This window comes from Nicotiana sylvestris, chromosome 8 (genome assembly GCF_000393655.2).
Source record: "Nicotiana sylvestris chromosome 8, ASM39365v2, whole genome shotgun sequence".
NCBI classification, from domain to species: Eukaryota; Viridiplantae; Streptophyta; class Magnoliopsida; order Solanales; family Solanaceae; genus Nicotiana; species Nicotiana sylvestris.
Window position 1 is genome coordinate 139,450,983 of NC_091064.1, and position 72,089 is coordinate 139,523,071.

General features: G+C 38.8%; 1 protein-coding gene across 1 annotated transcript; it reads right to left on the reverse strand.

Annotated features, from left to right (window-relative positions):
• Positions 1-24,629: 24,629 nt before the first annotated feature.
• Positions 24,630-44,450, reverse strand: LOC104212080 (tryptophan--tRNA ligase, cytoplasmic). The gene is made up of 11 exons (XM_070154610.1): positions 44,110-44,450; positions 43,825-44,010; positions 43,193-43,244; positions 43,043-43,108; positions 42,576-42,662; positions 41,362-41,454; positions 34,373-34,453; positions 26,019-26,090; positions 25,742-25,810; positions 25,486-25,596; positions 24,630-24,903 (listed from the first exon to the last, which is right to left on the reverse strand). Exons 1-11 carry the CDS (start codon positions 44,448-44,450, stop codon positions 24,853-24,855), a joined length of 1,209 nt encoding a protein of 402 aa, XP_070010711.1. The 3' UTR covers positions 24,630-24,852.
• Between the last annotated feature and the right edge of the window lie 27,639 nt (positions 44,451-72,089).

The following is a 72,089-nucleotide window of genomic DNA, read 5'->3' on the forward strand; positions in this document are numbered from 1 at the left end:
CCACCTGGTTAGCCAATGTTGTGCCTGTACCGAAGAATGATGACAAGACCAGGGTGTGTGCTGACTATCGGGATCTCAACAAGGCAAGTCCAAAAGACAATTTCCCATTGCCGAACATCCATATCTTGATCGATAATTGTGCCAAACATGAGATTGGTTATTTTGTAGATTGTTACGCGGGTTATCATCATATCTTAATGGACGAGGAAGATGCAGAAAAGACGGCATTCATCACGTCGTGGGGAACGTACTACTATCAGGTCATGCCATTTGGCTTGAAGAATGTTGGGGAAACCTACATGAGGGCAATGACAACAATATTCCATGATATGATACACCAGGAAATCGAGGTGTATGTGGATGATGTGATCGTGAAGTCTAGAAAGCAGTCTGACCATGTCAGGGATCTGAAGAAGTTCTTCCGAAGGCTTCGTAGGTACAATCTCAAGCTTAATCCTGCAAAATGTTCTTTTGGGGTAACATCTGGAAAGTTGTTGGGGTTCGTAGTCAGCCGCTGAGGCATTGAACTGGATCCATCGAAAGTCAAAGCCATCCAGGAATTGCCACCTCCGAGGAACAAGACCGAGATGATGAGTTTGTTGGGGAGATTGAATTATATCAGCAGGTTCATCGCTCAGCTCACGACAACTTGCGAGCCTATCTTCAAACTATTAAAGAAAGACGCTGCGGTCAAATGGACAGACGAATATCAGGAAGCGTTTGACAAGATAAAGGGGTATTTGTCAAATCCACCCGTGTTGGTCCCACCAGAACCGGGGCGACCTTTGATTCTATATTTGATGGTTTTGGACAATTCATTCAGCTGTGTATTGGGTCAATATGACATCACCGGCAGGAAGGAGCAGGCCATATATTATCTCAACAAGAAGTTCACATTTTACGAGGTTAAGTACACTCAGCTCGAGAGGACGTGTTGCGCCCTAACTTGGGTGGCATAGAAGCTGAAACATTATTTGTCATTATATACTACTTACCTCATATCTCGCTTGGATCCATTAAAGTATCTCTTTCAGAAGCCTATGCCCACAGGGAGGCTCGCAAAGTGGCAGATCCTGCTCACAGAGTTTGACATTATCTATGTGACTCAAACTGCAATGAAGGCACAGGCCTTGACGGACCATTTGGCCGAGAACCCGGTTGATGAAGATTATGAACCTCTGAAAACTTATTTCCCTGATGAATAGGTGATGTACATTGATGAGTTGGAACAAGTTGAGAAGACGAGATGGAAACTTTTCTTTGATGGGGCTGCAAACATGAAGGGCGTGGGGATAGGAGCAGTACTTATTTCTAAAATAGGGCAGCACTACCCTGTTATGGCTCAACTTCGTTTTTACTGCACCAACAACATGGCTGAGTACGAGGCATGCATTCTGGGTTTGAGGTTGGCTGTGGATATGGGTGTCCAGGAAGTCTTGGTCTTGGGCGACTCGGACCTCCTGGTGCACCAACAGGGAGAATGGGAAACACAAGATTTAAAACTCATACCATACAGGCAATGTTTGCATGATCTTTGTCAGCGGTTTCAGTCAATAGAATTCAGGGATATCCCAAGGATCCATAATGAAGTCACCGATGCTTTGGCTACTTTGGCATCAATGTTACACCATCCAGATAAGGCTTATGTGGACCCTTTGCAGATCCAGGTCCGTGATCAGCATGCTTACTGTAATATGTTAAAAGCAGAACTTGATGGGGAGCCATGGTTCCATGATATCAAAGAATACCTCCGGATGGGGGTATATCCGGTACAGGCCACAAGTGATCAGAAAAGAATAATTCGGCGATTGGAAAGCGGATATTTCTTCAATGGAGGGGTGTTATACAAAAGAACTCCAGATCTTGGATTGCTAAGATGCATAGATGCCAGACAGGCCACCGATATCATGACTGAGGTACACTCCTGAATTTATGGACCGCATATGAGTGGATACGTTCTGGCAAAGAAGATTCTCCGAGCAGGTTATTACTGGCTCACTATGGAGCGAGATTGCATCGGTTTTGTGCGCAAGTGTCATCAATGCCAGGTGCACGGAGATTTGATTCATTCCTCACCATCTGAATTACATACAATGTCGGCACCATGGCCCTTTGTTGCTTGGGGCATGGATGTCATTAGGCCAATCAAGCTAGCAGCATCAAACGGACACAGGTTTATTCTGGTAGCCATTGATTATTTTACCAAGTGGGTTGAAGCGAAAACTTTCAAATCCGTGACCAAGAAAGCAGTGGTCTGTTTTGTGCATTCAAATATCATCTATCGGTTTGGGGTTCCAAAGGTAATCATCACGGACAATGGTGCTAATCTCAACAGTCATCTGATGACAGAGACATGTTAGCAGTTTATGATTATACATTGCAATTCCACCCCGTACCACCCTAAGGTGAATGGAGCAGTCGAGGCAGCCAATAAGAACATAAAGAAGATACTGCGGAAAATGGTGGAAGGGTCCAGACAATGGCATGAGAAGTTACCTTTTGCATTGTTGGGTTATCGCACTACTGTTTGTACTTTAGTAGGGGCCACTCCTTATTTGTTATTGTATGTAATACCCGCAGAAATTGAAATCCCATCCCTTCGGATTGTCGCTGAGGAAGAAATTGATGACGCTGAATGGGTCAAAACCCGCTTGGAGCAATTAAGTTTAATTGATGAAAAGAGATTGGCAGCAGTATGTCACGGCCAATTGTATCAACAGAGAATAGCGAGAGCATATAACAAGAAGGTACGTCCATGGAAGTTCAAAGTGGGTCAGTTAGTGTTGAGACGTATCTTGCCTCATCAGGCTGAAGCAAAAGGAAAGTTCTCCCCAAACTGGCATGGGCCATTTGTCGTAACTAGAGTGTTGTCCAATGACGCGTTATATTTGACAGATGTAGAAGGGAAATGTGTGGAAATGGTTATCAATTCCGACGCAATCAAGAGATACTATGTATGATTTCTTTGTTTGGTTGTACTTGTTTGTATTTGGCATATTTTGAAGATTGAAATGACGAAGGCGTTTTGTTCCGCTATCTAAACACTTGATCCCTCGTCACCCCTTTTGAGCCTTATTTATTTTCTTTCTTACCCCTTTTTCGGAATCAGTAGTGACTATCAGAAACATAAGTGTGAAAGATAAGAAAAGGAAGAAAAGAAAAAGAGAAAGAAAAAAGAGAAAGAAAAGAAAAAAGAAGGAAAAGAAAGAGGAAAAGAGAAAAGAAGAAGAAAAACAATAAAAAGAGAAAAGCAAAAGAGAAAAAAAGAAGAGAAGAAGAACGAGAAAAGAAAAATCACAACAAAAAAGTAATTTCTATGACATGAACTACGTTCGACCTGATTCCTTTTAGGTATACGTAGGCAGCCTCATGGTTCGGTCTCATCAAACAAAATCCAAAATCCCCAAGCAAGAAACTGGGGCAGAAATTGTGGTTGTTGTGAGAAATCTGATTCCGAAAGTTGTAACTTTAACACATTTGAATTGTTTTGAGCCTTTTATACCCTTTCTTTCTAACCCTATCCAAAAGCCCACATTACGGTCCAAAGAAAGACCTTCTGATCAATCTTTGAGAAATGCCAAGTCGAGCAGGTAAAGGTAATTCATGTCAGGGGCATCACTCTGGTTCAAGAAGGAAAAATAAAAATAAGAGAGTCTTATTGGTGAAATCCTTCACAGACACCGTAAGGCGACGGGAGTTGAGAAAATAAAAATGAGAGAGTCTTATTGGTGAAAACCTTCATAGGCACCGTAAGGCGATGAGAGTTGAGAGAAATAAAATGAGAGAGTCTTATTGGTGAAAACCCTCACAGGCCCCTTGAGGCGAAAATGAGTTGAAAAGTCAACAAGTGAGAAAGGCTTGTTGGTGGAAAACTATTTCAAGGCACCGCAGAATGAACAAGGTCAAGGTTTGGGTAAAGTAATCAGGTCATGGAAATTCTGAGGTGACAAAGTACGACAACTGAAAGTTGATTGGTTGGACAAATTAGGCCAATTAATCTGAAATGCATGTCATGATCATTGGTACCAGCTGTTCCACTCAGATAAGTTTCTTTTTCTTTTTCCCTTTGTAGCAGTTATATGGCTTTGGATTCTTCTTATCCTTAACCCGCAAAGTCATTGTATTTCATTTTCTTTTGGGTTTATTTGTCTAAGAGGTTTTAATGTCGGTCTTGTCCCAAGTAAGTGGAAAGGAGTTTCAAAGCTCACTACCAACTCCCAAAATTGCAAATAACAATGTGGTCAGAGCATACTAAAGACAGCATGATGTAAGGTGTGGTACAAGAAATCACCGGAAGTTTCATCGGTGGAATGATTTGGTAATGTCATGGGAGATGCAAAGATCCAGATAAAGGGGTCAGAGGTAAAACAACAGCATGGGTATAGAACACTCGGGATGTCAAAGGTTATGGGGTTTGAAAGTCAGTCAGAAAGTCAAAGCGGTTCAGGACCAGTTTGGGGAAGCCAGTCAAAACAAAACAATGTAGTAGAAAGATCTTCAGCAAGAATGCCATCAGCTAACCACCATTTTTAACTGACAAAATTTTCTTTGATTGAAACAGGGGCAGAAAAATTTGTTTGATTCGGAGAAACTCTCCGTAGGGGAAAAGAGCAAGCACCAAACAGGTTTGACCGTAAACTTTCGGGACCCTCCTGGAAAATGTGGCTTAGTCAAATTCAAAACAATCATGAGTAGCATAATTTAGCATAAATGTATCCCAAATGAATATAAGTTGGTTTCAATGTTTGCATGTTTAAAATAGGATTCAATTAGGAGTTTTCAGGACCCTCCTGAATAATGAGACTTAGCTTTAAGATTTCGATTAGATAACAACAATTTAGCGTAAACTCTGTTGTAGGGTAGTATAATTCAGCCATGAAAGTTGTCACCCTTAAGATAAAACTTGATTTTTGATTTTCAGGACCCCCTTGGATAATGGGGAGTAGTTTATGATCCTCTTAGATTACAAGATTTAGCAGAAATCATACCTATAGAGGACATAACTTAGGTTTTAAAAAATTGTCGTTTAATAGTTGTCAGGACCTCCTGAATAATGAGATCTAGCTTTCAATTCTTAGTAATACTGGGTAATATGATTTAGTTTTACACTCACGTCTGTGCCCAACCACCAAACAGGGGCAGGAAAATTTTCTTTGTTTTGGTTATTTTGAAGTCAGGAGCACGCCGGGAGAGTAGGGAATACTTTCAAATGTTGAGGTCAGGAGCCTGCCTGGAGAACAAGGGAGTACAATTTAAATTTTAGCTTTTAAATTCTTTTTTTGTCTATGTTGAAGTCAGGAGACCGCCTGGAGAACAAGGAAGTACAATTTAAGTTTTAGCTTCCAAATTCTTTGCTTTGTTTATTTTGAAGTCAGGAGCCCACCTGGAGAGCAGGGAATACATTTCAAGTTTAGAAGTCAGGAGCCCGCCTGGAGAGCAGGGAATACATTTCGAGTTGAAGTCAGGAGCCCGCCTAGAGAGCAGGGAATACATTCAAATGTTGAGGTCAGGAGCCCGCCTGGATAACAAGGGAGTACAATTTAAATTTTAGCTTTCAAATTCTTTGTTTTGTCAAGTTGAAGTCAGGAGTCCGCATGGAGAGCAGGGAATACTTTCAAGCTTAGCAGTCAGGAGCCCGCCTGGAGAACAAGGGAGTACAATTCAAGTTTTGGTCTTCAAAATTCTTATTGATATTTGGAGACCGCCTGGATAGCATGGGAATACATATCAAGTTCAGCGGTCAGACACCCACCTGAAGAAGGGGAAGTCATCTCAGCTTACAATTCAAGGGGATAACAAATGGATATCACCGAGAGAATAGAGGACCAAAAGGCAACAAGAAGCACAAGAGCAAGTTTGAAGATCTAGATAGGATTTTGTAAAACATAGATCATAGCCTAGTCTAGCTTCTTTTATTCTTGACATGGTGTAATAAGGGGTTCAGTAAGCAGTAGCGGCAGCAACAGCAACAACAACAATGAAAGCCCAACTTCATGGTAGTCCCAGCTACCAAACATTCCTGAACTACAATGACCTGATTCCTTTTTAGCCAAGGATATGTAGGCAACCTCGGAAGTAGGGTGCGGTCAAATCTCTCAAAATGCTTCCCGCGGAGTATTCAAACGGGCAAAAATCGCTCGTATCCGCTCACTTATCTTCGCACGAAAACTCTTCATGTTTCCGGGCAAAGAGGGGCAGCTGTAAGCACGTTATTTTTGCCCTATATGAATTACTCCAACAAATTCAAAACAAAATAATTTCTTTTTAGTGTTTGCAATTTTGTTGGATTTCGTGGCATTTTCTGTTAATTACTTGCATTTGTCCGTGCACGTTTATTTTATTTAAGTCGTGAAAAATACAAAAAATATATTGCATCTGCATTTAGGATTTAATTTTATATTTTTAGATTAATTAGTAAATTAGTTTTGTTTTATAAAAAATGAAAATCACAAAAAAAAAATCATTTTGCATTTTTACTTTTTAATTTTGAATTATGTAATTTTTCTTTAAATTTAGGACTTAATTAATTATTGTAAATACCATGGTGAGTGATTAATCTAATTGGGTAGGTTAATTTAGTTTTAAAAAAATTATTATTAATCAATTTAGGTTTTATTTTAATTTTTGAAAAAAAAGAATTTTGAAATTGAAAAAAAAAAGGAAAAAGAAAGAAATGAAAGAAGACCTAAATCTGGGCCAGAACCAATCCGAATTTCCCCAGCCCAAACGAAAACTACCCAATACCCGGCCCAAACCACCCTAACCCAGTCTGGTTTCCCCACTCCAAAACCATACGACGTCATTTCATGGGCAATAAATCAGGACCGTCGAGGTTTCTTGATCGGACGGTCCTGAAGCTCGGGTCATATGATATTTAAGTGTCCAAACGTGCCCCTACCCCCCCCCCTCTCATCTCTTTCACCCCTCTCACCATCTCCGTCGGCGGTGGTGCTCCGATCGACCCCAAACTTACACCAAATACCCTCCTCCATCTCCAAATCCCAGATCCGTACCCCTTTTCCCTCTTGAACCCCAAATGTTTGAATCTCAATTCGAAACCTCAAACCCTAACCGCCGCCCTAGAATTCCTAACCCCTACCCGGCGGCGGAGCTCGAACACCACCCAAAATCTAGCCATGCAACCATCACCATTCCCTTAACCCTAATCCACCACCATTTCTCCCCAAATCCTCACCAAACCAGGTCCAAATCAAATCTGAGAACGAAGAAGAAGACAATCTGGCAAAGCTGTCAAGTTTTTTATGAACGATGCGGCTCGAGACTAGTATTATTCATCTGTTCTCAAAGAAAACACGCAGGTAATACCAGTTTCGGGTCAAGTCGAAGTCGCCTGAGGTTGCCCAAGTTCTATCCATGTGATTTCCTAGGTATTTCTGTTTTTTCCCTTTTATCTCCATCTTCTGTTTATTTGTATACTCGCACCCTTCTGCTTCTTCTCTTTTCTGTCCAGTTTCTGTTCACCTGACCCTCTCATTTTCTTCTAAGTTCTTTACTTTAATTTCTGAGTTTGAATGGGGTAAAGTATTAAAACACTGAATATTGGTTCCTTTGGTAAGCATTACAATTTTTCTTGTAGAAGTTCTCATGAATTCTGTTGTAACTTGTGTATATTGCCTGTTTCAGTTCTGGTTTGTGTTCCTAATCATATATTTGTCTCTGGTTAATTCGAATTGTAGCTCGTTGTTTTAATCTAAAAGGGGAGCTTAGTTTATTCAGGTAATTTTGTTCTCCTAATTTCAAAATGAGCTTTTGATATTGTTTGGGCTTTGGGGTCGTTTTTTAATCCTTCATAGGGGCCTGTTAAGTGTTGGGTCAAACTTGATCCACCAACACTTCAAATTGGGTTAATCTGACCCATATAATTTGCTGAAGGTAATTTCAGGGGTTGTGGGGGGGGTTAGTTTAGGAAACTGGCTTAGGGAATCTTTGGTGTAACAGAATAGGAAGCTTCCTAAGAAGCTGGGTTGGGGGCTGTTTCGAAATTCTGATAGTTAACTAAGGTTCCCTAAGCAAAAACAAAAATTAGAAAAGGACTAAAATAAAAAAGCTGAACCCTTAAGGCTGCCCTGTTTCTTGCCTATAAAGGCATCATTTCTTGCCTTTCAAGGTAGAGCGAAGAGACTGAAAAGAGATAAAAATTTCTGAAAAAGCCAAAACAGCTGAAAATTACTGTTGCATTGAAATTCTGAGTAAAACTTTTGAAGTTTGTTTCTTTTATGCTAAACAATACCTGATTCTATTTGAGGTTCAAAATGGTTTGAACTTGGGTAATGAAAGCCTTGCTTTGAGTTGGGGATTGGTTCCTCTCTTCTGGACTGATTTCGTTGCTGGTTTTGTTGAATCTAGGTGAATTTTTGTTACTGCTGACTTTGCATTTCCGCTATCCCTCTTTTATTTCCAGGTATATCCATAGCCAGAAGCACTGACTGAATGTTGATCATGTAAATCGAGTGGGAATTCCATGGAATACAAGTTGTGTTTGATCTAGTTTTTCTCTGATTTTTACTGTCTAATACCATGTAGTATATCTGTGTTGTTGGTTGTTAATTGAGCTGTTACTGGTATAGTATAAAATTGGATTTGTGTTTGGAACTAAAGGTTCAATTTCGATATTAAAGAACATGTTTGGAAGGTGTATGAATAGGTTTTGTAGGTGTTGTTCAGTATGACAGGTGAATCATGGATTTAATTGCGCAGCTTCATGTCTGCTTTGTATTCTGGGTCATAGTTTGCTGAAATGCAGCAGGTTTTAGTGTTTTGAAAGGCTAGAATATAAATGTTGGCTTGTATATGTATTAATTCATGCAAATATTGTTTTGGTAAACACGACTACCGCAAGTTTAAAGTTTAAGATTCATGTTTGTTCAGTAGGACACTTCACAGATTTTCTTCTACCATCTCGTCTAGATTAAACCAGCTTTCGAGTAAAATGTTTGTTTTAGATTGATTCTGTGTCATGATAAACCAATGTTTGATATGGGGGCATTTGATTGAGCTAGTTATCCGTCATTCCCTGTTAAGATAGTATGTGTTTGTGATTGGATGTAACATGGATTTCACTTCATGATTGGTTCACTCTTCATGCATTAATTTTGCTGCCTTGCCTCTTCTAACTTTCACGTTAATTCGACTTGGAGGAACACAATATGTTTGTCATACTACAGAGCTCGATTTTGGGCCCAGTTCTTGTTAGCCCAACTTAGCCCAATTCCAAATGTAGAGATCTTGGAATGCCACATGGGAGGGGAAAATTTATTTTGCACTTGAATAGATCAAGACCATAATTTAACTGAGAAGAGCCATGATAGATGAACGACTAGCTCATGGCCCTCACGAGTTAGCATCAAACCCGTTAATTAGGATAATTCTTGGTATGTCGTGCCGAACAAAGCCTCGATTGCACGACCCTCATTTTATTTTAAGTTTGGCTCAATCCTTATAATTCGAGGGGTACCGTTTAGCTAGATTCCATGGCCCTCGCAAATTGCAAACGCAAAATTGTTCTAGGCACATTAGTTTAATAATATTACCTTCCTAAACTCGGGTGTACATTTCATGTGACCCAAATCAAATCCCAAAACGTTGAATAAAATATGTTTAGGATTGCGGGTGCATTTTATGTGGCGCGATCCAAAGACATGTTTTAAACGACGTTCAATCTTCTTTAAATTAAGTAAAAGCGGCTAAAAGGTTAAAATCGGCACATAGGTTAATAATTGATTAAAATCAGATAATTAAGCCGAATATAATAGTTAAGCGACCGTGCTAGAACCACAGAACTTGGGAATGCCTAATACCTTCTCCCGGGTTAACAGAATTCCTTACTCGGATTTCTGGTTCGCGGATTGTTAAACAGAGTCATATTTTCCTCGATTCGGGATTCCACTGGTGACTTGGGACACCATAAATCATCCCAAGTGGCGACTCTAAATTTTAATAAAATAATCCCGTTTCGATTGTCCTTTAATTGGAAAAACTCCCTTACATGCTATATCCTCTTCCGGGGGTGTAGGGTAAAAAAGGAGGTGTGACACCTACTACCAGATACTCATCCAATATCTATTCCTCCCTATAGAATGGCCCCCGCAGAGCTGAAAGCGTTGAAGGAACAACTAAAGGACTTGCTTGAAAAAGGCTTTATCAGACGTAGTACATCACCGTGGGGAGCACCTGTGTTATTTGTAAGGAAGAAAGATGGTTCCTTATGGATGTGTATTGATTATAGATAGTTGAATAAGGTAATGATCAAGAATAAGTACCTGCTCCCGAGGATTGATGATTTATTTGATCAGTTGCAAGGTGCCAAATATTTTTCAAAAATAGACTTGAGGTCCGGGTACCATCAGGTAAGGGTTAAGGATGAAGATATTTTGAAGACAACATTCAGGACCAGATATAGGCACTTTGAGTTTCGTGTTATGTCGTTCGGTTTGACCAATGCCCCAACAGTATTCATGGATTTGATGAACCGTGTGTTCAGGCCCTTTTTATATCTATTCGTAATTGTATTTATCGATGATATATTGGTGTATTATCGTTCAAAGGCTGAGCATGCAGATATACTGTGCTCAGAGTTCTACAAGAAGGGAAGTTGTATGCAAAATTTTCTAAATGCGAATTCTAGTTGAACTCTGTAGCCTTCCTTGGGCATGTCATTTTGAGTGAAGGCATCCGGGTGGATACATAAAAGATTGAGGTAGTAAAGACTTGGCCTAGACCCACAATACCGACAGAGGTTTGTAGCTTTCTTGGTTTGGCAGGTTATTAGAGGAGATTTGTAAAGGGATTTTCTTCCCTTTCAGCACCTTTGACAAAGTTGACTCAGAAGGGAGCAAAGTTTCAATGGACTGATGCTTGCGAATGGAGTTTCTAGGCATTAAAGGACAGATTAACTTCAGCACCGGTTTTAACGCTCCCAGAAGGGACCAATGGTTATGTGATCTATTGTGACGCTTCAGGCATTGGATTGGGTTGTGTGCTAATGTAGCATGGTAAGGTTGTAGCTTATGATTCTAGACAACTAATAAAGGACGAGAAGAACTACCCGACCCATGATTTAGAGTTAGCTGCGGTGATTCATGCACTAAAGATGTGGAGGCACTACTTGTATGGCATTTATGTTGATATCTATACGGATCATAAGAGCCTCCAGTATATATTCAAGCAAAAGGAATTGAATCTATATCAAAGGAGATGGTTGGAGCTACTTAAAGACTATGACGTTGATATTTTATACCATCCGGGGAAGGCGAACGTAGTAGCCGATGCCCTCAGCCATAGATCTATGGGTAGCCTAACATATTTACAGCCAGAAAAGAGGGGAATAGCCCATGAGGTTCATCAGATAGCTAGTCTTGGAGTTCGGTTACTGAACTCAGGTGATATTGGAATCATATTTAGTATACGACAACATCCTCTTTAGTAACTAAAGTAAAGGAACACCAGTACGAGGATCCTGTGGTAGTTCATTATAGGGATACCATCCCTTAGAAGGAGAAGACACTGTTCGAAATTATAGAAGATGGGGTCCTTAGATGTCAAGGACGATTATGTGTCCCTAATATTGCAGGGCTATGTCGGCAGGTTATGGGCAAAACTCACTATTCTCGTTACTTTGTCCATCCAGGAGCGACAAAGATGTATCATGATATCAGGGAAGTGTATTGGTGGGACGGAATGAAAAAGGATATAGTGGAGTTTGTTGCTTAGTGTCCTAACTATCAGCAGGTTAAGATTGAGCATCAGAAACCAGGTGGGTTATTGCAAGCTATAAAGATTCTGACTTGGAAATAGGAAGTAATCAATATGGATTTCATCATAGGCTTACCTCGTACCCAACGTAAGTTCGATTCGATATGGGTGATTGTTGATAGGCTTACAAAGTCAACCTATTTTCTGCCCGTTAGAACTACATATTCCTCAAAGGATTATGCAAGGTTTTATATTAAGGAGATAGTACGACTGCATGGTGTCCCTGTATCTATTATCTCGGATAGAGGAGCTCAATTTATAGCTAACTTCTGGCGGTCTTTCCAAAAAGGATTGGGGACTCAAGTAAGTCTTAGTACAATATTTCATCCCTAGACAGACGGGCAGGCTGAGCGTAGCATTTAGACATTGGAGGATATGTTACGAGCTTGTGTGATAGACTTCAAAGGTAACTGAGATGATCATCTACTGCTTATTGAGTTCGCATATAGTAATAACTACCATTCTAGTATTCAGATGGCTCCATAGGAAGCTCTCTAAGGACAGAAGTGTAGGTCACCTATAGGGTGGTTTGATGTTGGAGAATCTGGGTTACATGGGCCACACCTGGTTCAACAAGCCATAGAAAAAGTAAAGCTTATCTGGGATCGACTATTAACAACTCAAAGTCGTCAGAAGTCATATTCTGACGTACGACGTCGAGATAGAGTTCGGGGTTGATGACTGGGTATATTTTAAAGGTGTCACCTATGAAGGATGTGATGAAGTTTGGCAATAAAGGCAAACTTTGCCCACGTTATACTGGGCCTTATAGGATCATTCGGAGAGTGAGCCAAATAGCTTATGAGTTAGAATTACCCTCGGAGTTGGAGTCTGTCCATCCGGTTTTTCACGTATCTATATTACAGAAGTGCATTGGCGATCATACCCGAGTGATGTCCACGGATGATGTACAGATTATAGAGGACTTGTCATACAAGGAAATTTCGGTTGCCATCCTAGACCGACAAATCCGCAAGCTACGGAATAAGGCGGTAGCCTCCGTGAAAGTACTTTGGAGGAACAACAATGTGGAAGAAATGACTTGGGAGGCCGAGGAAGACATGAAGTCTATATATCCCTACTTATTTCCTCCTCCAGAGAAGGGTCCGACTGAAATATCATAACCATAAGGTACGTGTACAAATTCTTTTGTTGGTTATTATCGTTGGTCGTGTGAGGTCATTATCTGATAATTGTAGTCCTGTGTGGCGTTGGATTATTAAGCTTCTATAGGGAGATTCAGTAGTAGTGTTGTTACAAAGGCAACCCTGCCAAAGTTATATAGATCACGGGGAGTTGAACATTCGAGGACGAATGTTTCTATGGGGGGAAGGATGTTACATCTCGCGTTTTTGTACGTTAAAAGCTTCGTCTTCAGTTAATTGAAATAGACTTGGGACGAGATCATCTTGACGTTAACGTATTTACGCTATTTATAACAAGCGATAAATATGTGTTATGAATGATAAAGGGGTACATGAATTAAAGAAAACGAGTTTCGTTGAAAGTGGCCAATTTGGAATAACATACGGGTCGAGTGATAATACCCGATAATTATGAACTAGTACAATGCAAGGTACCATATGACCACGGTAGTATAATGTATAAAGTATATTAAAAAAAGTAGAATTTTAAGTAATTTATCGCAATTTTTAAATTATGCGGCTAATTGATTAATTACCGGGTAACAGGACATTATCCAGATTAAGTGGATAAAAAAGTTATAAATTATACCCCCAACGTGGCATAAAGCCACAATGGCCAAACATGACTCTTGGTCATTATTGCCATGTGGCTACCTAAGGGTAAAGTTAAAATTTAACCAAGATAAGATAAGGCTTCAATATGTGTCTTATCTCATTTTAGGATCAGAACCATGAATCATTGTTGATCATTCTTAGTCCAAAAATGTTAGAATCTTCTTTGATACATTCATAACTCACTTTGGTATATATAATCTTCTTCAAAAACGTTAGAAATAGAAGCAAATTTTCCAAAGAGAATTTGTTGGAATAGTAGCAACGTGGAATTTTGCGGTTCTAGAAGATTACGGTACAATCTTCGCCAAGAATATTATACGGAGTTTTCCTACTCCAGGTATGTTAAGGTCATCCCTTCTTTCTTTTAGCATAGTCCAAATTATACGGAAGAAACGAGTAAACGCACAGTTTTCATAAATTACTCTATCCATAGAAATACTATGCGTGTTTATATTCTTGATTCCCCATGAGAATTTTTATTATCTTCTGTTCATGGGTCTCAGAATAATACGTAGTTGAAAATTTTTATCCGAAAGGAATATTGGTATTATTATGTATTTTTCATGCATTTCACCCATTTATACATATGCATTGACCCATGACCAGATGACATTATATACGCGTATATATGTAAATATATGTATATGGGATATAGGAAAAGGTTACGACATTATATACGCACCACCACCTGATCAGTTGGTATATGTTGATGATGTTGCCCATAGTGGCCGAGATGATATGATGGGATGCCCTCAGTGACTTGATGATATTATGTACACACATACCTATGCGTGGTACGCCATTTATACACACGTACATGACATTATAAATGTTTCAGAATTTACAAAGTTATTCAGATTTAAAGACGTATTTCTTTATTCCATGTTTCATCTATGTCTTTTACGTACTAATTTTCATGCCTTACATACTTAGTACATTTTTCATACTGACGCCCTATTTTACGGGGCCTGTGTTTCATGCCCGCAGGTGCAGGTAGGCAAGCTGACGGTCCCCCTTCTTAGGATCCCTGATCAGCGAGAGTTGGCATGCTCCACTTGATCCGGAGCTGCTTTTGATTTTGGTACAATATGTTTATATATATGTATATATACATATGGGTATGACGTGGCTCAGTCTCATCTTTGTACAGTTATGTTTCCATTAGAGGTTTGTAGACAGTATGTCTAGTTGGATAATATGTGGCCTTGCCGACTTCCAGTTTTGAGATGTATAGTTGTCTATAGCAGCATTGTCGGCTCGCCCTACGTATGTTGCACGTATATATATGTATGCCTTTTGGGAAAATTTCCTTCATGTGTATTATTCTCGTAATTCAGCAGATGTTATTCAGGTTTATATCTTAGGCGCATGATTAGGGGTGTTTGACAGGTAGGACTTGGGAACCCGTTGCGGCCCATCGGTTTGGGTCGTGACACAAATTGTATTATTATAATTATTGTGGTTTCTATTTTTCCATATTTGCCATAATGCAAAGGGGAAGACCTCTTTTCACTAGAGATATTTATGAGCGAAGTTATGATTAGTTTCTCTAACATGATCAATCCAGTAGTTGTTATTGGTTTTACGATTATGACTAATTCCATAAGCCCACCATAAGTGGCTAATCGTGTCACATTCTCAAAAAATATGGTGAATGGTTTCTTCACCTTATTTGCATGTTGGACAAAGTGGGTTAATATTTATCCCTATTTTCAATAGGTATAATCTACTGGGGAATCTATCATGGTAGCATTTCCAAATAAGTATTTTTATTTTGTTTGGGCATTATAATTTCCAGATCCAAGTGAAATCTTTTAGGTTATTCTCGTTGTTATCAATGATTTTATAGCAAGACGTGGTTGAGAATATGCCATTTGAAGTGAGACTCCATATATTATTATTATTTCCAGTATTAGGAAAGTTAGAGATACTAATTGCGTTAATACTATTAATAATATGTGTTGGTAGTTTAAAGGATATTTTTGTGAATGAACATTGGTTCCCGTTTCTAATTTTATCCACTGTAATCTTGTTCTCGTATTGTTGTAGGGGGGGCCCTTCAATAAAGCTTCTAAGCTTCGCCACATTAGGTATCCAGTTTGATTCCCAAATGTTTAGATTCGAATTGTTATTAATATCCCATCCAGTACCTATGTTGCAATAATACCAACCCTTCAGCATACTTTTCCAGAAAAGGAGTTTAAATTAGTTTTCCTACAACTAGAATACTTACTGGATAAGACTTTAGCCCATAGAGAATTCGTATCGTTAAGCATTCTCCATACTAGTCTTGTTAGAAGCGCCATGTTTTTACTTTTGGCCTTTTCTGATTCTCCCCCCCCTCCCCTCCTCCCCGTGCATTTGTCTTTTGTGATGGTATTCCAATTGAGAAGGTGTAATATTCTTTTTTTTTTCTGGTGAGGAGTTCCATATGAAGTCTCTTTGGACTTTATCAATGTCCTTCAGAGTTTGACTTGGAAGTAGGGAGTATTGCATGATGTGATTTGTGATACTATTAAGTGTAGAGGAAGCCAAGGTGCTTCTTCCAGGAGTATTGAGCCATTTAGCTTTCCAACTTCCTAATTTTGCCCTCATATTATCTACCACAAATTGGTATTCTTTTGGTTTGGGGTTGGAGTTCACAATTGAAAATCCTAGGTAGGTACCAAAATTATCACTAATCTTAATGTTGAAGAGGGAGGATAGTTACATTTTTACTACTTAAGTGCAATTTTGTGACACTATCAATTTTGATTTTGTTATATTGATGACTGTTCTGATAGTTGGCAGAAATTATCAAGGCTTTCCAAGATAGTGAGTGAGGTTTTGGTATTTGCCTTGCCTTAGGTCATCGACAAAAAATAAGTGAAATAAGGGAGGGTTTGTTGGGGTAACTTTTAGAGTATCCCATTTCCTAATATTTATTTTGTGGTTTATCATTTTTGAAAGTATTTCCATATAAAGTATAAAGATATATGGGGACATTGAGTCACCTTGTCTAATACCCCTCATTGATGTGAAGGATTATGATTTTGATCCGTTAACAAGAATGGTGTAGTTGGGGGTAGTGATGCAAGATATGATGAGTTTGATAATTTTTGGGGGGAACTTGAAGTAATTCAGTGTTCTATGGACGAAATACCATTCTAGCTTGTCGAAGACTTTTTCTAGATATATCTTTAAGATCATATGTCCTTTTTTGGATTTTGAATTCCTAATGTATTTTATCACTTCCTGAACTATGATGGCATTGTCACAAGCTCTTTTTCCTTTGATGATGCTAACTTGGTGTGATCCAATTAGTTTGGTAAGGTAAGGTTTCATTCTATTGGCGATGATTTTCTTAATGACTTTGTAGATAGTATTATAAAGGCTAATGAGTCTAAAATTTCGTAAATTATTAGCATTTTCAAATTTAGGGATTAGGCAAATGTATGTACTATTAATGTCTCTTGGAATGTGACTTTCCTTAAACTCTTTGTGACAAAACTCATTGACTTTTTATCTAATATTTTTCAGTACTTTTGAAAGAAAAAAGGGTGCAAACCATCAGGTTCAGGTGCTTTATAAGGATTAAAGGAAAAGATTGCCTTAAAGATTTCAGAGTCCATTAATGGGTAATCTAGGCACGAAAGGTCGATATTTTGGTCTGTAGGAGTTACATTTGTTCTTGTATGCCAATTAGAGAGTATGTGGAAAGTTGTGAATAAATCTTGGAAGTAATTAACTGTATGGAGCATGATGGATTTGTGATCATCTATCTAATTGCCCATATAGTCTTTGAAGAAATTTATTTTGTTGTTTCTTCTTCTATTTGTAGAGGTGATGTGAAAAAGTTTTGTGTTTGCGTCACTATCATTCATCCACATTATCCTAGACCTTAGTTTCCAATAGTCTTTTTCCAACTTGAGTATGTCATTATACTTATGAATTAGCTTTTCTTCTAATTGTTGTTGGAATAAACTAGTACTACTTAGGGTTGTTTTGTATTCCTCCTAGTCTTGCAAGGAGTTATTTTTTTTGTTTTTGAATATTTCCAAAGACATCTCTACTCCATATCCTAATATTTTTTTCAAAAGAGCTAGTGGCTGTTAGGAGGTCATTACTGTCCCAATTTTTTTAACTACATTAATGAAATATGGGTTTGTGCACCACATTGACTCCAGTCGGAAAGGTTTATTAATGTGAGTAGATTTTTTATTCTTTACAGAGATCAATATAGGATTGTGGTCAGAATATGTCTTAGGTAGGTGTACTATTGAAGCTTCAGGGTATTGGTCTAGCCATTCCATATTGGCATAAACCCTATCTAGTCGTTCCATAATCCAACCTTTTCCTTTTCTTTAAAGGTTTGACCATATAAATTTACAACCCTTGTAACCTAGGTCAAGGAGTTTACAATAATTTAGGCTAGCTAGAATTTTTTTGCTCTATTTTGGTTCATTGCCTTGCCCCCAAATTTTTCTTGTGCCATAATAACGTTATTAAAATCCTCTCCCAATAACCAAGCACCTTTATAATGATTACACACGTTTTCTATATTATGCCAAAGATTATATCTATTATTCTTGTCAGTACTAGTATATATCGAACTAAAAAGCCATGTTTTATGGTTTGGTTTTACCTCGATTATGACGTGGATTTCCTGATTCCTTCTAGTGAAGTTGTTCACTACAACTCTTGCATGGTTCCACGGGATCACCATTCCTCCAGATTGCCCCTCTACTGGGACTTCAGTCATTTCTGTAAAGTTGAAATCCTCCAAGATTGAGACATGGGTAACCATCCTTGTTTCAAGCAGCGTTACTATGCTAGGCCTACGTGTGTCCATAATTTATCTAAAATTTCTTCTAAAATTTGCATTGTTTGCACCTCAAATGTTCCAAATAACAAAATTAATTCATTGATTCATCATTAATGGGTTGGGGTGGTTTTGGTTGTTCTCCCTCATTATTATGGCAATGTTCCTCTTGTGGGATGGTACTAGAATGACTACATTCTTTCCTACTGTTGGATCGTGTGGGGGTCTTATGTCTATCGAGCATTTGAACAGTGTTAGTGGACAGCTGATGGTGCACTTCTTGTCCAGCCATTCCTTGAATATTAATATTTTTACCTCGCTTAGGTTTGAGAATGCCGCCCTTGGTTCTCCATGATGTGAAAGGTGCTCTGCCTCCTCCTCATCCTCTTGGTTTTGCTCCTGATTTTGCATGTCCATCTACTGTTGTGCATGGCCTTCTATTTGCATCAAGGAGTGCTGTTGAGGAACTTGTGGTGTTGGTGTTTATTGCACAACCCATCAAGTGATATGGGGTTCACTATGGACAGTTCCTCTGGTGTAAATAAGGGTAGGTTGAGAGGAATATTCTGGAGCATTAGGGTGTTGGGATTGCCTTGTATGTCCCATATTTCGGCATGTTGTTGGCTAGGTTTTGGTTCATCAATGGGTCCAGTGGTTGCAAGATGTTATTCATCCATATCTGTTTGATGTAGTTGGTCATGGCAAGGTGCATGCTTTCTGAGATCAATTGAGCTAGGTAGTTTGTCTTTTGGATGATGAGGACTGATCCTGCCAGTTGAACTGCATGTTGAAGGAGATTGCATGTCCCAATAACCCCAGTTCGATCCAGGACTATGGTTGATGGTTGGGAGGGTTTGGTGGTAGAGCATAGATCATTGGTGGATTAAGGAGTTGACGGGGTAGTGGTGGTAAGTTATCCATTAGATATGGTCATTGGAGACGTTGTAGTTGGACAAGTCTACGTTGTAGTTGGACAAGTCTGTATCTCCTCCTCAAGGTGAATGGTGTTCAAAGGAGTTGACGGGGTAGTGGTGGTAAGTTGTCCATTAGATATGGTCATTGGAGACGTTGTAGTTGGACAAGTCTGTATCTCCTCCTCAAGGTGAATGGTGTTCAAGGCATTTTGGGGGTTATGGTTGTTTAATATAGAGGTGTGTTGGCTAGCAGTAGTGTCTTCTGATGATGGGTTTGGGAGATTTGCTATGATATGGTCTATTTGCATGCATGAAGAAAGCTTTTGCATATGGGATTTAACATGATCCTTTGGAGATATCATCTCCGACATTTGTTGGTTTATTTCTGCCAAGTGTTCTATGTGAGGATGATTATTTCTTGGTATGCAAATGGTATTAGTGGTGTTTTTCAGTGTATTATAATTGGGGTGTATTTTGTGTAGAGCAGTATTCTTAAGCGGGTTTTCATTAGGTATTGTAGAGTCATTAGTAGAGTGATTAAGGACTTCTTTTGTAGGTGTAATAATTTGGACGTAAGAATTAGGGGGTATTTTTGAGTGACACGTTACTTCCACTCGTCCTTGTTGGGGAAGTATTAGCATGCAAGGATTTGGTGGTATTTCCTATACCATTATTTTGGATGGAAACCATGTGCTCTTTTGATAAAAGTGGATTCTTAAAGTTAATATCACAACTAGTGTTTGGGAGATCATGACTAATATTATTAACTAATTCTACAGTGTGTTTAGCAAGTTTTTTTTTTTGTATTTTCGGGGTGATAGAATTCTTATCAACGTAATTTAGCTTTTGGGTGTTAAAAGGAACTTACCTGTGCATAAATTTTTTTGACATTTATACTTGTGCTTTGGCTCGATGTAGCTCCTACCTGCTCACTTCGATTTGTGATTGGCTTCTTTTTCTTAGGAAAAAATACTGGCTGCCGCTCTCCGTTGCTAGTTTTTATGGATGATGAGTCTTGACCTTCACCATTGGCTGCTTGTAGGTTGTGTGTGATTGGGTGCGAGCAATGTCCTAGGCAGCCACATACTTTGCATAAACTATTATCACCTTCATATAAAATTACTTGCTTGTGTGTTCCAATTAGGATGTGAGACTGGACTTTTTGTTCCGGGGGGAGTTGTACACATAACCTTGCATAGCGACCTCTAATGGTAGCGGAAGTGCATGCATCAATTTTTAGTAATTTGTCTATAGCATTTCCAATCTTGGCCAGTATAATTCCATCATAAAACTCAGTTGGAAGCTGAGGCAATCAAACCCAAATAGTTGGGTAACTTTGATTTGCTCGTGTAGCTACAAAATTGGGAGTCCATTTTTGGACAGAGAGAAACAAACCATTGATGAACCATGGTCCATTTTGTAGTGCTTTCCTGGTGTTTTCTTCTTTATTGAATTTCACCGTGTAATAATCTTCGCCAAGGTCTATCAAGAAGAAGTTCTCCGTAGGTCTCCAAAGGGCTTGTATTTTTGTCCTTAGGTAGTGATGGACGACTCTTTTCCCTATTAATTTGATTATAACGGAGGATTTCTAGGGTTTATATATGCATTGGATGTCTTGATCCGATAGGGTTATTCATTTTATCAGGGTATCCTCTCCCTTTTGTAGACACGACATATTTGGTGTTTGTTGCACATCCATGTATGTAGGGGAAAGATTTTCTTCACTTTGAATTTCGTGGATGATTGGAACTTTTTCCAGTAATTTGTCCCTATACGAGTTACTTGGTTCTAGCAAGATTTGATGAGAAGGTGTATTATCAATATCTGGTGATTTTGGTGGGATTGAAGTCACCAGGTGGCTGTCATTAAGACGGTGGTCGGGCATTGCTTCTGGATGGGGAATTATTTGTGGATTTGGGTGGTGTTAGTAGAGAGGAGGAGCCTCTTTCTCTTATGATTTCCTTGATAATCAAAAATTACTTATGATTTAGGGATTAAAATAATTACGGGATCCTTTTAAGACGTCTACTTTCTTAATTTACATGTTATTGCGTTGTATAATCTAATTTGTTACCCTTTAAACAAAATAATATGTACAGGATTACCATAGAAACCAAAATAGTTACCTTGATTCTACTCATACAAAATAATTACCCAACCCCACCCATATATCGTTCGATATATATATGTATGTATGTATGTATACTATTATAGTATACTATTCAGCATAATTATATATTTTTACAGTATATTATGCTACTGTAGAGGTATACTGTTTGGTAACTGTGTTTTTATTCAAATTTCAACTGAAAACTTGCATATTAATATAGTATACAGTTTTGGTATATATGTATATAATTACAGTACACTGTAGAAGTGTAGCTGTATAATTTTACTGTATATTATAATATCGTAGCGGTATACTGTTGGGTAAATTTTTTTTATTCTTTTTTCAGCTGAAATATTACATATTATTATAGTATATCGTTTCGTTAGTTCTTTTTTTTTTTTTAAATCTTATTTTGTTTCATTGTTTCTTTTCATTAGATTGTGTATAATATAATAAGTTCTAGTAATAATAATCCTCAGAGTTAGTTAATCGTAGTATGTGGTTGAAGAGTTAACTTATCTATGGAGTTCATTAACGAGATGTTTTGGATTAGGGATCTTGGTCTTTGAATGCAGGAAGAAGAGTACAAAGAAGCTCTTGAAGCCTTCAAAGAAAAGCACATATAATGAGCTCTTAAATCTTATTTTGTTTCTTACCATTATAAGATTTATTTTAGTCATTTTAGAAATCCATTTCTACATTCTTATTCTACATTCTGCATCAAAATAATACCTAAACTTTCACATAACATATGCATCTTTTATTTATGAAGAAAAATAAAAAGGAGCAACAAAATGGTATCTCCTAAGCTTATGTTGACTTTCAAGTGGAGACGGTATCTCCTAAAACTTAAACCAAGCGGCCTCTGAGTATTAAACAACATACATTTTTTTTCCAACTAGTTTCTCGGCACGTGCGTTGCACGTATATGCCGAGGTATGTGGTATATATTTTTTGTAAATAATAATAATATTATTAAAACAACACTTTGAGTAAAAATTATACATAAACGAAGAATGTATACATAAAAGGAAAATAGTTCAAATATAATATAAAAATATATTATCATGGGATTTTTTTCTCCTCAATTTCAACTCTTTATGCGGTTTATTTAATATTACTTTTATTTTTTTGCGGCAAATGTGACTACTGATTATCAAGGTGGGATAGATGACAACAATTAATAGTGGTGGAATTGCTACAGAAGATGGAACCGGACGTGGTTTGAAGGCTTTATGTATTAATTGACTTGATTTTAGTTTTCTTATGCAGATTACATACTCTCATTTTATATTTTTTATGCAAACGGACTTGTGCGCTCTCTCTCCACTTATGTATAAATAATGTTAGTTTCCTTGGTTTATATTCTTTGTTTGAGAGTCTTTTTCTAGTAAACTATGGCTTTTGATGATTTGAAATTGATTTATTTAATCTTCTTGAGAATTTTTTTAGTTCTTTATTATTATTATTATTATTATTATTATTATTATTAAAACTACTTCTGCTTCTACTCAAATATTTTTTTTTTCTTCTAAAAGCTTATCCAAACACTATAATTTTGAAAATTTGACTTTGGAAAAGTTTGACCAAACAAACTATTAATATGGAATCATAAAATCTTATATCTTCATGCTTGCTAAATCAGTTACCTCTTATTTTTCCCTCACAGTCTTGAATTTTAATCTTTTATAACTTCATAAAGTGTGGACTTCAAGTATATCAATGAGTGCATCACCCAAATGACATTAACTTGCAACATGAGAGCAACCAGAGTAGCACCCAAGCTGAGAGCAACCCAAGCTAGTCACTACATTACATCTTAGAAGAAATATTCACACTAAATGGTCCTTTCAACTACCTAACTGTGAATTTTCAATATTATATTCTACCTAATTAATGTAAATTTTTTAATATTTTTTGTCTATTCAGTTATTTCTTGGTTATATTTTTTTAAGTTCATATGTACTAATTTGGAAGAATATGAAAATTTATGTAGTTTGGTAATATTCTGTGGAGAATCTGCATATATGTCCAAAATTCATAATATATATGAAAACTATTTTAGAGAAGTTTTATTTTGTGTCTAATATAACTGACACTAGTTGTATGAAGCTCCTTTTTGTCTCACAAAATTGTGAGACAAAAAAGTTGCTCATCATAACTCATGTACTCCGGGAAAATTTTCATTTTCAAACGAAATAATATTATTAGGCTAATAAACCGGTCAACTGAATATATCTCTTACATATGGGAATAACAAAAAACTGACCAAAATTAAGTGTGTGTCGGTAGCGGCTCAACGCTACTCTTGCAAAACCTTTTGCAAAAGTACATTCCTCAAAATCTCCTTCGTACTTGCGCCTCGCAATGAAACGAATTGGTTAATTGGGCTGCAACATCTCTCGGTGATAGATAAGGTAAGGATGCTAAGAGTTATCAAATCATTCATAAATTTGAGACAAAAATAAGAAGCAGGAAATTGAATCTGGACATAACACATACACAAGGGGAAAAAGCAAAATAAAAAATAAAAAAATTTGCTGGAACTGACACCAATTGGCAGTTAATTTTAAGTGAGTGTAGCCATGGCTTAGTTGATAGTAGCCATTAAATTTTTTTAATGGTCGTGACTTTTTAAGAGGAATATGAAGCGTCACTTTTTCTCAAAACTGGCGTCTGAATGAAGCGCCTATTTGTAGTTCTTTTTAATTAAAGAGAGTATAACTAAATTAATAGGGTATTAGGATAAATTAGGAGGGTATTTAAGTAATTTGACTTTTAAGTTAAGCGCTTCCTGACACTAATTATAACCTGGCATTGTCACTAATATTCATCAATATCGGCTTCAGGTCGCAAAGAGTAGGAAGGGTATAAGACTGATTCATTCAAGAGATTCGAATACTGACATTTGCACTATATTTTGCCACCATCAAAATGATCCTCAACCTCGTAAAAGTTTTAAGACATCTAACTTTTTACAAATCTTTACACTGTAATTATAACTATATTGCTAAAGATTTTTTCAGGAATCCCAGGGTGTACATCTTATAATTGCAGTAACTTTATGTAAAGGCAGAAATATGCTCTCCAGAGTTCAAATACCAGCCAGGAAAACAAGAGATATTTTAGTTAAACTAGGGAAAAGGGCCAAAAATGCCAGACAAAAAGGGATACAAATGATTAGAAAATAAATCATGTTAGAGTTACCACAAATCCTTCTACCAAGATCGGTTGTGGTAGAAAATCTAGTATTTGACCAAACTTAAAGCATTAGGATCCTCGAAACAGTGTAAAATTCATATGAGAGAACGGAAGTGCAAAGCCACCTTCATGACTTTGTTTTTGCAAATATAACAGAATTTTCCGAGTTATAAAAATACATGAAAATAAAAAAGAAATTACAATTAAAGAAGAAAAACCTCTCAGTAAATCGAGAGAAACAATGACTAGTTGCCTCAAGAAAGAACATCTCGACATGACGAAAATTCCCCCCATTCAGTTGAACATATTAGGAAGAGGTCTAATGGCCATGAAAGCATCTACCATCTGCAGGATAGACCATTCAACAAGCAAGTAAATTAGTGGAATTGTAAACATAAAGAAAAAGAAAGAAAAACATAGAGCACGTCCGACGAGAGAGAAGCATAACGGAACCAGTAATTTGGACCAGCAAAAGATGCACTAAAGAAGACCACTTTGAATAAGAAGAACCTCACGACCCCCTTCGTGTTTTTATCCCTGAGCACACATAATCAAAGAGGTTGAAATAACTGTGAAGGAATGTCGTGCTCATAAGAGGAGCAATTCACACCCTTGACATATCTAGTGACTTGTCCGAGGAAGAGTAATTGAAAACACCACTCAACAACAATGAGTTAGGTAAAGGATCCTATGTAGTTAAAGAAAATGGAGAACTGGTGCTAATTTCAATCTCCTTGTGTTCAATTAGGCTAGCAGACCAAGCTGTATTCTTTGGCCACTAAAGAAAAAATTATGTAATTTGAAATTGAGATATAGTCAGGACAAATTGACTTGATAATCTAAGGGAATTTGAAATGGAGAATGAGTACTTCAAAATTCGGAAGAACTAGTTCACTTCAGGTTACACCAGAAGTTACTGTTAGTTACCTCATCAGTCACCAACGACCTAGCCCGTCGATGTCTTTCAACTAGATCTGTTAGAACTTCAGTAAGCCTCTTTTTCACTTCACCTGTTAGCATACGTCCAGACCCATATTCCTGAAAGTCGAGCATATGACCATTATTGGTAACTTCAACTACTGGTAGTCCTTGTGTGAACTAAATAGAACACCAAATGCCGGGGGTTCTACCAATGTAAGTTTTGAATTGTAAAGAAATGAGATGACAAAATATGTATACTAACCTCTCTAATGCGTTGCAGCTCAGCATCATCGTCCAGGAAAAAGCCAAGATACTTAAATGGTATATCAACCTGGACAATATCCAAGAAGAGGGGTTTTACTTTGCTTTCTTCTTATTTTCCATGGCTAAAGATGATACAAAATTATAGCGATCCAATCGAGAAGAGAACAGGCAGAGATAAACCGCAGTCTTAAGATGCTATATTCAGGCACATACAGTTATTTAATAGAAATGCAAGTCCTAGAAATTAGCTAGTGGGTCCATATAAAATTGGTTACCTCCAAGTTCGCTCCGTATTGTCTGTGCAACTCAATTGAGTCTTGCCCACCAGAAAATGCATATCTGTTTATCTGCACATAGTTACAATTTAAAGGGTCATTTATTCTGCTTTGTTGAGATAAGTTATGTAGCATAGAGTAATCAATCTGGATTATATAACTTCTAAAGGGAAGCAAACTCCAACAGCCTACCACTGATTAATCATATGGCTTTGTAAAATAGGTATCGCCCCCAACGGATACCTAATTTCGCGAGTTCATTACACGCTCCACTACGATGGACCCTCCGGACGGCGTCAATCCGGCGCGTCTGGAAGGCAAACACATTTCTGCTGCTATGGTGAACACAAATTCTGATGCTATTGACAAAAAGATATCCTATGCGACAAAAATCACGACATCACCCAACTCAACTGCGACTTCCAGTCGGCATGAACGGGAGTCGGTTTTTGCTATACAAACGACTCACAATGGAATGCCGGCGGTGATGTTTAAGGCAACTGATTACTACGGCATCATGGCAGAAGAGTGTAAGTTTACAATTGTAGGAAGATTCCTTAGACCAAGGCCTCAAATCGATCGAATCAGATCCAAATTCAAGGAAACAATATCTGTTAAGGGCTCGGCCAAGATTGGGGTCTACGACAACTTCAATGTTTTCCTAGACTTCACAAATGAAGAAGATTTTCATACGGTCTGGTACAGAAGGGTTGTTGAGATAGAAGGACAACAAATGTGGCTGCAGAGGTGGTCGCCGGATTTCAAACCAGAGGAAGACCTTCCTATTGCGCCAGTATGGGTTCTCCTTCCCGGTCTTCCATTCCATATGCATACTTGGCACTATGTCAAACAAGTTGTTAGCTCCATAGGCATTCCTCTTGAAATGGACTTGGCCACCAGAGGAAGAACTAGACCGAGTATGGCAAAAGTTAGAATTGAAATAGATTTGTTAAAGCCACAACCTGAAAATGTATATGTGGGGCAGATTTATGAAGACTCGCCTCAAAAGGGGTTTGTGCAAAAACTTGAATACGAGGGTATACCTAAGTATTGCAAATTCTGTAAAAAGCTCGGTCATAATATGATTAACTGTCGAGTGATTGAAAGGAAGAAAATTGCTGAGGCTAGGGAGGAAGAAATCAAAAAAGGAAAAGATGAACTCGTTGGTGACAATGTAATGGAGGTTACAAGCAATACCTCTCACAATCTTACTAATGGTAAAAAGCAGAACATGGGGGATGCAACAAATGAAAGACTAGAGATAGAAAAGAGAGACAATAGCAAAGGAAAATATAAAGAGGGTACAACAGACCATAACAATGACAATGACGATGGTGGACAGTGGCAATTACCAAATACCAAAAGGAACAGGCAGAAAAAACAGTGGAAAAATAAAATTACTACTCAAGAGGAGACCAAAAAGACAAACATACATAAAGTACATCAGGCAGAGTACATTGAACAAGGTGTCACTAAAGAGAATGATCTGGGCAGCACTGAAAAGATTGGTAAGAAAAAGAAGAAAGGCAGAAAAAAAAAGATGCCACAAAAGAAAAGCTCTGTCATATTTAAGCCTACAATTATCAAAAAGGGAAGTAGGAAGATGAGCCAACCTTTTTTAAACACTAGTGTAAGGCAGGATACTATGGAAACAATTATGGAGGAAAGTTTGAATCTTGTTGCAGAGGTACATCAGAGTGATGAAGGTGCAAGAGAAAAATTAAAAGAGGTTGAGAATGCAACCAAAAACACAATTGGGGCCAATACAAATGAGGCAATCCAGGACACGGGGAGTATTAACAAGGGGGACCAAGCTGATAATGAAAACCAGGAGGCACGACATACTATTTCTGATTCTAGTAGCTTGCCATCAGAAGTTAAAAATCACCTTGGTATTAAGCTTGTGGTTCATTTGGAGGTTGACACTTTAGAGAAAAAGAAAATAGGATCATCTGCGGACATTGATAATGGGAACAATGATCAACATGTTACAGTTTAGTCAATAAGTTGGGACCATACATTCAACAAGCAACCAGATGATCCAGCTCATACTCACATGAGAGAGGTAGTCAACAAAGAAGGAATATTTACTACAGAAAGAGGCAGAAGCAGAATTCGGAAAACTGAAAAAAATGACAAGAACAAAAATAATCCTCCCTTGAGGGAAAGGAGTCAAAATTGATCATTTCCTATATTATTCCATGATTAATACAATCATATGGAATATAAGAGGAGTGAGATCACAAAAAGCCATTCACAGGCTCAAAAATCTTTGTATTATCAACAAAATAGATTTCGCAGCCATTATGGAACCTTTCTCTAATAAAGACAAGATTCAAGGTTACATGAGATTCCTGGGATTTCATCACTGTCAAGCGAATATTAATGGACAAATTTGGTGTTTCTGGAAACAAAACTGTCAAGCTAAGGTCATTGCGAATGAAGAACAGCAAATTACTCTGCAAATCAAACATGATAGTATTAATAATGATCTATGCTTCTCTGTGGTTTATGCAAAATGTACAGCTATGGAGAGAAAAGACCTATGGAGTAGTCTGGAAAATGTATATCCTTTGGTTAATGGTCCCTGGTGTGTTGGAGGGGATTTTAATATCATCACAGATCCAGATGAAAAATTAGGTGGTATGCCTCACCGATTATACAAAAGCTTTGATTTCATCAGTTGTATGGAGAATTGTGAATTGGTTGATCTGGGGTTTCTAGGCCCGAAATACACATGGTGCAACAACTGGAGACCAAGTAAAAGGGTGTGGAAGAGACTAGATAGAATTTTCATCAATGATCAATGGGCCCAAACTTTACAAACCAACACTGTCAGGCACTTGACTAGAATTGGATCTGATCATAGGCCATTGTTGATGAAAAATATCAATAACAATGCTCACACTATTAGCTACTTTAGATTCCTGAACTTCTGGACTCAGCAACCTAATTTTCACCATATTGTGAAGGAAGTTTGGGATACTCAAATACATGGTAATCCTATGTGGAGATTACAACAGAAACTAAAGATTCTTAGCAGGAAATTGACTATATGGTCCAAAAACGATATTGGTAATGTATATGATCAGGTTGTTAAATGGGAACTTCAAGCTCAAACTGTGGAAGATGTAGACATGATGCAGAATACAGATCAGAGCAGAGAGGACAACAACAAATGCCATGCTGAATATGTTAGATGGCTATCTATGCAAGCATCCCTATTGAAACAAAAGTCTCAAATCAAATGGTTCGACGAGGGAGATTGTAACACTAAATATTTTCATAGTGTTATTAGGGAAAGAAGAAGGGAATCGCAGATTCACAGAATCAAGAACCACAAAGGCAATTGGGTTACATCAGAGGAGAAGATCACTAAGGCTGCTATCAATCATTATCAAAAGTTGTTCAATTTACCTCACCATGAGATAAATTTGGACATTCTAGAATGTCTTCCTAACTCCATCACTGAAGATGAAAACGAAATGCTTACTGCTATACCTGAAGAAGAGGAAATCAAGGATGCGATCTTCAACATGAGTTCAAATAGTGCTGCTGGCCCGGATGGTTTTAATGGTTCTTTCTATCAAAACTGTTGGAATATTATCAAAGAAGATGTCGTGGATTTTGTCCAAGAATTTTTCAATGGGAAACAACTCTCCAAATATTTCTCTCACACTTGCCTGGCACTTATTCCTAAAATTGAATCCCCTCAGACTTTCTCTGAAATGAGACCCATTAGCTTAAGCAACTTCTCTAGCAAGATTATTACTAAAATCTTGGCTAAAAGAATCAACAATCTCCTGCCCAAGCTTATATCTGACAATCAAACTGGCTTTGTGAAAGGTAGGCTTATTACTGAAAATGTCCTCCTAGCTCAAGAGATTATTGAAGGTATTAATGAATACAATAAAGGGGGAAACATTGTTTAAAAGATAGAATCTGGATTGATATTGTTTGGAACTTGATATCAAATGTATGGTATTCTGTCATTATTAATGGCACTCGAAAAGGTTTCTTCAAATCTGCCCAAGGCTTGAAACAAGGGGACCCTCTTTCCCCATCACTGTTCATTCTTGGTTCAGAAGTTCTTTCCAGAATGCTGAATAGGATGCACAATATGGATAACTTCACTCCTTTCTCTATGAATAGCAGAGGCCCTCAGATCAATCACCTTGCCTATGCAGATGATATTATTATCTTTAGTGCAGGGAACAATAAGACTATCAAGCTAATTATGGTTCAGATTCATATTTATGAGAAAGCATCAGGGTAGAGAATGAATACGAATAAAAGTTTTTTCATAGTTGCTCCTAATACAAAAGCTGGTAGAATTAATAGAATTAGAAACTCCACTGGTTTTATGGATAAAAACTTCCCTTTCACTTACTTGGGATGTCCTATATATGTGGGGAGAAAAAGAATATGTTACTTTGATGATATGGTGGCAAAGATTATTAAAAGATTAGGTGGATGGCAAGGAAAGATGTTATCTTACGGGGGAAAAGTGGTTCTAATTAAAAATGTTCTCCAGTCTCTCCCTATATATACACTTTCTGCTATGAGTCCTCCAAAGACTACTTTGAAGCTGATTGAGAAACATTTTGCAAGATTTCTGTGGGGCTCAGTTGATGGAAAATATAACTACCATTGGAGCTCATGGAAAAATTTATGTTTCCCAAAGGAAGAAGGAGGGATTGACATTAGAAGTATGGAGGAAGTCAATGATGTTTGTGCAGTAAAGAGGTGGTGGAGATTCAGGACATGTCCATCCTTATGGGCAAGTTTTCTCAAAGCTAAATATTGTGCGAGATCTCATGCTGTCTCTAAATGTTGGATATCTGGAAATTCAAATCTTTGGAAAGGTCTTATCCAAATAAGAGAGAAGGCAGAAAACAACATTAAATGGGTAGTGAATGCTGGTAATTGCAGCTTTTGGTGGGATGATTGGACTGGTAAAGGTCCGTTGGCTCTCACCACATATGCTCATTTTAGACCGAGTAAAACTTTGGTGTCTGAATTCTTTTCTAATAGCTGCTGGAATTTGGATAAATTAGCTAATCTACTGCCTGCTGATGTAGTTCAACATATTCAGAGTATACCAAGAGGCAACCGTGAGCAAAATGACTATGCCATATGGAACTTGACTGAGGATGGTATTTATTCCAACAATTCAGCTTGGCATTTGGTTAGGGCAACTAAACCTAAAGATGATTTTATTAACAAGGTATGGCATAACTCGATTCCTTTTAAACAATCTTTCTTGTGCTGGAGAATGATTAAAAAAAAGTTGCCTTTTGATGATACTATCAACAAATTTGGGAATCATATTGTGTCTAAATGTCTGTGCTGTAGAGATCATAATTGTGAAACCTTGAAACATGTGTTCTTTGATAGTGAGGTTGCTATCAGACTATGGAAGTTCTTTGGCAATCCACTAGGCATTCAGTGGTATACTAATACCATTAGAGAAATTCTTACTCAATGGTGGCAGAGGAAACCAAACAACATGATTCACAAAATGGTGTTACATATTATACCAATTTGTATTATTTGGGAAATATGGAGAAGCTATATTGCATGTAAATATGGCGAAAACACTACATATTATCTATACAAGATGATCAATCAAATCCTCTGGAATGTTAAGGCAGCAGTATCGAGATCCTACCCAAACCTTACCATTCATCTTCCTTGGTCCAAAGCTTGTGAGATGATTGAAAAGTTAAAACCATGTGTTACATGGATGAAAATTCAATGGGAGATGCCAGAAGTTGGTAACTTAAAAGTAAACACAGATGGTAGCTTCTTCAAGGATACTAAGACAGGAGGCATTGGAGGAATAGTTAGAAATGAGCATGGTGATTTTATCATGGCATTCTCTATTCCTTTACAATGCTACAATAGCAACATGGCTGAAATGAAAGCTGTTAAGTTTGCTGCTAAATGGTGTATGAACCAAAGGATTCCTAATTTTACATTGGAGATGGACTCCTTAGTTATCTGTACAATGATCAGGCAAAGAGCAACTCAAAACAACAAATTGAGAAGAGAGCTTGGAGATATCATTAGCTACACCGATCATGATCATATCACAATTAGCCACCGCCTAAGAAAAGCAAACCAAGTGGCAGACTGGTTGGCCAAAGATGCTTCTAATCTAACAGAGGGAGTTATTTACTCGTCCTTTCATCAGCTGCATAAAGATGCTAAAGGACTATTCCTGATGGATAAATGGCAAATGCCCACGTTTAGAATTAGATATGAAAAATGTAACTTTTTTGTTAGTTAAACATAGGAAAAGGAGGGGATAATAAACTTATTTTTTGTCTATAAACCCCCTCCTCATCTATATCTTACTGGTTAAGTTTACAGTAAGCTATGCATTGTAATTGGAGTTTAGGCCAAGCCCCTCCAAACTTGGTTTTTTCTGTCGGAAGATTAATATATCACTGCCCAGGTATTAATGGGCAGAAAAAAAAAAATCCAACAGCCTCACTTTCCGGTTTTACCTAGGTCAAAATTACTGTAGTGGGACTGGACCCCTACGCTAGGGCATAACCCCCCCCCCCCCTCCCAAAACCCCAAAAAATAAGAAACAAAAAAAGCTATTGCCTCCCCACAAACAAGAACTTTAAAAAGAACAAATTGAAGCTATGGTAGTCTGAGAAAAATAAGTATGACAAGGAAAAGCAATTAAAGAAAAATTTCTCACTACTGTAAGTATTGAAGACACTAAGGTAACAAAGATGATTTAACAAGATGGTCCAGCAAAAATGCTACAGTTGTCCCAGTAATACAAGCAAACCTATATATTGATTGGATAATCTCAAACATCATGTGAAGCTGCAAACAGAAGACTCAGTCAGTTAAATTTGAACTTCAGACTGTATAAAGGTAAAGACACACTTGTGCCAGCGATGAGAATCAGACAGTGTAATTCAATTACAATTATTGTTGAAAGTCATCTACTATTTAGAAGTATCTTTATCATTAATTGTCTGACAAGATTCTTCTCAAGAGTGTCTGTCATAAATATCATTTTTATTCAATAGGTTGGAAAGCTTAGTAATTCAATTACAGTTATCAATGATAACAATAACAGAAACGAAAAACACTCATTCCAACAGCTATAGTGAGTGCCCCAAAGTCTCTTCAATTTGCTCACAAAATATCAGCTAAATGAAACTAAAATTCCGACATAGTGCATGTTCTTCATCTAAAAGGCAGTGAAGGTGAAGGAGAGTAGCAGAAAAATTCATTATCAAGCACATCAACAGCAATTGGTCGCATTTATAGACAGGGAAACTTCTTAACATCTAGGATTGGAACCATAGAGTAACTTGACTAAATCCAAGATCTCATCCTAGCTTCTTAACTTCTCTGCTATCTTATCTTATTTTACTTTATTTATTTCTTTATTTGGTGGTAGCTGAAACCTGATCAGTAGCTAACCAAATGTTGAAATGGGTTATTACTCGTGGAGATGGCGAGAGAGTAGAGATGGATTATTAATTGTTAAATCTTATTAACAGAGTTTATTTTAGGGAGAGAAGAATGTATTTTTCCTCATTGCTCTGTTGGATCCCTAGAGCACAGAGAAATGTGTGTTTCTTTGTATGGTTGGCCGCAAGGGGAGTGATTTTGACAGCGGAAAACCTGAGAAAGAGAAGGATCACATGTATCAGCTGGTGTTTCATGTGGAAAAGCTCGGGTGAAAACATAAATCATCTTCTATTGCACTGTCAAGTGGCAAATCGTTTGTGGAGGGTGGTCCTTAATTTGTTTGGGGTGCAATGGGTGATGTCGGACACAGTAAAGGAACAGTTGCATAGTTAGGCTCACAAGAGAGGAAAGAGATGTCCAAGGGCTTGGATTTTTGCCCCATTAGCAATCATGTGGGTTATTTGGAAAGAGAGAAATAGGAGGGCTTTTGAAGGGTGGAACAAGGTTTTGTAAAATTGCAAAGCAGTCTTTTGTTTCTAGTTTCTTATTGGTGTACTTATGAGGTTCCAACTTGTACAGAGGATTGGGCCACTTTTGAGAACCATATTTCGGTGTAGGTTTTCTTCTTTTTGGTATACGACTTGTATATGGGGCTTCCCCGATTGTGTTAATGAGATTATTTACCTTATAAAAAGAATTCTGTACAATGTTTCGATACCAAAAGTAAGAGAGCAGCAAAAGAACAAAAGCATATCCCTTCCTAAGCATATTGGGGTTCTAACAAATCTAGAACTGCTTACTCGTTATATGGTGATGAATATGAGATGTGTAAATTATATTTTTTGAGAAGGAATTATTTTCTGAGAAGGTGTGTAATAATATATTTCACATCATAATAAAAACCCAACCTTGTTTTTTATCTCTTTTGCTGAATCAGTCACATAAATGGCAGAATTTGGATCACTAGCAGACATTTTTCCATTCTCCCCCTGCAAATGTTCAACGAAATGTAGAATATTAACAGAAAGGCAATGCAGAAGAAATTTTACAAGCAGACACATTAAAAATCAGAAGCTGAAACAGTTGTATTTCTAGTTATTTGGAATCAGACAGATTGCAAGCATGGAGGTGGGTGTTGGGAATAAACCCTGTAAAAATAGTATTCACGGTATTAGTGATAAACACAGAACACTAAGTTATGGTTAAATCAGCAAGAATAGAAATGCAACAATAATGACACCAAGATTTTACGTGGAAACCCTTCTGAATAAGGGAAAAAACCACGGCCAAGAAGAGCAACTGATATCACTATAGCAAGAAATTTTACACTGTGTAGTAACGAGTAAAAAATACTCCTAAGACCACTACACCCTCAAAAGAAATAAACACTTTTTTGCTTTTTTCACCTCACTACAATATCTCTCACACTCTATTTTTCTTCACAAACTATTTTCTTATAGTTTATGGAATACCTTGCTCTCTCTTTTCTCTCTTTGTTGGTGTGTAGAAATGAGAGTTAAAGCTCTCCTTTTATAGCCAAAACCTCACTCTCTAAAGCCTACAATATTTGACAATTTACACACCCTTTTCACAATTTCAACAAGGTTGGCTACCAAACCAAACCAAGTCAATAAAATTGGCTACCAAATTATACAAATTCAACAAGGTTGGCTACCAAACCAAACCAAGTCAACAAAATTGGCTACCAAATCATTTGAATGAGATGGACATCATATCAATCTCCCCCTCCGGTCTCATTCATCTAGAGGAGGTAGCACTATCTTCTAGTTTGAGTGCATGCCGACAAGTTCTTTGCATAGTTCGAACTTGTCTCTTGGTACCACCTTGGTCAACATATCTGCAGGATTTTCACTCGTGTGAATCTTTTTGACTTGAAGTGATTCATTCTCCACTTGCTCACGAATCCAATAATATCTGACGTCAATGTGTTTTGTTCTCGCATGGTACATTGAGTTTTTGCTCAGGTCTATTGCACTCCGACTGTCGCAATAGACAACATACTCCATCTTTCGCAATCCAAGTTCTTGAAGAAATCTCTTGAGCCATATCATCTCTTTGCCAGCTTTAGTAACCGCAATATACTCCGCTTCAGTTGTAGATAGTGCGACACACTTCTGCAACTTCGACTGCCATGATATAGCTCCCCTGAAAAAGTAAACAAATATCCAGTAGTGGATTTTCTGTTATCAAGGTCACCTGCCATATCAGAATCTGTATTGCCCTTCAAAATTGGATTTGATCCTCCAAAACATAAACATTCACGTGAGCTTCCTCTTAGATACCTGAGTATCCACTTTACAGCTTCCCAATGCTCTTTTCCTGGATTTTGGAGAAATCTGCTAACAACACCGACTGCATGAGCAATATCTGGTCGAGTGCATACCATTGCATACATCAAACTTCCAATGGCAGAGGAATAAGGAATCTTGGCCATTCTCTCTTTTTCCTCCGTTATTGTTGGACACATCTTCTTGCTCAACTTCAGATGACCAGGAAGAGGTATGCGAACCAACTTAGCACTAAGCATATTGAAGCGCTCCAGTACACGTTCTATTTACTTCTCCTGTGACAAGTAAAGCTTCCTTTCGTTTCTCGAACGAGTAATTCTCATGCCCAAAATCTGCTTAGCATGACCCAAGTCTTTCATTTCAAAAGACTTATTCAACTATTTCTTCAATTCGTCAATCTTAGAAGAATTCCTGCCCACAATCAACATATCATCCACATATAGCAAGAGGATGATAAAATCATCATCAGAAAATCTTTGTACAAACACACAATAATCTGAAGAAGTCTTCTTGTAGCCTTGCTCCCCCATAACAGACTCAAACTTCTTGTACCACTGTCTGGGAGCTTGCTTCAATCCATATAGACTCTTCTTAAGTTTGCATACAAGATTTTCTTTACCTTTTGCCTTGAAGCCTTCAGGTTGTTCCATATAAATCTCCTCTTCTAAGTCACCGTGAAGAAAAGCAGTCTTCACATCCATCTGCTCAATCTCCAAATCAAGACTGGCAGTCAAACCAAGAACTGTCCGAATGGAGGACATTTTTACGACAGGAGAAAATATTTCGTCAAAGTCAATACCTTTCCTTTGACCAAATACTTTGACAATCAATCTAGCTTTGTATCTGGGCATCAAACTATGTTCTTCAGCTTTAACTTTGAACACCCACTTGTTCTTCAAAGCACTCATGCCCTTAGGCAATTTCACCAACTCATAAGTATGGTTCTCATGCAGTGATTTCATCTCATCTTGCATGACTTCAATCCATTGATCCTTGTGCTCATCTTCTATTGCCTCCGCATAACATTCAGGTTCTCCCCCATCAGTGAGTAATACATATTAATTGGGTGAATAACGGGAGGAAGGAGTACGAGGTCTAGAAGACCTCCTGAGTGGAATATCTAACTCGTCCACAGCTTCGTGAGTAGGAGCATCTACCTCATCAACATTAGCATTGTTATCCCCATCACCATCAATATGTTGATCTGGAATATGGTTCTGGGGATCACCATCATTATTGAGCCCACCAGCGTCATCCCCATTTGTATGAGGAACTTGATCAAGATTAACTAAACCTTCAGAACTTGAAGATTTTAACTTCTCCGCTTTGTTAATATCTTCAATGGTTTGATCCTCCACGAAGATAACATCACGGCTTCTCACAACCTTCTTCTCAATTGGATCATATAGCCTGTAACCAAACTCATCAAGGCCATAACCAATGAAGATGCACTGCCTTGTCTTGGCAGTTAATTTTGACCTCTCATCTTTAGGCACATGTACAAAAGCTTTGCAACCAAACACTTTCAAGTGGTCATAGGAAACATCCTTGCCATACCAAACTTTGTTTGGAACATCACTTTGCAAAGCAACCGCAGGGGATATATTAATAACATGTGCGGCGGTCAACAAAGCCTCACCCCAAAAGGAATTCGGCAACTTTGCTTCAGAAAGCAAACATCTGACTCTTTCCATCAATGTCCTGTTCATCCTTTCTGCTAAACCATTAAGCTGAGGAGTCTTAGGAGGAGTCTTCTGGTGTCTGATACCCTGTTGTTTGCAGTATTCGACAAACGGTCCACAATATTCACCACCGTTATCAGTACGAATACACTTCAGCTTCTTTCTAGTTTCTCTTTCAACTGAAGCCTGAAACTGCTTAAAGACACCTAACACTTGATCTTTAGTCTTCAAGATGTAGACCCAAAGTTTCCTCGAACAATCATCAATAAAAGTAGCAAAATAAAGTGCACCACCCAAAGTTCTTGTCTTCATTGGACCACATAAATCTGAATGCACCAACTCAAGCAACTCTGTCTTTCTTGAAGGAGGATGAGACTGGAAAGAAACTCTTTTTTTGTTTTCCAGCCAAGCAATGCTCACATTTTTCTAATTTTGCACTTTCAAAAATTGACAACAATTTCTTCTTGGCCAGAACATTTAGTCCTTTCTCGCTAATGTGGCTAAGCCTCTTATGCCATAACGTTGAAAAGTTATGGCTCTCAACGACATTCACCATATAAACACAGGTAGAGGCCGTAGTCCAGTATAGACCACGACGCTTTCCCCCACGAGCCACAATCATGGAGCCCTTAGTGAGCTTCCACTTTCCAGCACCATTGGTATTGACATATCCCGCATCATCCAAAACACCAACAGAGATCAAGTGCAAACGAACATCAGGTGCATGCTTTACATTGTTTAAAACTAGTTTAGTTCTAATACTAGTTTCCAAACAAATCGTTCCAACACCAGCCACCCTAGATACAGTCTCATTACCCATACTCAGAGTTCCAAAGTCACCCTGAGTATATGATGAGAAAAATTCCTTCCTTGATGTCAGATGAGATGTGGCACCACTGTCCACAACCCATCTTGACTCATCACAAGCAATATTTATCAGATCCGCATCAAGGACTGTAACAAGATCTTCTGTAGTGACGGTGACTACACGATTGCCATCTTCTTTCTGTTCTTCCTTGTCTCTATTCTCCTTTTTCAAAATCCGGCAGAACTTCTTTGTGTGCCCTTTCTTCCCGCAATGATAGCACTCAATATCTTTAAGTCTGCTTCTGGATTTGCTTCTATTATGTTCTCTATTTTGAGAACCCCGATTCTTGCTTCTCCCCTAGAGTCAGTCACCAAGACATCTGATGAGGAGAAACCCTGAGATTTTCTTCTCATCTCTTCATTTAGAAGGCTGCTCTTGGCAAGATCCATAGAGATCACACCATCTGGAGCAGAATTTGATAATGAAGTTCTAAGAATTTCCCAAGAATCTGGTAGGGAACCAAGTAGAAACAAGCCTTGAATTTCTTCATCAAATTTAATGCCCATAGCAGATAACTGGTTCATGATCCCCTGAAAATTATTCAGATGATCTGTCATCGCGGAACCATCGTGGTATTTTAAACCCAACATCTGCTTTATCAGAAACATCTTGTTGTTTCCAGTTTTCCGAGCATACAAACTTTCAAGGTGCTCCCATAGGGTCCGAGCATGTGTCTCCCCAGAAAATGGTTCAAAACATTATCGTCAACCCACTGTCTAATAAAGCCGCAAACCTGCCTGTGTAACAGATTCCACTATTCATTTGATTTATTATCAGGATTTACAGTGGCAAAGACAGGTTGATGAAAATTCTTGACATAGAGCAAATCTTCCATTTTGCCCTTCCAAATGGCATAATTTGTGCCATTCAAGGTAACCATTCTACTAGTGTTGGCTTCCATCGTTTATCACAAATACAAATACTATTTATTAGGAGACCAAAGTAATTCTTTTCTGATGTGGAAGTTCAGACTGTGCTGCAACCACAAAGCATACTCAGATAGAACCTTGGCTCTGATACCACTTGTTGGGAATAAACCCTTGTAAAAATAGTATTCACAGTATTAGTGATAAACGCAGAACACTAAGTTATGGTTAAATCAGCAAGAATAGAAATGCAGCAATAATGACACCAAGATTTTACGTGGAAACCCTTCTGAATAAGGGAAAAAACCACGGCCAAGAAGAGCAACTGATATCACTATAGCGAGGAATTTTACACTGTGTAGTAACGAGTAAAAAATACTCCTAAGACCACTACACCCTCAAAAGAAATAAACACTCTTTTGCTTTTTTCACCTCACTACAATATCTCTCACACTCTATTTTTCTTCACAAACTATTTTCTTATAGTTTATGGAATACCTTGCTCTCTCTTTTCTCTCTTTGTTGGTGTATAGAAATGAGAGTTAAAGCTTTCCTTTTATAGCCAAAACCTCACTCTCTAAAGCCTACAATATTTGACAATTTACACACCCTTTTCACAATTTCAACAAGGTTGGCTACCAAACCAAACCAAGTCAATAAAATTGGCTACCAAATTATACAAATTCAACAAGGTTGGCTACCAAACCAAACCAAGTCAACAAATTGGCTACCAAATCATTTGAATGAGATGGACATCATATGAGTGGGCACATCAGAAAAAGAACAAAGATGAAATGAAATAACCGTTATATAGTTAGTAATCCATTTCATTTAAGTTGGAACTCAAGAATCATCTGCAATTGCACTAAATAAGAACCAAATTCCACTGAGAAGCACGTGAAAGTGGTAAAAAGAAAGGGAAAAATGAAAAAAAAAAAATATAGACCCTATTTTGACATTTTGGAAATGTGAAAGATGATTTATTAGTCAAAACATATTTCCATCTGTTAGAAGACCATTATATGGAGACTATTTGCAATATGGACGGCAATGATTCTAGCAAACAGTGTTCCAATTAGGACGAATCCTTTGTGAAAAAGTTACTGAAGACGTGGGGCATTGCTTGACTGAATTGGACATCTAACAAGGAAATTCTTTCTTGAGTTTCCTTGTGGACTGTCATCCACAGGCTTTATGGAATTTTCATTAAACAGTTTTTTGTAATCCAGAGCTAACATTCTAAATAGATTAGCTTAGTCTCTTATTTTGTAACTTGTTAGCTTCCTGGTATAGCACAGACAAATGTAATGAAGCTAACAACACCTCTTTTGAACAATTTGCATCTTCTTGATGCCAGCAATGAATCTACTTTCTTCATCAACCAAAAAAAAAAAGATTAATATCTATTGAGAAGTTAATGTCTTATGGTAAGCTTAAGTGTTTTTAACTTCTTTGCATATCAATTCTATGCAGGAGGCAACTGGTTTTCCTAGTCGAGAAATGCTTCTCTACCATGAAACATCACAATCCAGATCGTAGGCACAAGCAGAATTCCTGGGAGAGAATAAAGCTTTCAGGAATGCTGCATTACTCGGCCTATACAAAAATCAAACAAATAAATTATATTTATGTTTTATAGGTCTATGACCAAAATATGCTATATTTACTGGTCTATGAGCTGTAACAAAGCACACACAGTGAACTGCAATTTTTTGTCAATCAGAAAGGTGAGAAGTTAATAGGTCCAAGTTAGACGATGAAATACTCATATATAACCACAATGAAGCACCAAAGCAGAACATAGCTTTCATTTGCAAAAAATTAGGCTCTAAAGATTGCCACAGGTCAAAAGGATCATACCACAGGGCACTGGCAGGTGCTTTAGATTCCAGAATGATAGGTACGTAAGAATGATTCTTTCTAACTGTTTGATTATTGATGACGCAATATCTTTTTTTAATTATAGTAGTGTCCTGGTCAGCTTGCAGTCAGAAAAGTTAAAACCTCGTAGCAACAAGAAGTTGAGGACGGATAAATAAATGGAATAGAACAAATTACTAAATAATTGTAAAATGCGAAGTAACAGAAGCATCATCATAGTGAAACTTCATTGTAAATTTGTAACAGAACTAATATTGGTCAGTCACTGGTGTATAAGGAGGGGGAAAAAACCTGAAGGGCAGGAAAGAAAGATGATTCAATCAAAGCAGGCTTGTGATAACCTATCCGGGGAGCGACATCTCGAGTCATTCGGAAATAAGGATCCTGAAAAATCGCTTACCGATGTTAGTTTTTCAGTAGAAAAGAGGGGGGAATCTATCAATAAAAAAGATCATGAAAGACAATGCAGAAAGAAAAAAGAAAGAACTGAAGCACCAAAAAACCAGCACGATTCCATCCTTTTTTTTAAGTAACATGATATTGTCTATCTATCATCTAACCAGTTTAATTTCAAGCAAACTAGGGAATTTCTAGTTATTTGACCTATTTAACTAAGCAGATCTACATCAAATCTTGAACTTGCTAAATGATGTATCAATAAGCGCAGCCCACGAACTAGCCAATTTACAATTGTTAAAGAGTATTTGAGCGCAACTGCATGGTTAAGAAGTATAGTTGAATCAACAGTCTCATTCTTAAAAAATTAATCCTTTTCCAAATCAGGGAGGCAAGCAACATAGTGCACAATTCTTAAACAGAGATCTACCAAAGATCGTACTTGTATTAGAAAAAAGCATTAAACCATCTCTCTGATTTTCATTTTGCTTTACTGCCACATAGACAAAAAAAAAAAGTTACTCTGTATTTGATCAATGTTCATCTTATATGAGATCACGTATTTACAACAGTTCTTTATCTTCCAACTTCTAGAAATATAACGAGAAAATAACTTGAATCCTAAAAATACTATACCATCATTTGAACAGGAATATGACATGGCCCATCCGGCATTTTCCTTTGATTAGTCAAATATCTTTAGTGGATATCACATAAAGATGTTGCCTTCCAACTTAACAGTAGTGCAGAATGTGTACAATCAATTCAAGCCTCCCAATAAAACATACAAATCATAAGAGAACTCTTTACATGAGCTCAATGGCTTCTATCATAGTGGAGGTTATAATTAGGATGTTATGAAGAGATCTTTGTGCCAGTGAAGATTGCTTCTAATGATTGGGAAATAACCATCACTCTCGGACAAAAGACACCCAACCGACTATATAACCAAAACTTTTTTTTTTTTGACAACAAAACATATTGCTCCACCTTTTTAATAATTGCGAAGCATATTGCTTAATCATTCAAATATAATTAGAAATTTGAAGGAACCACAGGTCAAAAAAATCGAAGAAATCCGACAAAGAAATATAGGAGCAAGAACAAACCTGGTCTATGGCACATGGAATCAAGCAGAGGATGTTATCATTGCCAGAAAACATATGAGGAAATGAACTGGGGAAGGATGGAACAGCCTGCAATTTTGTAAATTCAGCTGTCTAAGTTTCTCTATCATTCAAAACCAAATCAAATTCCTCAAGTTTGAGGAGAGGACAAGTCCATATAAACTCAAACTATTCAGCTTTTTCTTTTTTTTCTGTGCGTGTGTGTGTGTTTGGGGGGGGGGGGGGGAGGTAAAGTATACTGTTCCAGCTTCTTCAAGCTCTCAACTTATCTATTTGACATGAAAATAAGAAAACAAATACGAAACATAAGGCACATACTTCACTAACTTTGGTATTATAACGAAATCTAAAAAAGGGTTTATAAAATAGAGTAAGTTAATCATCCTTCTCAAATAAAAATAGAGTAAGTTAATAGCAGACTATGGTTATCACATTCAGGAGTATGCTACCTGAACTGGTGGAAAACTAACTTTCCCAATGTGATCTTCACCCGTGAAACCAAAAATGCCAACCACCTGAAAAACAAACCGCATAGCATAATAGATCAAAAGCCTATTAACATAAGATGCTCCTCTAGATGTAAAGTAAGCAGTAATCACCTTATTGTATGTGACACATTTTGCAACCTTCACCATGTTCTTGTAAAAGGCGCTGTGCAAAAAGTTCTTGTTAGAAACGGACCATAAAACTATGAAAATACCAGAAAATACACTCCTGGAGCTGTACACACAAAGTAGTAAGAAACCACAAGTTGATTGCATCCTTGTACGACTACGACCACTTAAATTTTACTTATGATATACCATGTAAAGCTAAAATTATCATTCTAAAAGGCAACATTAAGTCTGATCACCTCCATAGCAACAAATGTAAACATGAAAACCAAATAACATATCACCTCCTCTCCCCGCCCCCCTAAAGAAAAAATATTTTTATATTGAGGACATTTTCCCCCCAAAAAGGAAAATGACTTGTGTGACTTTACAAATATCCCAACTCTCACGCTGCATCAGTTGCTTCAATCATCTGTTAGACATTATTTCAACTTTTAAAACTCAAAATATCACCAAAACACTATCTTTATACTGTATACAACTCCTTGTATGATCACCATATGCTTACTTGCTTACCTACTAAACACTGAAAAATATCAAAAAAGGATTCTCAAGATAAACATTTTCCGCAAGAGTGCCAAACACTATTGGGGGAAAAACCAAAGTTACTCACTTACCCACCAAAATAATCGAAATCAGAGAAAATGAAAGTCTTGGAAACATCAAATCCACAAGCAATAATATCTTTAGCATTCTCACGAGCAAGTCTTTGGCTTTCTTCCACTGACAAATTCTTCCACATACATTTCTCATCATCTGTTAATTGTATTACTAGCGGCACTTTAAATGCATCCTGCAAATATCTAAACACAACAAAAACAAAATAAATTCACACACACAAAAAAGCTTCTTTTTAGAAATAAAAAAAGTTGCAGTCAAGTCCTCTGAATTAATTTAATTACTTTGTGAACATGAAGGGGATAAGGTGACCCAAATGCAAGGCTTCAGAGGAAGGTCCTCTGCCAGTATATAGATAGAACTTTTGCCTTTTTTCATAAGCGTCCAATATGTCGTTAAAATCACGATGAGCAAAGAAAACTCCGCGACAGAGGAAAACATGAGCCGGCCGATTCGTGAGGCGTTGAACACGCTGGATTAAGGAATCGTCGAGCCTCTGACAACCGAATTTATCGATTAATTTGTTGTAGTCAATCTTACCGTCGTCTTTTGGTGATACTTCCCATGGATTCACTACTTGTTCCTCCTCTTCCACCACCTCTTTCACCTCCTCCCTTTTCTCCATTACTGTTTAAGTGGGTTTGGAGATTCACAGACAAAGTTTAAGGCAAAAACCTCAGGCATAATAATGCGGAATAAGGTGTATTAGCAATGCATGTATTAGTGCAAGCATTAGTTGTGCATATATTATTTCTTATTTACTGTTTGGTGTGCTGTATTCAAATTATAATGCATTGCATAATTTTTTTAAAAAATAGTTGTTTACAAAAATACACTCCATATTCTCTAGCTTTAAAAGGACTTTAAGGATAATTTTATCTTTAAACATATTAATGCATGCATTAATAGCCTTGGTATTACTAATGCCATGATTTTCTATTTCTATGCATTACTAATGCATAGGATAATACCAAGTATGATGTAGTTATACATATATTAAAAAAATATACCAAGCAAGGTATTAATAATGCATAGAGCTAATGCTTGCATTATTTCTTCTAATACCTCCTGCCAAACGACCGCTTAGTTTGGAGGTATTGGAGGATATGGAGGTTATGGGCATGTGCTGATAGTTAAGGAGGTTTTAAACGTCATAACCGAAACCTGTGGGGAAAGGGTGTGTCATGAAACTTTTGTATAAAGTCCAGTTAGATACTCTAATTAGTTTTTCCGACAGTTAGATACTCCAATTAAAATAGTGTAAAAGTGTGAATGTTATAAAACAATAAAAGAAGAATATTGCAAATAAGGAGAGAGAATTCTTATTGCTTTTGAGATAATTACAATGGAATAGAACTCTTTATTTATAGGAAAAGAGTGATTTAGCCACCAAATAATAATTCCTAAAATATCTCTAAATATAGACATTCACCATAAATAAAATTGTATTTATAACACTTCCCCTTCATGTCTATTCAACAGATAATGTGACTCGTTAAAACCTGAATTAAAATAAATCCAATGGGAAAAAATTCTAGTGAAGGAAAAAGAGTACACATGTTTAGAAATACGTCTTTTAGTTGCCTCGTTAAAAACCTTACAAGAAAAACCCAGTTGGACAAATTCTTGTAAGGAAAAAAGAATACAACACGTATTAACTCCACATGATGAGAGCATCAATTCACATACTTGAGCCTTCGCATTACGATCATGTGCATCATCTTCAAAAGATTGTTGGTAGAGATTTGATAAATAAATCAGCCATATTATCTTGAATGAATATGTTGCACCTTGAAATCATCATTCTTCAGAGATATGCAATGTCTTCATAAAATGCCGTGGAATAGCCTCTGCAATATCTCCATAGAGATTATCACTATCACATTATCATGCTTATAGTTATAGCAAGATACATATGTGCACAAATTGCACTTAGGATATAATACTTCATGACCAAGAATTTTATATGCTTTAAGCAAATTAACTTCTTCATGGATTGTCATATAAGTTAAATCACATAAGCCATATGAATAGACTTTAGATGCATATCAAGTTTTTATGTCATGCTAGACAAATAAGATATTGAAAACTGATTGCACATACAATTGACTTTATACTTTCAAGTGTTTGAACTATATGTCCAAAATTACATGTCTTTCATATGAAACCAATTCTATTCGAAATTGTTTCTCCAAACTTAAGATCCTCATATATATTTAGTGCTATCATAGATGTTGTCGACGAATATTTCATATCAGTTCCAACCTCCTTATTTTTCATAAAGACATAACATAGAGATATCTCCATTTATATTTTCAGGTACCTGACCCTCTCATGAGATTTTATGAAGTGCTATGTCATGTGATCTTCTAGATCACTTGCCTCCTTTATTATAATCATTTGTTCATCTTCTTTATCTAGAAGTTTATTTGGAACCGATTTGTCTATACGCTTTAAGCGTACCATAGACTTTGTCCTTCCAGGACTTAATAGTAGCATTTGCAATGGGAATATAGCTACTTTCTTCGGGTCAGCAAATGCGTCTGGCATACTTTGCAATATATTGCAAATGAATTATCCTTTTATGAACTTCAAGTTCATATTATCTTATTCAAGGATCTAGATTTACACATGATAATTCATTCCACATAACTTTTTCTCAACTTTTTATCATGCATCCCCTTCATGTTAGAAAAACTAACTTGTTTCCTCAACTTTGAGAACCCATCTTTGTGTGTTATGGTATTAATCAAAATATACACCGCACATCAATAATAATAAGATGGAATTATTTGGTTCCTAACCCTGAACCACTTGTGAGGGGAGAAAATAATATACTTTCGTATATAACGTGTGTGTGTGTATATATATATATAACGTTGTTCTCATAACAAATAGTTTAACTATTAAGCGGAGGCACTCAATAAATCATTTTGCCAAACTAACTGTGATGTAAACCAACTTATCAAGATGAACTTCTTGAATAGAAAATCTGAAAATTATGCTCGAAATTAAATTATTGAGCAAGTTACCTCTCAAAGCACCATGTTGCGGTTAATAATAATCGCACATGTAACTATCTCATACATGCATCTTATGTGGTATACATGCCAGGTGAATAAGTCCGTATTCACCTTTGATATTTCCAGTATTCATGGGATTCAATTCCAATTTAGTTGGTCTATTAATTTATGAAAACAAGCAACGTAAGAGAATTCGTAAAGAACTTTGTAGTTTTTTAATATTTACCCGTGTGAATTCTCTTTTATTTTTGCACATCATACTTAAATTAATATGACTAAAACAATTATGCCAACTAAATAAACTCTCAATATTGATAAAGTTCAAATTTACACCATGACGTGTGCAATTATCAGTAAACTTCAAGTTTATTATGATACGGATTTTTATATCAATAAACATCCACTTTATTGTGGTATTCTTTTATTTGTGTAGTACAAATTGGAGAATAAAGCGGGTAATTTTTCACATACATATTACCCCGCTACAAGTTACAGTAATAGAAGATATTAAATCTTTCCTTTATTTATAGTCTCAATATAAGCATCCGCTTTCGCGAATACCTTAGAAAATCAATTAAGTTTCTTTGCGACTTACTACAACATAATGCCTTATTGATAATCAATTTTATTCCTCCAAAATAGTAATAATTGGATCTTCCAGAGCTCTCAACTAATTTGGTATTGCTACATATTCATCAACATCCTTATGGTGAATATCTCTTTTAAAGAGAAAGTTATACCATTATGGTCATGGTCAGAATTCTATACAAGATCTGTTCCTTGCATTATTGTTGCCTTTTAATAATCACATCGCCAAAATATTTTGGCGGACAATAGGTATGTGACCAATGACCATTCATGCCATAATAATGATATTATTTTTTTATTTCCGCTCAAACCTCATTCTAGAGGTGAGTATGGTATATTCACTACCATTAACACGTTCATATTTTTCCAAGAATGAATATGTATTCATAAATCACATATTGTTACATTCACATCATGAATGGACCATAATAATCTATATGTGCTTTACAAAATCTCATGTCAAATCGATGACAAATATTACTTCCACAAAGTTAAGGATTATTTTGAGAATTCTTATTGTTCTCATTACCACAATGATGGCGATTATAATTTCGTCTATTGCTACGTCCACATCCATTGATACATTCATAGTAATACTTTTGTCTTCTTTAAGACTTATCACATACTACTATCACATTCTCTTAAGGGAATAAGAATGAAGCAAATTCAATGAGATGAGTTTTCAATTCCTTACCCACAATCATACATGAATTTGATCATAGCAAAGCATAAAGAATTTACCACTTTGGGTGGTTATAATTTCTTTCAAACTCCATTAGAGTTAGAATCAAAATTTATCGTTTTTGCTTCTATGTAAAATCAAATTAGTCAAGAATTTAAAAGAGAAAAATAAAGTAAAATACTTACCTTAAATCCAGAATTTAATCGCGAAGGAAATTCATGGAATAACTGGCAATCATTATGCTCAATCCCAAAGATTCTATTCAATTGGTTAGAGTCTCGTGCTGGTAACGTGTTATAAAACAATAAAAGAAGAATATTGCAAAGAAAGAGATAGAGAATTCTTATTGCTTTGAGATGGATAGAGAATTCTTATTGCTTTGAGATGAATTACAATAGAATAGAACCCTCTATTTATAAGCAAAGAGTGACTTAGCCACCAAGTAATAATTCCTAGAATCTCTCTAAATATAAACATTCACCATAAATAAAATTCTATTTATAATAGTAAAGAAGTAAATTACTTTGCTACCAATAAGCTATTTTTCTTATAAACTTCTTTAAACTTTTTCTTTTGTTGGTAACTAAATAATTTTATTTACTAAGTAATATTTACATATTATTTCTCTCACTATAGCCTGATCTGGACAATAGTCCCAGATTCAGCTGCATATCTTTAAACTTTTACTACCCACTTTTAGTATTGTCATTTATTTGAAGTATATATATATATATATATATATATATATATATATATATATATATATATATATATATATTACACACAAAGCCGACTGAAGGGTAAGGCAACCCAAGCAATGACTTTGGACCCCAAAATTTTAGGGACTCCACTTTGCATTGGTATTAATCTTATATTTAGTAAAAAATTGAGTATCTTAACGTTAAAAAGTAAAAAACAAAAAGTAATACAAAAATGAAAAGAAATTTTTTATTTGTTACTGACGTTAATCGTTGAGATTTGAATAATCTAAAGGGTATATTGATATTTTTGATTTTTTATTTAGTGGGTAAAATTTGAGATCACTAGATGATAAGAATAAAAAAAAAAGGCCTTAGCCTCGATAAAAACATAATAGTCTGATGTGGTAGTTTAGCTTATTTTTAAATTATATAATGCTAAAGAAAATACTACTAGTAGAAGATAATAATCTGATCGGTATACTCAATAAGATGACAAGACTTAATTTTTTTTCCAAATATCTATATTCCTCATAAATTGGTATCCTATAACTATTTTGCATAGGATCAACAACACTTTAGGAGAATAACTCGCTGTAAGAAAATTATTAATAACTTTGCATCTAAAAAAAGTTAAAAATAAACTTCAAACAAAAATATATAAATTTATTTTGTTAACGAATTAGGGCCTCTCATTGAGATTTTGCTTTAGCCCACCAATAATGTTGGGTCGCCCTGATTACTGTTTACCCATAAAACGGTACATTTGAATTTGTTCGTGGTTTCTAGACAAGTGAACTAATTTGACCCTGAAATAAAGAAATAACTGAAGATATATATAATACTTAGCCGTAAAATGTAAATGAAATAGCAGAACTGATGAATCTGGGAACAAGGCTTCCGGGCACAATAATGATAAAATCGAAAATCAAGAAAGTAAAATTGTATTTAAGTTCTGTATAGAATGTAGTGTAAGTTAGCCAGAGAATTCGTATCCTTTACAATGAAATCTGAGCTCTATATTTAGTTGCGTCTAGGGAAGGAGGTCCTAGGATCGTGCCCTCCTTTTAATGTTAATTATGAGGGTCATTGATGAAGATATAATGGTAGACATAAATGTCAAATTCCTTATAACGGGACGTCGCTCTTAATGCTGCAAAATATTCTTTATTAAATGCTACCGGTCGGAGAACATTTAAGACACCTTTTTGATCATTATACCTTTTGGTGATAAGCGGAATAGCTGCATTCGGTGGCTATCTCCGTCTTGGGTTCCACATGTCCTTCTTTTAGACGACCACGTGTCATTTCATATTTTACCTATACAGATAGTCCCCCTACTTTTCGGTGATATAACTTTGTGTTACTAGAAAGTTGGTAGAAATACTCTTTTGACGGGAATTATTATAACTCCCTCCGAAGGCTTCTGAGAGTTGATTAGATGCACGTCTCTCCGCATTTAATACCCCGAACACACGTCATCTCACGATTCAACACAGTTTTTTCAGATTATCGAGGTAATCATGGCCATGAATTTAGCCACCAAAATTTTACTTATATGCATCAACCTTCTCTTATGCGCTTCACAATTTCTTGAGCCTTCCTTCTGATTTGTATCTTTTACTCTCCTTCTTTTCTTTAATTCTCTCCAAACAAAACCCTTTTCCTTCTTCTTATTCAATGGGTTATTCTTCCAAACGTGCTATTTCTTCAAAGAACAAGAATAAGGACAAGGAATCTGCTCCTCCAATGGTTGGTTCCATCATCCTAAGAAGACTCAGCACCACAAAGGATTTTGAAGAGAAATTCCTTACCACTAACCCTCGTACATGGGCTGCTAGCAGATATCCTTCATTCATTCGTCCTTCCAGTATTCCTACTCTAAAGGAAGACTGTCGTTGCCATGAGTTGGACATCATTTCTCCTGATCTATTGGAGCGAGTGACCCTTCCCTAGGAAAGTTTTACATATTTTTACACGTATCCCTTTACTTTGGGTGTGTTTTCTTTGAGCGGAGACCTTGATTCCGTGATTGTGGAGTTTTGCCTTCGCTACCAGTGTGCTTGGCACAAGTAAGCCCTTAAGTATGGAGGACAATTGCCTACCTTTGACACTTGTGCCAGGAAACTGGAGAACATCAAACATTAGCTCGTATGATAAACCTTTACTCCCCTAAGAGTTTTCGGGAACGGGGGGGGGGGGGTATGATAAACCTTTGCAAACATGGCCATCATGCTCTCTTGGCTATCATGGATGATGATAATGACCGTGGGTGGAGGGAACGGTTCATTGCAGTTTCCATCAATAATATCATTCCGTCAACGGCTTCATCCTTTCCGACAGCTTGGAACCGTACTTGTATGTAACGACTCAACCGATCGTTTCATGAGTTACCTCTTTGTTTTCCCCCATTTATGCTTCTTTATGTGTTGTTCAGCTACATTTCATCGTATCACATTGGTTGGTTTGGGTTCATAAGACTCTTAGTCTCTTTTTGGGAAGCTTTAGTTGGAAAAGTCAACCGAAAGTTGACTTGTGAGTAAATAATATTGGAACTTTGGTTTTTATGATTCAGATAGCTTCATGAGGTGATTTGGGACTTAGGAGCGTAATCAAAATGTATTTGGAGGCCCGTGGTAGATTTAGGCTTGAATTGGCGAAATTGGAGTTTTGGCATTTTCCGGTTGGTAGTGGAAATTTTGATATCGAGGTCGGATTGGAATTTCGGAAATTAGAGTATGTCTATTGTGCCATTTGGGACGTGTGTGTAAAATTTCAGGTAATTCGGATGAGGTTTGATAGGTTTTTGGATCGATTGCGAACTTCGAAAGTTTGGAAATCCTTAGGCTTGAATCCGACGGTGATTTGGTGTTTCGTTGTTGTTTTGAGTGTTCTGAGGGTTGGTATGAGTTTAAATGGTGATATGTGACTTGTTCGTATTTTTGTTGAGGTTCCGGGGGCCTCGGTTTGATTTCGGAAGGTTGTTGGAAAGATTGGAATTGAGTTTGAGCAGCTTCAGCTGCTGTTCCTGTCACAACCGCACCTGCGGATTGGGGACTGTAGGTGCAGGCCCGCAGATGTGTCCAAGGTTGAGAAGGACAGTAGCTACCGATGAACGCACCTGCGATGTCGTAGGTGCGGGTAATTGACCGCATATGCGGTTTTGGGTGGATAAGTGACTTCCGTAGGTGCGACCTGTTGGACCACAGGTGCGTGTTTGGGGCCGCAGGTGCGGAAATGCCTTGGCAGAAACTATATAAGCATTCCTTCACGATTTTCAGCTTATTTCCTCCATTTTTGAGATGGGTTTGGAGATTATTGAAAGGATTTGAAGAGGGATTCAAGGGGTAACGCTTGGAGGTAAAATTTTTGGACTCAGTACTCGAGTCTATGGTGATTTCTAACTAATTAGACATGAAATTAGTCGGATTTAAGGGCTAAAATTTGAGAATTAGGGCTTGTAATTGGAGAGATTTGATTGGGGATTTCAGGGTCCATTGGGGTCTGATTTTATATTCTTGGTATGTATAGACTCGCGGGAGGATAAGGATTGTTGTGATGTGATTTATTAAATTTTGAGACGTGAACCCGGGGGTCTGGTTTGGCCAATTTTGGGATTTTTGATGTAATTTGATTATTTTTGCGTGGACTTTGTTCATTTAGCTTATATTGACGGCATAAATCTGGTTTTGGTTAGATTCAGAGCATTTGGAGGCCGATTCGAGAGGCAAAGGCATCACAGGCTAGAGTTTGGACCGGTTTAAGGTAAGTAATGATTGTAAATGTTGTCCTGAGGGTATGAAATCCTGGATTTCACATCGTGGTGCTACTTTGAGGTGACTCACACGCTAGATGACGAGCATGGGGGCGTACACCGTTGGGGATTGTGATTTGGTCCATCCCGTACCACTACTAAGTTGCGTATTTGATTGAAAACTATTTGATACTATTGTGTTTTTGGAAAGTATTACTATGTTTTGGGCTGAATGCCATATTTAAGCATCGTGCCAACTGTTTGACCCTTAGGGGCTTATTACTACTATTCCTCACTATTTTGACTTAATATCTGTACTCAGTCATGCTGTAATTTACTGATTTCACAACCCAGTTGTATTTACTCTGTTTTGATATTTAAAATGATGTTTTGGGCTGATCATCCTGTTTTGCTATTGCCCGAGTGGCTTGAGAGGTTTCTAACTAAGTGAGGCCAAAGGCCTGTGTCATGAGGATATTATGGGATTGGGCTGCACGCCGCAGAATGTTGTACTGCTTTGTGATATATGAGAGGTCGAGGGCCTAATTTGTTATTCCACGAGATGGCTTGTGATAGCGCTTGGGCTGTAGAAGCCTCTCAGGAGTCTGAACACCCCAGTGAGCGCGAGTACCCAGTGTGAGTGATGTAATGTAGCCCGATGGGCTGTTGTTGATTCATATTATTGCCCGAGGGGCTGATTACTAGTGACTGTGATGTAGCCCGAGGGGCTGATTCTGTTGATATTTTGCCAGGGGAGCGGTTTATGGTACATGTTATGCCCGAGGGACTGGTTACATTTCTGTCATTTTTACTCATTGTTTCACCACTTGTTTGAAACTATTGAAAGAAGTTTTAAAAAAGGTTTTTACTGAAACTGAGTCATTTTTACGAGTTAATTGATTTTCTGTATTGTTCTGGACATATACTATTTTGCTGTAGTGTTATGACATGGAATTACCTATTTTCTTACTGCTCCGCTGCTTTTACTTTTATTACTTACTAAGTTAGTGTACTCACATTACTCCTTACTCCTTGTGTGCAGATCCAGGAGTCTTGGGACGCGATAGTGAGTGCTGATCCGTCTTCCAGTAGGTCTCCAAAGTTGGCTAGGTAGCTGTTTGGCGTTTGCAACCCTGCACTTCTCCTTCTTACCTTACTCAGATTGTCTTAGTATTTTATTTTCGGACTATGTTAGCCTTACTTGTTCTTAGACGGGTTTATAGTTGCTTATGACTGGTGACACCCTGATGTCGGGCTTGTGTTATATTTCCGCACTACCTATTTAAACTTATATTGTGAGATATTTTTGTTAATTAATGGCTTAAAAATGACTTTTATAGAATAGTGGTTCAATTTGGAAATTGTGTCGGCTGGCCTAGTTTCATGATAGGCGCCATCACGACCGAGTCAATTTTAGGGTCGTGACAGGTTGGTATCAGAGCCTAGGTTACATAGGTCTCACGAGTCATGAGTAGGTTTAGTAGAATCTCGCAGATCGGTACGGAAACGTCTGTACTTATCCTTGGGAGGCTGCAGAACCTTTAGGAAAAATGTTGACTTTGGTAACTAAACTTCTGTTATTCTATTCTCTCACAGATGGTGAGGACACGTGCTATCGGTCAGGATGGACGACCACTAGTACCACCAGTTGGGGCCACTAGAGGCCGAGGATGTGGTCGAGGCCATAGTAGGGGCAAGGGTGTAGCCCACACAACAGCTAGGTTAGCACCTGCAGATCCACCAGCCGCCCCAGTTTAGGATCAATTCTCAGTTGTGAACGCACCAGCAGTACCAGCTCAGGCCCCGGCTGTGCCTATTTTTATCCCAGGCTTTTAGGAGGTCTTGGCCCAGATTCTATCAGTGTGCACTGGCCTAGCTCAAGCGGTCTCAGTTACTATAGTCGCAACTACTTCTCAGGCCGGGGGAGGTACTCAGACTCCCGTTGTTCACACACCTGAGTAGGTCGTGCAGGGACTTCAGACATCAGGGGCATCTCCAGCCCAACTAGTTGTAGCTGCTCAGGACTATGTAGCTCCTGTTATGCCAGAAAATGAGCAGCACAGATTGGAGAGGTTTGGTAGACTTCAGCCTCCAACTTTCAGTGGTTTAGAGGGCGAGGATGCCCAGGGTTTCTTAGATAAGTGTCAGAGGATGCTTCGAACCGCAGGTATTCTGGAGACCATTGGGGTCTCATTCACTACTTTCCAGGTCTCAAGGGCTGCACTTAGTTGGTGGGAGGCTTACAAGAGGTGTAGGCCGATTGGCGTAGCGCCCCTTTCTTGGCAGCAGTTCTCCGTTCTCTTTCTGGAGAAGTTTGTACCTGAGTCTCACTGAGAGGAGCTACGTAGGCAGTTTGGTTGGTTCCAACAGACCGGGAGAGGATCAGGCGGTTTATAGATGGCCTCAGTTTTCAGCTTCGGTTGCTCATGACCAGAGAGAGAGTATCTGGTTCTACCTTTGATGAGGTTGTTGACATAGCTCGACAGATTGAGATAGTTCGTGGTTAGGAGAGGGTTGAAAGGGAGGCTAAGAGGCCTCATGGTTAGGGAGGTTTCAGTGGTGCTCCTCATGGGAGTTAGTTTTAGTACGGTAGAGGCCGTCCATTCAAGCATGCTCAGTCAGCTCGCCCAAGTTATCGTATGGGAATCATCGAGCCATGGTTCTCACAGTTCTCATCAGGGACATTCATCACTTAGTGCCATTCCAGCCCAGAGTTTGTCCCGTGCTCCATCAGTTCAGGGCTCTTACATGCCAGGTTCTTGTACTAGTCATCCCGATGCTAGGGGTTCCCTTCAATCCCCATCTCCAGCACTAGGGGGTTGTTATGAGTGTAGAGTGTTGGGGCATATGTGGAGATAGTGTACTCGTCGTCTTGGGGGTTCATCTCAGCAGATGAATTAGCCATGAACTTCAGCACCAGTTACTTCACCACCCACCCACCCAGCTAGGGGTGGAAGACAATCAGCTAGGGGTCGACCCAGATAGGGAGGTCGATTAGGTGGTGGTCTGGCCCATTTCTATTCACTTCCATCCAGACCCGATGTTATTGCTTCAAATGCTATGATTACAGGTATTGTCTTAGTTTGCCACAGAGATGCCTTTGTGTTATTTGATCCTGGTTCCACTTTTTATGATATTGCTCATTATTTGAATACGCCTCGTTAGTCTCTTGTTTCATATGTTCGTGTATCCACTCCGGTGGGCGATACTGTTGTTGTGGATCGCGTATATCGGCTGTGTGTGGTGACTATTGGGGGTTTGGAGACCCGAGTGGACCTTATGTTGCTTTGTATGGTCCATTTTGATGTGATATTGTGCATGGATTGGTTATCTTCGTGTCGTGCTATTTTGGACTATCATGCAAAGACAATGACGTTGGCTATGCTGGGTGTGCCACGGATCGAGTGGCGAGGTTTGACTGATTTTGTCCCCAATAGGGTGATTTCATTTTTGAAGGCCCAACGGATGGTTGGGAAAGGTTGTCTTTCATACTTAGCTTTCGTGAGGTATGTCAGTGCAGAGACTCCTACCATTGAGTCAGTCCAGGTAGTGAGGGACTTTCTAGATGTGCTTCCTGCAGACCTGCCGGGCATGCCACCGGATATGTATATTTTTTGGTATTGATTTGGTGCCGGGCACTCAGCCCATTTCTATTCCACCGTATCTTATGGCACCAGCGGAGTTGAAGGAATTGAAGGAGCAGCTTCAGGAACTCCTTGATAAGGGGTTTATTCGGCCTAGTGTGTCGCCGTGAGGTACGCCTATTTTATTTGTGAAGAAGAATGATGGCACTATGAGGATGTGCATTGATTACAAGTAGTCGAACAAGGTCACAATCAAGAACAAGTATCCTTTGCCTCGTATCGATGATTTATTTGACCAGCTTTAGGGAGCGAGGGTGTTCTCCAAGATTGATCTCAGGTCAGGATATCACCAGTTGAAAATCAGGGACTCGGATATTCTTAAGACAACTTTCAGGACCCGATATAGTCATTATGAGTTCCTTGTGATATCTTCTAGGATGACCAATGCCCCGACAATGTTCATGCATTTGATGAACTGAATGTCTCAGCCTTATCTCGACTCGTTTGTTATCATATTCATTGATGATATTCTGGTGTACTCGCGTAGTCAGGAGGAGCACGCAGAGCATTTGTGAATGGTATTGCAGCAGTTGAGGGAAGAGAAACTTTATGCAAAGTTCTCCAAGTGTGAGTTTTGGCTCACTTCAATGGCTTTCTTGGGGCACGTGGTGTCCAGTGAGGGTATTCAGGTTGATCCGAAGAAGATAGAGGCAGTTCAGAGTTGGCCCTAACCGTCCTCAGCCACAGAGATTCGCAGCTTTCTTGGTTTGATAGGTTTCTACTGTCAGTTCGTTCAGGGATTTTCATCTATTGCATCACCCTTGACCAAATTAACTTGAAAGGGGGCTCCATTTAGGTGGTCGGATGAGTGTGAGGCGAGCTTTCAGAAACTCAAGACTGCCTTGACCATAGCTCTAGTGTTAGTTTTGCCTTCAGCTTTAGGTTCATATATAGTGTATTGTGATGCTTCGAGAGTTGGTATTAGGTGTGTGTTGATGTAGGAGGGTAGAGTGATTTCTTATGCTTCTCGTCAGTTGAAGCCCCATGAGAAGATCTACCATGTTCATGATCTAGAGTTGGCTACCATTATTCACCCGTTGAAGATTTGGAGGCATTATTTGTATGGTGTGTCTTGTGAGGTGTTTAATGATCATCGTAGCCTCTAGTACTTTTTTAAATAGAAGGATCTCAATTTGAGGCAGCAGAGATGGTTGGAGCTGCTAAAGGACTATGATATCACTATCTTATATCATCTAGGGAAGGCCAATGTAGTGGCCGATGCTTTGAGTAGGAAGCGATGAGTATGAGTAGTTTGGCGTATATTCCTATTGGGGAAAGACCTTTTGCAGTTGATGTTCAAGCCTTGGCCAATCGGTTTATGAGGTTAGATATTTCGAAGCCTAGTCGGGTCTTAGCTTGTGTGGTTTTTCGGTCTTCCTTGTTGGATCGCATCAGAGAGCACTGATCTTCATTTGCTTGTCCTTAAGGATAGAGTTCAGCATGATGATGCTATAGATGTGATTATTGGTGATGATGGGGTATTGAGGATGTAGAGCCGGATATGTGCGCCTAATGTAGATGGGCTTCGGGAGTTGATTTTGGAGGAGGCCTATAGTTCGCAGTATTCCATCTATCCGGATGCCGTGAAGATGTATCAGGATTTGAGACAACATTATTGGTGGATAAGAATGAAGAAGGATATTGTGGGATTTGTAGCTCGGTGTCTCAATTGTCAGCAGGTGAAATATGAGCATCAGATACTGGGTGGCTTGCTTCAGCAGATGGATATTCTAGAGTGGAAGTGAGAGTGGATCACCATGGACTTTGTAATTGGGCTCCCACAGACTTTGAAGAAGTTTGATGCTATTTGGGTGATTGTGGATTGGCTGACCAAGTTCGTGCACTTCATTCTTGTAGGTACTACCTATTCTTCAGAGCGGTTGGTAGAGATTTATATCCGAGAGATTGTTCGCTTGCATGGTGTCCCAGTTTCCATCATTTGAGATAGAGGCACTCAGTTTACTTCACAGTTTTGGAGGGTCGTGCAGCGAGAGTTGGGTACTCGGGTTGAGTTGAGCACAACTTTACACCCTCAGACGGACGGGCAGTCCAAGTGCACTATTCAGATATTGGAGGACATGTTACACGCTTGTGTCATTGATCTTGGGGGTTCGTGGGATCTGTTTCTACTACTCCCGGAGTTTTCATATAACAACAGTTATCAGTCGAGTATTCAGATGGCTCCATATGAGGCTTTATATGGGAGACAATGTAGATCTCCAGTTGGTTGGTCTGAGCCGGGTGAGGCTAGGCTTTTGGGTACAGATTTGGTGCAGGATACTTTGGACAAGGTGAAGGTTATTTAAGAGCGGCTTCGTACAACACAGTCAAGACAAAAGAGTTATGATGACAAGAAGGTTCGTGATGTGTCCTACAAGGTTGGGGAGAAGGTTCTATTGAAGGTTTCACCCATGAAGGTTGCTATGAGATTTGGGATGAAGGGTAAATTGAGTCATCGGTTCATTGGGCCTTTCGAGGTGCTTCGAAGGATTGGGAAGGCGGCTTATGAGCTGGCTTTGCCACCTAGCTTGTCGAGTATGCATCTAGTATTTCATGTTTCTATACTCTAGAAGTATATTGGCGATCTGTCTCATGTTTTGGATTTCAGCACGGTTCAGTTAGACAATGATTTGACTTATGATATGGAGTCAGTGGCTATTTTGGAGCGTTATGTTCAAAAGTTGAGATCAAAACATACAGCTTTAGTAAAAATGCAGTGGATAGGCTGGCCCGTGGAGGAAGCTAATTGGGAAACCGAGCGGGAGATACGGAGCATATATCCTCACCTATTTGAGGCTTCAGGTATGTTTCTTGACTCGTTCGAGGACAGACGTTTGTTTAAGAGGGAGAGGATGTAACGACCCGGCCGGTCGTTTCATGAGTTACTGCTCTATTTCCCCCCATTTCTGCTTCTTTATGTGTTGTTCAGCTACATTTCATCATATCGCGTTGGTTGATTTGGGTTCGGAGTGGTTTTGTAGAGAAATGAGACTCTTAGTCTCTTTTCGGGAAACTTTAGTTGGAAAAGTCAACTAGAAGTTGACTTGTGAGTAAATGATTTTTGAACTTGGTTTTTATGGCTCGGATAGCTTCGTTAGGTGATTTGGGACTTATGAGCATGATCAGAATGTATTTTGGAGGTCCGTGGTATATTTAGGCATGAATTGGCGAAATTGAAGTTTTGGCGTTTTCCGGTTGGTAGTGAAAATTTTGATATCGGGATCGGATTGGAATTTTGAAAAATTGGAGTAGGTCAATTGTGTCATTTGGGACGTGTGTGCAAAATTTCAGGTCATTCGGATGAGGTTTGATATGTTTTTGGATCGATTGCGGAATTCGAAAGTTTGGAAATCCTTAGGCTTGAATCCGACGGTGATTTGGTGTTTTGTTGTTGTTTTGAGTGTTCCGAGGGTTGGTATGACTTTAAATGGTGATATGTGACTTGTTCGTACTTTTGTTGAGGTCCCGGGGGCCTCGGGTTAATTTCGGAAGGTTGTCGGAAAGATTGGAATTGAGTTTGAGCAGCTTCAGCTGCTGTTCCTGTCATAACCGCACCTGCGGATTAGGGACCGTAGGTACGGGCCCGCATAAGCGAAGAAAGGGCCACAGATGTGACCAAGGTTGAGAAGGGTAGGAGCCGCAGATGTAGTGAGGTGAGCGCACCTACGATGTCGCAGTGCGGGTAATTGACCGCAGATGCGATTTTGGGCGGATAAGTGACTTCCGCAGGTGCGACCTATTGGACCGTAAGTGCGGTCGCACAGGTGCTGTTTGGGGCCGCGGGTGTGGAAATGCCTGGGCAGAAACTATATAAGCATTCCTTCATGATTTTCAGCTTATTTCCTCCATTTTTGAGACAGGTTTGGAGCTTTTTGAGTGGATTTGAAGAGGGATTCAAGGGGTAACGCTTGGAGGTAAGATTTTTGAACTCAATACTCGTGTCTATGGTGATTTCTAACTAATTAGATATGAAATTAGTGGGATTTAAGGGTTAAAATTTGAGAATTAGGGCTTGTAATTGGAGAGCTTTGATTGGGGATTTGAGGGGTCATTTGAGGTCCGATTTTGATATTCTTGGTATGTATAGACTCGTGAGAGGATAAGGATTCTTGTGATGTGATTTATATCAGATTCTGAGAAGTGGGCCTGGGGGTCGGTTTGGCCAATTTCGGGATTTTTTATTTAATTTGATTATTTTTGCGCGGGCTTTGTTCCTTTAGCTTCTATTGACGGCATGAATCTGGTTTTGGTTAGATTCGGAGCATTTGGAGTCCGATTCGAGAGGGAAAGGCATCGTGAGCTAGAATTTTGACCGGTTTGAGGTAAGTAATGATTTGTCCTGAGGGTATGAAACCCCGGATTTCACACCATGGTGCTACTTCGAGGTAACACACATGCTAGATGACGAACGTGGGGGGCCTATACCGTTGGGAATTGTGACTTGGTTCCCGTACGACTATTAAGTCGCGTATTTGATTGAATACTATGTGATACTATTGTGTTTTTGGAAAGTATTACTATGTTTTGGGCTGAATGCCATATTTGGGCCCTTATGAGCTTTTTACTACTATTCTTCACTATTTTGACTTAATATCTGTACTCAGTCATGCTGTATTTTACTGATTTCACAACCCAGCCATATTTACTTTGTTTTGATAATTAAAATGATGTTTTGGGCTAAGCATCCTGTTTTACTATTGCCCGAGTGGCTTGAGAGGTTTCTAACTGAGTGAGGCCGAGGGCTTGTGTTGTGAGGATATTATGGGATCGGGTTGCGCACCTCAGCATGTTGTACTGATTTGTGATATATGAGAGGCCGATGGCCTGATTTGTTATGCCATGAGATGGCTTGTGATAGCACTTGGGCTGTAGGAGCCTTGTCCAGAGTCTATACACCCATAGTGAGCGCGGGTACCCAGTGTGAGTGATGTGATATAGCCCGATGGGCTGTTGTTGATTCATATTGTTGCCCGAGGGGCTGATTATGAGTGACTGTGAGGTAGCCCCAGTGGTTGGTTCTGTTGATATTTTGCCCGAGGGGCGGTTTATGGTGCATGTTATGCTCGAGGGGCTGTTTATGTTTCTATCATTTTTACTCATTGTTTCACCACTTGTTTGAAACTATTGAAAGAAGTTTTAAAAAGGTTTTTACTGAAACTGAGTCGTTTTTATGAGTTAATTGATTTTCCGCGGTTTATGGTGCATGTTATGCTCGAGGGGCTGTTTATGTTTCTATCATTTTTACTCATTGTTTCACCACTTGTTTGAAACTATTGAAAGAAGTTTTAAAAAGGTTTTTACTGAAACTGAGTCGTTTTTACGAGTTAATTGATTTTCTATATTGTTCTGGACATATACTGTTTTGTTGTAGTGTTATGATGTGGAATTACCTGTTTTCTTATTGCTCAGCTGCTTTTACTTTTATTACTTACTAAGTTGGCGTACTCACATTACTCCCTGCACCTTGTGTGCAGATCCAGGAGTCTCGGGACGCGATAGTGAGGGCTGATCAGTCTTCCAGCATGTCTCCGAATTTGGCTAGGTAGATGTTTGGTGTTTGCAACCCTGCACTTCTCCTTCTTACCTTACTCAGATTGTCTTAGTATTTTTTTTTCGGTCTATGTTAGCCTTGTTCTTAGACGGGTTTGTAGTTGCTCATGTTTGGTGACACCACGATGTCGGGCTTGTGTTATATTTCCGCACTGCTTATTTAAACTTATATTGTGAGATATTTTTGTTAATTAATGGCTTAAAAATGACTTTTATAGAATAGTGGTTTGATTTGGGAATGTGTCGGCTGCCCTAGTTTCATGATAGGCACCATCACAACCGTGTCGGTTTTAGGGTCGTGACATTGTAAGACCTCCATTTAGTATTTTTTCTTTCACTAAATATTCTTCCATGACCGTATTGATTCTTCATCCTTCGTATGTTTCAGCAACTCGATGGACCCCTCCGGTGGTATAAGGCTTGGACCAGCAGGTTCTGAAGATCTTGGACATTACGATGCCCAAAACTCACTTGTGGAAAGAACTGGCCCTTAAGTACGGGTGGAAGGTCAAAAATCATGGTAATTTTAACTTACCTTGCCTGCATTTTTTATGTGAAGAAATTGGTTGAACACTTCTGACTTTGTTCATGAAATTAGGCCTACCTGCGGGTTCGGTTGTTGTCCCTGAGGAGGACATCTTGGCTGACCCTACTGATGTAGTGAGGCTGCTTCAGGAGGCACTTACTCGAACAGGTATCTTCGGGCCTACTTCAGGCGCGAACGATTCTTTACAGAGTCCCCAGCCGGAGGACAAACAACCGAAGAGAAGACGTTCCTCTACGACTGGGGAAAAGAATAAGAGGGCAAAGACTGATGCCGCCGAGTCATCTCCGGTGGCGGTAGTGACTGGTCCTCCTTCTAGACCACTCATAGACACAGTGATGATTGATGATGATGAAGAAGCTAGTGATGAGGGAGCTTCTCTACATACAAGGCGACGATCCTTATAGTCTCAATAGGATGCTCGACCTATTGAGGCAGTTACACCAATCGAAGACGATGTCTCGGCACTTTGGGGAGAGTTTGATTTGGTAGATAACGCCAATTCCCATTTTCGGGCCACAGTTGTTGCGTCCGGTACTGCGAGGTTGAGTACTGGATCTCTTCCGTCTTTGGTTGGCGAGCATCCATCCACCAGCACTGCATTTTATGTTGCTGCTTCTCATCCTTCAATTCCATCAGCTTCATCTCCACCTTCACTAACACCAGCAACTGCTACATCACTTCCATCTCCATTATTCCTCCACTAGCAACTGCTACATCATCTCCGCTGGCCGCATCGAACAACGGAGAGGGCACTCCTCTTGGGGCAAAATTATGTTGCCCATTCTGAAAATCCCCAGAGGAGGAGGAGTGTTACCCTTTCAGTCTTTACCGGGTACAACCTGTTTTCCTGGCCGGTAGAGCTTTCTAATTACCCTTTCAGCCTTTGGCTTCAAAGAAAGACTGGGAAAAAAATCCAAGCACTCTCGGGAGAGTGTTTGTTGAACAATGCCATGCACACTGCCGCAAAGATGCGTTCTTTTCTTTCTTTATTGTATTTTCGACTTTTGTGTGAATATATTCTAATTTTAATTCTCTTGTTTTGTAGGCCAACTTTCTTGCTTCCAAGGGCTTTCAAAGGTTGATTCGCGAGAAAGAGGAACTTAATTTTGAACGGAATCAGCTTTTGGCGGAATGGGACCAGACTGTTCTCCATCTCTCGAAACTGGAAACCAAAGCCACTAAGGCCGTTGTTTTATAGGCTCATTTGCAGCAACGTGAGCAAGATGTGGTGATCCTTAGCCAAGAGATTGTCCTGCTGAGGGTTATATTTGATGAAGCCAAGACCAATTGGGCTGAAGTCCAGTACACCATTCTTGCTGCAACCGAGCGCGAGGCTGCTACTACCAAAAAAATGACTGAATTAGAAGCAGCCTTGAACTCCAAAATAGAAGAGGTTGCTGTGGAGGCGAACTGCGCCTAGTTGGAACAGAAGTATATAAAAACTATCTTGCATAATAGGCTCTTTATTTCAATAGTCCGCGACCTTGATGTTAGCCTCCAATCTATTAGGTCTGCCCATAAAAGCCTCTCCGATAAGGTAACTCAACTCAAAGAAAAACTCAAGTGCCGAACGGCTTCCCTTATTGTTGAAAAACTTATACCATGTACATCATGAGGAGAAAAACCTTGGAATAGGCCAAACCAGGCATCCCTGATTTTGATGCTAAAATTGCTAGGGCCCAAGAGCTTGAGTTGGCTGCTAAAAATGGACTCCCGGTGCAGTCTGATGCTTCTGGTTCTTCTGGTTCCAGTTCTAAGTTTTCGAGAATTGAAGAGGGATCAGAGGATGCTGATGCTGAAGACCAAACTGGAAAAAATATTGAGCCATCGGTGGGCCCACCTACTTCTCCCGAGGATGCAAACCCTTCTCTTCCTCCTGGTTCCGGAGATGCTGCAGTTTAGCTTTTCTTTTCTTTTTCCCATTCTGTACTTTTTGGCATGCTCTTGTGAATAAAAATATTTTTTTGCTCAAGTATTGTTTGAGTCTTACATTCGTTTGAATATCCATGCAAGCCTTTAACCTTTTTATTTGCTTAAGAATTTTGCAAATGTTTTCATTTTGCGCTTTGCTATGTGTAGTCTCGGATGCACTCTCCTTCATGTACTTTGGTTCCGAGCATTATCCCTTTTACATGTGGTTTTATATAAGTATTTGCGCAAGTTTATTTTCTGCATCCTTTCTTATACGTCTTCGGGTGCATTTTTCCCGAAAGCATTTTGATTTTGGGCACAAATTCTTCCGAAACCAACCCTTTAGCATGAGGGATTTCATAAGAGAGGGCCCTCTTATGTTCATGGTGCACTTGAAGAGGACGTTTCCTGTTCATTACGACACTAACATTTGAAGAACTTATTTAACTTTCAAATGACAAAGTTAATTCATCGTTCAGACAAGAAACAATACAAAAACAAAGGATTTCATCTCATTTAATTCCTTCTATTTTCAAAAGTACATCAGCATTTGCTATGCTGAAAAGAAATTGCCATTACTTTTGGCTATCTTGTATAGCTTGTTTCTACGGGGCTGGCTACACATTCCCTGGTCCCGATGATGTATTTTGTTTTCAAATTTTCATTCCACGGTTGACGTGGCAGTCAGTATTGCCATATCCTCATATCATTCCCCCTAGTTTTCGAATGCGAAGAATGCGAATTGGAACACTAGAAGTCTTACGCCTTCTAAGATTCCACCAACGAATTGCTAGATAATCTTTAACTCGGCAATACACCTTACTTCCCCTTAGGAAGCAATGTTATCGAGCAAAAGACTATCTAATAATCCTCTAATGGTTTGTTCTCATGAAAGGTCGGGTAACCTTTGTCTGATAGCAATCTTAACTTCGTAGTGAGAATTTTCTATCGAGCCAAAGATTATCTAACCGTCCCCGAGTGGAAGCTTGGTTCTTTGACTTGCTATCGGAGGTCTTATTTTTGTTGTCTTATGTAATGACCCGAAACTTCATCACATGTTTTAGAACCTAATTCTGCGCTTTTAAGCTTTAAATACCTCATTTTATACCTCCTCGATTTGCATGCATAGTTCGGGCATGTTTCTGGAAAGCTTTTATGTTAAAAGTTGATGAAAATAAGAATTTTTGCCTAAAAATTTTATTTTAGTTGACTGCGGTCAACATTTTGAGTAAACGGACCCGAATTCATATTTTGGCGGTCTTTGTGGGTCTGTATCGCGATTTGGGAGTTGAGAATTTCGCCCGAATCGGATTCGGAAGTCCCTAGCCCGAGATATCGGATTTTGTCGAAATTTGAAAGTTAACGGCTAGATAAAGTTAAAATGTTTGACCAATGTTTGACTTTTTGGATATCGGTTCCGTATTTTAGTTTTGAAACCCTGTATAGGTCCAATACCATATTTATGACTTGTCTGTGAAATTTGGTGAGAAACGGAGTTGGTTTGACGTGATTCGGACGCCCGGTTGTGAAAATAGAAGTTTCAAAGTTTTCTTGAAAATTTCATTTGATTTGGTGTTCAATTCGTAGTTCTAGGTATTATTTTGGCGATTTGATTGCGTAATCAAGTTCACATAATGTTTTTAGACTTGTGTGCATAGTTGGTTTAGAGCCCTGAGGGCTCGGGTGAGTTTTCGGTAGGCTACAGAGTGAATTGGACTTAGAACATTTTCTTGGTGTCTGCAATTTCTGCAAACTGGCCTCTGATCTCGCATTTGCAAGATAAGAGTTTGTATTTGCGAGCAAAGCTTTGCATTTACGATGGGAGCTGGGGAGGGAGATTCTTTGCATTTGCGATTATTGGGTCGCATTTGCGAACTTTTCATTGCAAATGTGATGATTGCAGAGGTGTGAGAGTCTTCGCTAATGCGATAGATTTCTCGCATTTGCGGGCTTTGCGTTTGTGAAACCTATGTTGCAAATGTGACATCTGCAGCTGAACAAAATATGACTTACACGAGATTTTTGGTTCATTCTTCAAATTTCAGAGGCGATTTTTCCAAGACTCCTTCTTTCCCAAATCGTTGGTAAGTGATTCTAACCTATTTCTTTTCAATCTTTCACTACATTTCACAAGTTTTCAACCTAAAATCTAGAGTTTTCATTGTGAAATTGAGGGGTTTTTGGGTAGAAATTAAGGATTTGGTAAATTGGGGATTTAGACCTCAAATTGAGGTCGGATTCCCAAATAAATCACATAACCGGGCTTGGGGGTGAATGGGTAATCGAGTTTTGGTCCGAATTTCGGGTTTGGACCAAGCAGGACCGGACGTTGACTTTTCTTAACTTTTTCAATAATGGACTAAATTGAATTCTTACAATCATGGGTAGTTCTTAAGGCTTAATTTGAATTGTTTGGTTGGTAAATTTCTAGATTCTATTGGTTCGGAGGCTTGTTTGAAAGGAAATGCCGTGGTTGAGCTTTGAGTTTGGCCTTTGGAGTGAGGTAAGTGTCGTGGTTAACCTTAACTTGAGGGATAGGACTTGTTTGCCTATTTGCTACATGCATAAATTTTGGGAACAAAGGTGACGAGTACTTATGCGTTGTGGTCGGGTTAAAGCATGCGGGTGGGACTTGGTTTCTTGAAATTATCCTTCCTTTGATTATGTTATCCATATTTAGACTAGTATTGTTAAATTGATCATTCTCATCATGTTTATGGATCTTTTGGTGATAACTGAGTATTGATTTCAAAGTTGAGGTTGGTATTGTGCAACCAAATGTTGAAGTAAGGCTTGTACTTGTTATTTTATCTCCCTGTTGTTAATTGTTTATTGCTTTATGGTAAGGAAGAGTTTTAATTCATGAAGAGTGATGTCGTACTATATTGTGAGTGTTAATGCACAAAGGGTAATGCCGTGCCATGTTGTGAGCGATAATGCACGAAGGGTGATGTCGTGGCATGTTTTGAAAGTTAATGCACGAAGGGTGATGCCGTGTCGTATCTATTGGTTTATATGGTGAGGTTGAGAGTAAAAGTTTGAAGGCTGATGCCATGCATTTTCTTTTATTGTGTTTACTTGTTCTTGTTGGTTCATAGTATATTGACTGTTCAAGTTATCATTCTGCTATAGTTCTCTATCTCCTATTCCTCTCAGCATGTTCCCTCTCCCGATATTACCTGCCTAGTTGTTCATTGCTGTTATTTGTACATATACTGTTAAACTGCACATGTTTTTTATGTGGGTGTCTTGTCATAGCCTCGTCACTACTTCATCGAGGTTAGGCTCGACACTTACTAGTACATGGGGTCAGTTGTACTAATACTACATTCTACACTTCCTGTGATGATTTTGGGATTGGTCCCAGCTGATCAAGAGACGTAGCATCTCAGATTGATTCATCGAAGACTCAAGGTAGATATGTTGGTGTTCACAGACCTTGAAGTCCCATTCTATATTTTCTCTTTTTACTATTTCTTTGGTTCAAATAGTTGTATTTCTTTTAGACTTTTATTTGTAGTAAATCTTAGAATTTCGTGAATTGTGACTCCAGATCCTGGTGGTAGAAAATATTGAAGCTTTTATATTTTTTCGCACTCACTGTATTTCATTTTTACTTATTTGCTGTTATTTACCAAATTGAATAAGGATTGGCTTAAAAATTCTCTTACGTCGGCTTATTAGACGCCATCACGGTCCCGATGGTGGGAATTTTGGGTTGTGACAAGTTGGTATCAGAGCACTAGGTTGCCTAGGTTTCACAATTCATGAGAAGGCTTAGTACAATCTAGAGGATCTGTACGAAGACGTCTATACTTATCTTCTAGAGGTTACGAAGTTTAGGAACAAATTTCACTTTTCTCTCATTGCTAATTGAACTCTCTACTCTTGTTCTCTTGCAGATAGCGAGAACACGTACCACATCCTCAGCTGAGCAGCAGATAGAGTCCCAGTGATAGCTTCTACGAGGGGAAGAGGTCGAGGCCGAGGCTGTGCTAGAGGCTGATGCAGGGGCAGGGCTCAGCCCATAGCTTGAGTAGCAGCACCAGAGGCGGAGCCTCAGGTGGAGTTTGATGAGTAGGCTCCAACCTAGACGGTTCTAACAGGACCAGCTCAGGTCCCAGAGGGTTCATTGCCACCCCAGTGCTTCGGGATGCTTTGGTCTATTTAGTGGGCCTTATAGAGAGTGTAGCCCAGGCTAACACTTTTCCCATGAAACCAGCCCTCTCCCAGGCTGGAGGAGGAGCACAGACTCCTGCTACTCACATCCTGGAGTAGATGGATCCCCAGTACCAGACTCCAGCAGCTCAGCTAGTTGGAGTGGTTTAGCCGGTTGTTGCGGCACAGGCCAGCAGTGGATCAACTATGTCTTATCAGAGCTTATTGAGGTTGGACAAGTTCACCAAACTCTTTCTAGTTCACTACTGTGGGGCACCTTCTGAGGATCCACAGGATTATCTTGGCCGTTGCCATGAGGTGCTGCAGAATATGGGGATAGTGGAGACCAATGGGGTCGATTTTGTTGTGTTTCAGATGACGGGTTCCGCCAAAAGATGATGGAATGATTTTGTATTGACCAGACCAGTTGGGTTGCCTACTTTTACTTGGGACTAGTTCTCTCAGATATTTCTTGAGAAGTTCCTTCCTGTCACTCTAAGAGAGGATTATCGCAGGTAGTTCGAGCGTCTCCAGCAGGGCAGTATGACTGTCACTAGTATGAGACCATTTTGTAGATCTGGCCTATCATGTTATTCTTCTGCTTCCTACCGAGAGAGAGAGAGAGAGAGTTGAAGAGGTTTATTGAAGGTCTTGCATAGCTTATCAGGTTGCTGATGGCCAAGGAGACTGGGAGTGAGATTTCTTTTCAGATGGTTGCCAATGTTGCCAGGCGAGTCGAGATGGTTCTAGCTCAGGGGAGTGGTTAGGGGTATGACAAGATGTCTCGTCACTCTAGTAGATTCAGTGGAGCCTCATATGGAGGTCGGGGTACTTTTGGTAGAGGCCATCCTCCCAGATTGTTTCATTCAGCACTCCACGCATCCCATGGTGCTTCAGGTGGTCGTGGCCCTCCTATGCATTTCTCCGACTAGCTAGCCTACAGTGCACCACCACCACCTATTAGTACACCTCTGCTCCAGAGTTTTCAGGGTGGTTACTTCGGTCGATAGGGTCAGTTTTAGGGTCAGCAGTCACAACAATCGAGATCCTGTTATACTTGTGGTGATCCGAGGCACATTGCTAGATTTTACCCTCGTGCATCGAGTAGTTCTCAGCATCAGGGTTCTTGTGCCATAGTTCCGGCACCAGATGCTTCACCGCATGCTTAGCCAGCTAGAGGTAGGAGTCAAATAGCTAGAGGTGGTGGTCAGGCCATTAGGGGTAGAGGTCAGGCTGCTAGTGGTGGAGGCCAGCTAGCTAGGGCCCGTCCTAGAGATGTAGTCCAGAGTGGTGGGGCCCAACCCCGATGCTATGCTTTTCAAGCTAGGCCTGAGGTTGAGTCTTCTGATGTCGTCATTACAAGTACTGTTTGAGTTTGCAATAGAGATGTTTCAGTTCTATTTGATCCAAATTCTACTTATTCGTATGTGTCATCCTATTTTGCTTTATATTTGGTTATGCCCCGTGAATCTTTGAGTGCCCTGGTGTATGTGTCCGCACTTGTGGGATATCCTATTGTAGTAGACCGCGTTTATCGTTCGTGTATGGTCACTATTGGGAGTCTTAAGACTAGTTTCTTTTACTTCTCGATATGGTAGACTTTGATGTTATCTTGGGCATAGATGGTTGTCACCTTATCACGCTATATTGGATTATCACGCCAAGACGGTGACCTTAGCCTTGCCGGGGTTGCCTTGACTAGAGTAGAGAGGGACTCCTGGTCATTCTACCAACAATGTTGTCTCTTATATGAAGGTTCAACGTATGGTCGAGAAGGGGTGTTTAGCTTGTTTGGCTTATGTTCGCGATTCTAGTACAGAGGTTCCTTCCATGGATTCTGTACGAGTTTTCCGCGAGTTTCCGTAGGTATTCCTTGCAGATCTGCTGAGGATTCCACCCAACAGAGATATCAACTTCTAAATTGACCTAGTTTCGGGCACTCAGCCTATTTCTTTTCTGCCATACCGTATGGCCTCGCCGGAGTTGAAAGAATTGAAGGAGAAGTTGCAAGATTTGCTTGATAAGAGCTTCTTTAGACCTAGTGTCTCACCCTAGGGTGCGCCCGTGTTGTTTGTAAAAAAGAAAGATGGATCGATGAGGATGTGCATAGATTACCGGCAGTTGAACAAAGTCACTATCAAGAACAAATATCCATTACCGAGGATTGATAACTTATTTGATCAGCTTCAGAGTGCCAAGGTGTTTTCAAAGATCGATTTGAGGTCTGGATACCATCAGTTGAAGATTAGGGCATCTGATGTCCCTAAGACAGCCTTTTGGACTTGTTATGGGCATTATGAGTTTCTGGTGATGTCATTTGGGCTGATTTAAGCCCTAACGACATTTATGGATTTGATGAACCAGGTGTTCAAGCCTTATTTGGATTCTTTCGTGATTGTGTTTATTGATGATATTTTGATCTACTCCCGCACTCCAGAGCAGCATGAGCATCATCTTCCGATCGTACTTCAGACTCTGAGAGACAGCCAGTTATATGCTAAGTTTTCAAAGTGCAAGTTTTGGTCGGATTCAGTAGCTTTCTTGGGGCACGTTGTATCAGTAGAGGGTATTCAGGTAGACCCTAAGAAGATTGAGGCAGTTCAGAACTATCCTAGACCTACTTTATCTATAGAGATCCGGAGTTTCTTGGGTTTGGCGGTTTATTACCGTCGGTTTGTGGAGGGGTTCTCATCTATAATAACTCCGTTAACCAGGTTGACCTAGAAAGGTGACCCGTTCAGATGGTCAGACGAGTGTGAGGTGAGCTTTCAGAAGCACAAGATTGCTTTGACTACGGCACTGGTGTTGGTGTTGCCAACAGGTTCACGATCTTATACGATATATTGTGATGCGTCTCGTATTGGAATGGGTCCGGTATTGATTCAGGGTGTCAAGGTAATTGCATATGCTTCGCGGTAGCTAAAGGTTCACGAGAAGAACTACCTGTTCTTGACCTAGAGCTGGCAGCCATTGTTCATGCGCTGAATATTTGGAGGCACTATCTGTATAGCGTGTTGTGTGAGGTATTCACAGATCATCGGAGCTTGCAGTATTTGTTCAAGCATAAGGAGCTCAATTTGAGTAGAGGAGGTGGTTGGAGCTATTGAAAGACTATGATATCACCATCTTGTATCATCCCGGGAAGGCTAAGATGGTGGCTGATGCTTTGAGTAGAAAGTCAGCAAGTATGGGCAGCCTAGCATACATTCTAGTCGGTGAGAGACCACTTGCATTAGATGTTCAAGCCTTGGCCAATCAGTTCGTGAGGTTGGATATTTCTGAGCCCAGCCGTGTTGTTGCTTGTACAGTCGCTCGATCTTCCTTGTTTGAGCGCATCAGAGATCGACAGTATGACGACCCTCATTTGCTTGTCCTTAGGGACACAGTGTGACACGGTGGTGCCAAGCAGGTTACTGTTGGAGATGATGGATTTTAAAGGATGTAGGGTCGTGTTTGTGTGCCTAATGTGGATGGACTGTAAAGCCCCAGAAAAAAATTTGCTTAGTAATTTAAGATTTCGTTGTGCCAAGGTAGGCCAAATATTTTATCTTGCATGCAAATAAAGATTAAGGATATTATGGATATCAATTGGATATGTTAAGAAGTGTATAAGTCATATTAGAGGTGAATTGGGGTCTAAGGAGAGGCCTAAGTCTAAGCCAAGTTAGGAAAGTTTCATATTAGACAAAATCTGTAAATGGGTGCGCAA

Excerpts from the sequence above, each read along its gene's own strand:
- LOC104212080 (XM_070154610.1), bottom strand. The coding sequence starts at position 44,450 with ATGGAGAAAAGGGAGGAGGTGAAAGAGGTGGTGGAAGAGGAGGAACAA. Across the intron at positions 43,245-43,824 it reads GATTTCGATTATTTTGGTGG|CGCCTTTTACAAGAACATGG; the intron begins GTAAGTGAGTAA and ends CTTTTTGCACAG. Across the intron at positions 34,454-41,361 it reads CTTTCTTTCCTGCCCTTCAG|GGGGAGAATGGAAAAATGTC; the intron begins GTTTTTTCCCCC and ends GAACATTTGCAG.